Here is a 72,089-nt window from a genome sequence, read left to right as displayed (position 1 = left end):
TCAGTATCCTGTGAAGATAAACAAAGGAACAGGAGAAGCTTGTGTACAGTAAGCCGGAGGGGCGCCACGGCAACAGCGCGGAGGGGGGTCTCCCGCGGCACATTTCATGGCAGGGGAGGGAGGAATCGGTCCGTGTCTCAGAGACACACAGAGCTCCGGCATGCTGAAGAAATGATGAGCTCACAGGAAATCACTCCGATTCGAATGACCTTTCAATTCCGTTCAAATTCACTGGCGTGGCATACTTGGAGAGCACATGCTTCTGTTGTTCTTAATGGCCGCTCCAATGATTTCTTTCCACCGCTTCCACAAGGTCCTCATCGTAAAGAATTCTCATGAAGGATCAGTCAGAGGTTGATTTGTTTCCGTACTTGTGTGTATATTCACGGTCTGGCTTCCCACGGAGGGGCGATCAGTAACCTGTGCTCACCTCTACCTCTTACCACATCATGAATCGCAGACTTACGTCCTTGATCTGCTCAGTAAGCTAGACATGCCCCCGCAGAGAGGCAGAGCACATTGAACATGGAACTAGGAGAACTGTGAAGTTGAGTGGGATTGGGAGACATGGGGGGAAATGATGAAATGGGGACAGTGATCACCTTCCCACGTACTGTATTCCTTTCAACAGTTACTTAAAGATAACACAATTATTCTTAAAAAAAAGAAAGAAAGAAGTACAGGGCAGAAACCTTCTAGAATGACACATTTTCTTTGTCTCTATTTTTTCCTAAAGACTGAAGGGGAAAGGCAGGGTTTGCCCGTGAAGCTCAGGGCCTCAGGACCGCCTGGGCTTGCCGGTGCTCCGCCCCTCAGCCTTCGGAGTGAGGTGCGGCGTGGACCGACCGGAGAACGGCCTGTCTTCCCGCCACGGGCCGCCGGCAGAGCGCACCTGCTCACGGGGAGACAGCCCTGGCGTGATTCCCACCCGGGGGTGCCAAGGGGGCCCAGCGTGCGAACCTGAGCTCCACTTCCACTGTAAATGTCAAATGTCAACAGGCAACTCCTTCTTTTCTATATTAAAAACAAATGTGGTTTTTTTTTAATTGTTACCTAGATCTTCGAAAAGATAAAAGGGTCCAGGCACGGGCCCGCGTGCTCATGGTTCTGAGGTCCCCTAGTCCGTCTCTCAGCTGGGCGCTCGTGCTGTGGGACCTGGGCCCACGGCTGTGCTTTTTATGCTTCCTCTGCCTTTCTCCCCAGCTGTGTAAGCGAGAGGCCAATAACCCTACCTCACCAGGTTACTGTGAAGAGCAAGGTACCCTACGCAAAGCAGTATGGAGCCGTGCGTGTATGTGGTGATTTTGTCCGTGGAAGCATCAGGCATTGTTAACCTGCCACTCCATACTGGAGAACTCAAGCCCACGGTAGCCTACTGTCAGCCGGATCCGTTCCGTTCTCCTGACTCACTTTCCTTCACAAACAAACCTAGTCTTCCCAGCTGATCTACTCTTTCTTAAGGCTCTCATCTCCTCCATCATCTCTACTCCAGATGATACTGATACTGCATTTCTCCATCTCCAAATAGTTCAACCCACGTTGTGGTGTAACTATCCTAACTGTAACTTACTGCAGGGCGCTGGTGGCTGCCATCCACAATCCTAGCTATTCAGGAGGGAGAGATCTGGCAACCAAGGCTCAAAACCAACCTACTCAGGAAAAGGTCCTAGGGAGTCTTTTCTACACTTAATTACCAAAAAGCCAGACGTGGAGTTTTGGCTCAAGTGGTAGAGAGTCAGCCTTGAGCAAGAAAAGGGGCACTGCCTAGGCCCTGAGTTTTCAGCCCCATTTCCAGCACACACATACACATAAAAAAAACTGTCATTTATTAACACTGATAAGTCAGCTGAAGTCACAGTGTCCAAGGCACACGAAACACAGAATCCTCTGCTCCGTAATCCACTGCCCTGGGCTCTTCAATAGGTTCGATGGCGAGCCATATCGTGGATCAATACGTTGGAGAAGCTGCGTGGCCACGCCTTCCTAACAAATAGACGAGGAAAAGAAGTATTCACTAAATTCACGTTGACAGCTTAGATGGTCAGGGAAGCTGGCACAGTGACTGGAATATGTAGTTTCAAGTTAAATCTGAACTCAATTTCTACGGAGCCCACTTGCTCTTCCCTAAGTGAGCTACCTTTGCCGACAACATGCCTTTCTTCCCACTTCATCACGTGCCCTCAGAATCGGCACCAATCGTGGCTTAAGGTGCTGAGACTTTGGGGGACTTGCGGAGGTGGGGAGGACTAGTTTCCACCGTGACAATACATACTGCATATTGGCTGTGCACAACAGGCAGTAAAAACCTGTGGGAATCAATAAACACAGTAGATAGAACTCGGAAAACACCTACCCAACAAATAGGTTCTGTAATAATGTGACATTTTTATAGTCACATTTTTTAACCATAACAGCACTTGAATGGTCCACATTATAGTATTTCAATTTAGTCATTTATCTAAAAATGAGTTTTATCTTGGCTCATAAATAAGCAGTGACAGTTCAGCAATTTGAAAAGCTCAGCCTCACCTTGCGCGGGGAGCTCGTTTTCCAGTCACGGACACACATGCCCCTTCTGTGCTGCGTGACTTCATCTTTGATTTATGACTCTGCTCTTCGTGGTAACCTCTCTCTCTAAACTACACCAAGTTTGCACAAGCTCAGCTATTTCGTTCGTATTTCTAATCTTAATGGCTTGTTTTCTCCGCAGCGGCCATGTCCCTCCAGCAAACGGATCAGTCGGCGGGCGTTCCCTCTTCCAGTCCCCGGAACGCTCTGTGCGTCGCGCCGTGCTGAGTCTGGGGGCCGTGGCGCGCGTCCCCAGCGGCCTGGCCGGCTCCTCCACGGCCCCCCGGGCTCTCCTGTCCCTGCTCCTTCCCGTGCAGGGCGAGCATGCCCAGCCAGGCATCGGCTCTGCCTGACGACAGCTTCCCCTCACTCGGCAGGCTCCCCGGCCAGACCGCACGGGGAGAGGATGACAAGGGCGCTCCCCAAGTCTCCCCAGTTCCATCTTGCCGGGCGACACGTGGCGGTTCGGCCGCTCCAGCAACTTCCCCAAGCAAGCCACGGCTCCAGGTGTGGACACACACATCAGAGGACGCTGGAGGCAGCTTCCAGAGCAGTAAACTTCATTTGAAGGAAATCTGTGTTTTGCTCAAGGTCCAAGGAGATGAGCTAAGCATAGGTTTTTCCATCCTCCCTCGCCCGTCTCTAAACAGTTCGACCTTGCCAGGTGTGCGACAAGGCTTGTGCTCTGGGGTGATTGCCAATGATTTGCTCATTGCAAACGTGTGGCTTTGTTCCCCTTGTGCTTTGGCTTTCTGCTATTCTGGAGGGTGCAGAGAAATTCACATTTAACCCATTGTTTTAAACTAGAAATCATTATGTTTTTGTAAAAATAGAAACCCATGCCGATGACTGAATATTGTTGCATCAAGCCCACAGAATACAAAATAATATATCCAATTATGCAGAATCATGATATGAAATACATGAAGCAAGAAAATGTTAAATCAGAGTTAGAGAAGGATCCTTAAATTTTCGTTTGAGGTATCTTCGTATTTCCTACATTTTATTTTCAGTGAAAAATATTAAATTACACTGACGATCGAACAACGTTTACAAAACAGCTGTTCACATGACAGCACATCTGTCTGGGATAATCTACTACGCACTCACATCTGTCCACTTGTTCACACAACAAATAGTTCCTGGACTTCTGCTCTGAGCCAAGGACTGCGCAAGCTTCCACCAACGTAGCAATGAACCAAGGAAAGCTGTACACGGCCGGCTGTTATTTGGGTGGAGAACATGTACAATAAGCAAGGCAAACATTCTGGGATGTGTTCAGTTGCAGTAAGGACCACGACAAGAAAATCTTGGTGCAGAGAACATGGGGCTTGCGTCTAGATCAACCACAGAAACCAAGGAGGAAAAGGAGTTAAACACAGAAAGAGAGGGGATGGCTAGGTTAACACTACCGGTGCTAAACATTCCTGAGTTCCTGTAATTTGTGAGGCCACAAGTTACAGGACCATCTGTGTGGAAGCCTAACCACCAGTGCAGTGGTACTAAGAAAGGGTGCTCGGGATTAGTGTTCTTAGGGGCGCGAGGGCTGCCGGCCGGCTTTCGTCATGTCTGGGCACAGAGACAGTGAGCGTGCCATCCAAACCAGAAGTAGGTCCTCACCGGACACCAAATCTGCGGCCGTTGGACCGTGGCCTTTCCGGCCTCTGGAAGCTTAAGAAGGAACCTTCTGTTACTTAGAAGCACCCAGTAGCGTTTGGTGAATGTGGACTGAACAAGCTGAGACCGGCTCTCCGTCTCCAGGACGCACACTTCCAACTGCCCCCCTCTGCTAACAAGTGGCTGACAGATCATTCATTTAGGAGCCTTCCACCGGCAGCTTTGTTTTTTAATTAAAAACAATTCTCAAGGCGAAGCCAGGCATTGCTGGACTATGCTTGTAACCCCAGGTACGCAGGAGGCTGAGATCTGAGGATCTCGGTTCAAAACCAGCCCAAGTAGGAAAGTCCATGAGACTCTGATCTCCAATTTTTTTAAAAAAGTAGGAAGCGGAGCTGCGGTTCAAACAGTAGAAGGCAAACTTTTGAGTAGAAAACGCTAAGCAAGAATACGGGCCCTGAGTTCAAAGTCTAATACCAGCGTACGCACACACCCAAGCGCACGGACACACACACACACACACACACACACACACAGATTAAAAAAGAATTCTCATATTGCTATTTTTATTTTTACCAGCACACTTGGTTTTGGACCTAATTTAATAACTAACAATTTTACATGTACCTTTATAATTTTCAGCATTTATGTTTAACAGCTTCGTCATTTTACTGTCTCACAATACGTCCTCTTCATTTTTCATGCTATCACCATCCACGTTGCTGTGTACCTTCATCGGCTGGTTGCATCGGTAACCCTGAGAAGCTTATTGCAGGAAAGTTACTAAGAGTTGTACATTAAACAAAGTTACTCGGTGAGTTCTAAGCAATGCACGCTGCGTTCTCATCACTGTTGTCTGTCCATCCATCTGTTCCTCCACTGTCTAGCCATCCATCCACTCAATTATCACTAGGAATCACAACGACAAACTTCCTCCCCTTGATTCATGTTACTTCCACCCTAGGTTAGCTGCCTTTTAAATTCTCACTTCTTGTGCTAATCAGTCACTCTAAAACAAATACCATACCCCATCTTCTGTGTTTACATTACCATACAAAAGCGTAACTATAATTTATTATTCCCTTCAAAGGAATTAATGGATGTAAGTAACTGAGCTCCTCATCCGAGCTGTAATAAGTGCTTAGTAAAAACTATTATTTTTGACATTGTTTTGTGTCAGACGTGGCGCTAAGCGTGGGAAACGGGGCAGAGCGGAAGGAAACGTGATGTGTGTGACTGAGGAGCCGGGCCTAAGAGAAACAGAGAAAAGTAAAATAATCGGTCACCATCCGGAGAGCTTTGGGGGAAAGGAGCTGACAGGGAAAGAGCCCTTGAAACAAGAGTGGGAAGACAGGGAGCGTGAGAGGAGCGGAAGACTGAACATTTCAGGTGGCGTCAAGTCCTCATTAAGGCCGGAGGCCTGAGAGGCGGCTACGGACGTGTTGAAGGTGCACACGTGGACAGGGCCACAGGAACGAGCACTCCTATGCCACGGAAGGGTTGTAGATCTTATCCTGAAACCAGTAAGGACTTACTAACATCGTTCCCAGAAAAATCATCATGTTAGAAATGGTACAGAAACATATTCGAAAGAGGTAGAAGAACTCAATTTGTTAAGACATTCCCGCAGTTAACCAAGGGATAAGTGACAACGAACTCGATAAAGACACTAGAAACGGGGATGGAAAGGAGACGGTCACGTTAAGAACAATTTAGAAAACAAAGCTAATACGTTGATTCTTGGAATGCCGAGAGACACACAAGAAAATACCATGGGTAATCTTTTTCCTAGTTAGTACCAGGGCTTGAACTTAAGCCATACCTCCAGTTCAACTTTTTGCTGATGGATAATGGAGTGTTGAAGACTTTTTTTTTTTTTTTACACAGATTGGCTTCAAGTGCAGTGGTTCAGGTCTCAGCCTCTAAAGTAGGAAACTGAGACAGAGCCAAGAGTTTGAAGTAAAGGTGATGAATTTCCTCTGAGGGTACAGACTTCATGAGAATGGATAGAACATTCATATGCTGATAGCCAGAAGGCAAACAGGACCTCTAGCCTAGACTAGAAATAACAATTTGGAAGTCGCCAACAGAAGCAACAGCACACACCTTGAGAATGGATGACACAATCTATCTACGCAGGATTATTTATTAATACCACTCACTGACAAAGACAGATGAACTCCCTTCTCTCTCTCTTTTTTTTTGGCCAGTCCTGGGGCTTGGACTCAGGGCCTGAGCACTGTCCCTGGCTTCTTCTTGCTCAAGGCTAGCACTCTGCCACTTGAGCCACAGCGCCCCTTCTGGCTTTTTCTATATATGTGGTGCTGGGGAATCATGTATACGAGGCAAGCACTCTTGCCACTAGGCCATATTCCCAGCCCCTGAACTCCCTTCTCTACAGTGAGAAACAGATCAGACCATAGTGGTTGAGCACATTTTTCAGTTCAGTTTTTAATACATGAAAACGTATTTTGTATAAAGACAGAAAGACCCGACCAGAGACTGATCTTAAAGAAAATGCTAGTGCAAAAAAGCAAAAGGAGATCCAAACCTTTAAATGAAAATAATGCTTCTGGAAGCACTAAGTTGCCTGGCAATAGGTACTTGTTTCTGCTTGCTCAGCTTCTTGCTCAGAAGGGGCAACCTATAAATCCTTATTTGGACTGACATCAAAAGACTTTTCAAATTGCTATTTCTCCCTTGACTGTCCTTAATTGTAACAAAGACATTTCCGAAATTTCCTTTTCATTCTAGGTTGCTAGAGAATCCACGGACAATTTTCCCAAGACACTAACAGATATATCCCCATGGCCTGAAATTTCAATAATGATGGCAAACTTATGATCACATGGAAAGAAATTGTACTAGGGTTTGTTTTTCAAACTGGCTACTACTACGGGATCTGTTTGTTTGTTTGTTTTCATTCTTGACAAACTAACAAGGATACTGTCCATTATGGATGGGATGATATTAAATCAAGATCACTACCTCGCGTGGCTCAAGAATAAAAGGAAGCTAGAAAAATAGTTTGAGTAAAATAACAGACTTAAGAATGCTGTGCTGATTAAAAATAAACAGACTGACCCCTAGGGGCTTATAAAAAGGTCATCCCTAAGGTTATCTTGAAACTACAAAGAGGATAAAAATGTGATATGCTTTTCCCCAGTCCTTACAGCAATTAAGTTGAAGATGCTACGCAGTGTATGATTCAACCTCTTGATTATTGATTTAGTGGTCACTAATAGGTTTACACAATTATCTCTAGTAGGTTATTTTTTTAAGTCACGAAGCAGTTATAACTTCTTCTTCCAGATATGTTATGGCTGCGTGCCCCGTGCTAAGAAAGAAGGTTGAAAATCCTTACTTTATATTTTAGCTCTGCCATTGGACCTTAGCCCGTGAATTCTATTTTTCTTTTCTCATCTGCAAGATAACAGTTGTTTTCCTTCACTTAAAAAATAATAAGCAACAATAAATACTGCAAACCAAATACTTTGCTTAAAGGGGAAAAAGAAAAGTCCAGACTGGAGTGAAGCTCATTGGAATAACGATTCAGTACCTTCGTTGCCTGGGCTCCATCCCCAGTACTAACACACACACACACACACACACACACACACACACACACACACACGTATACACCCTAACCTTGTTGGATGCGTATTTACAGCCAACCATTCTATTTCGTTTTATCAAGTTATTCTTGGACTCGGGGGCCTGAGCGCTTTGCTTTGGCGTTGCCCTTAAGGCAACTACTCTACCGCTTGAGCCACACACAGATCCACTTCCTGCATTTTTCGGTGGGGAAGTGGAGAGAGGAGAATCTCAGACTTTCCTACCCACGCTGGCTTCCAACCACGACCTTCAAATCTCAGTCTCCTGAGCAACAAGGACTGTAGGCCATTTCCTGCCAAGCACAACAACTCTCCTTGAATACCAGAGATAAACACTTGCTAATAAGGGAGGCTCCATATTAAACCATGGTTCAACAAGCTACGCCCAAACCGCACTCACTGCAAGTTGCCAAGGCTTCACGCCAAGGTTCAAGATGCCCGGCAGCAGGATGGCGTCCCGTCCCCGCCTGCCCTCGCTACCCTGCCCCTGTCTGGGCTGCTGGGCGTGTGGAGATATGGAAATGATCTGAGTAACCACCCCAGAAAGTGGGCTGTTACTTTGTTTTGTTTTGCATCTGTTTTCATGTCGGTCCAGGGGCTTGAACTCAGGTTCGCAGGCTATCCCTGTTTTTCTTGCACCTACACTTCCAGATTGTTGCTGTTTAAACGGACATGAGCCCATTGGATTTGTCCGCTTGGGCTGGCTCCACAACATGGGTCCTTTGATCTCAGCCTCCGGAATAGCCAGGATTACAGGCGTGCACTACCAGGGTCGAGCCTTTCTGTGACTTTCCCCTGCCATTACTGTCGGTTCCAAATGCTGTCTTCACAGCAAAAGCTCTGTAAAAGCTAACCCCAAACCTCTTATAACGAGTGGGTGTGACAACTTCCATCAGACGGCATTCTGCCTACAGAATAATCATACCCTGACTCCGTTTTTTTGGTAACAATGGCAGAAGTGATGTGGTGTGTTCTGTAACCACGAGCCCCTCAGCTCAATTCACTGTACTTCTGTGACCCTTGGGTCTTAGATACGAACGCATTTGCTTCGTAAGACATTTTGAAAGACACACGTACTCAGCCCGCGTGTAAGGATGATACTGCAGCCACCGACGAGGAAAGCCTTCCTCACCCTGAGCCACAACTGGCTTTGTGCAGGCACGCGTCAGTAGTCACCGCAGGAGAGCGCAGTGTGGCCAAGCCAGGCCACTGGCACGCGCTGCCCCCGCCCCTCGTTCTCATCCCAAGTTCCAGCCGCCCACGGCTGAGCGGGGTCACAGCGCACAGCCCCGTCACGCGCTCCAATCGTCCCGACTCCACCCCTCGGGGCAATGAAGCGCCCGGTGCTGCCCCTGCCGTGAAATACCCGTCCCTTTAAGCCAGCCGTGCCTCAACGTAGACCGCACCGGACTCTGTCCCTGGGTTTTGTCTTTGTTCTGCTTTTAAATTTGGGCAGGGCATTTCTTCACGCCTGATCTCGACTGAAATAGCACGCGACGATCGCACCTCGTTCCCAGCGACGAGGAAGGGAGCCGGAGCGGCTCCCTCCTCGTGCACACACCAGCTCTGCATTTGATAATAATATAAAAAAAAAAGTCTACGGCACAGTGTATCATGCAGGGAGGGCTGCCAAGAGTAGAGCGAGAAGAAAGAAAAGAAAAGCAGAGCCGGTTTCCTAGAAACAAGTTTCAATGGTTCTGGAAAACTGGATAAAACTGGATCCAATTTCTACACCAACCTGGCAGTTTCCCAGTAGCAGCAAGAAGGAAAAACCATTGATTATCCTCGTGCTAGTCGGATGTCCCAGAGCTATCTATATTCTAGTTAGTGCTAACAAATAGACATTTACATTTCACTAAAGCCCGGGTCCCGTCCCCCCGTCTGTGCTCTCGGCCTGGGTCAGCTCACTGCGGCTTGGCTTCTCCTCGAGGCTGGTAGATTACCATTGGAGCCACGGCTGCACTTCCCCCAAAGGCTGCGCGAGGCGTAGCTCATGCCCGAGTTCTAGGGTGAACCAGAAGTCCTCCGATACAGTACTGACTCGTGCACACCTGTACACACACTGCGAACAAAGGCTTTGATTCCACGGGACCTGCTGCGGGAGAAGCATTTACAAACATCCTAGAAGAGAAGCGGCAGCCATCAAGTCCCCGACCGGGAAAAGCTGGTCTCCCTTCTCACCAAATCAATCTGTACGTTTTGAAAAGCGCTGTTCTATTTCCTAGCAACATGAGTAAACATTGTACTACATCCAATGCCCAAGATTCATAACTATGTTAATCTGTGAATACTCAACTTAATTAGAGATTAGAGTTTTCAATTGTATTTTTAGTGCACTACAGTTTTGCTAAATTATGATTATCAGTGGCTAAGTGTGCTTACGTCTGCAGAACTCAAGGGCTGAAAATGAATCATTTATTTCCATCTTGACATGGCAGCGTTCTCAGAGGCGCTGTTCTCCGAGTCCACAGGCCTTGGAGTCATTGGAATTCTATGGTTAAAACACAGCTTGGAGACCTCATTTATGAAAATTCCTTTAAACCTTTCACCACCTCGACAAGTCTAGTCCAAGTTCACTGAGCCAATTCAAAAGTAGCTCTCAGCCTTTTTATAGGTTTTCAATTACACCAACACAGCACACCAGAGCCATCGCGTTTGAAGAAGTGTATTTTAGCTGCAGAAAAGCAGGAGCTCTTTTTTAAAGATCCAAGTGGAAGCACAGATGCAAAGCTTTGTGTATGTTGAACCGTCCTCGTGTTACTAAAGACAAGGTCATCAAATTACTTCAGCAGGGTTAACAGTTATTTGCTATGTGCTGTTTGCTATTTTTCTAGCTTTTACGAATGCACTTGGTAAAAACTATTGGCATGCACCGCACACCCTCAAACCGTTTCAGAAAATTGAGGAATTGTTCAAAACGTTTTCTAACTGCATTCATCCCTCTAACACACAGCATGAGACAGCAGGGTTTACTTTTCTTGTACATAATCAGAAGAAAAAAAAAATCCCAAGCAGGTCAATGAGCTCTTCAGGTCAAAACTGGAAATCAATGGCAAACTGAGGTTAGGCCTAATTCCGGGCTCCGTTCCAATACCCTCTCTAAGTGAGCCTGACGAAGTCAGACTCTTGTTTGTCCTGTCTAACAAGACTCTGATTACCTTAAATCTGCTTTTAAAAAAAGGTTTATAGCTCGGTACTGGTGGCGCATGCCTGTGACCATAGCGACAGAGGAGGCTGAGATCTGATGACCACAGTTCAAAGTCTATGAAACTCTTATCTCCAGTTAACCACCAGAAAATGAAGTGGCACTGTGGCTCAAAGTGGCAGAGCACTCACCTTGGGCTGAAGCACTCAGGAAAGGCACCCAGGCCCTGGATTCAAGCCCCAGGACTGACAATTAAAAAAAAAAAGTTTATATAGCCAAGTTCCAGGGGCTACCATCCTAGCTACTCAGGAAGCTGAGATCTGAGGATCATGATTTGAGGCCAACCCAGACAGGTAAGGCTATGGGGCTTTTATCTCCAATTAACCACCCAAAGTAGAGCTGTGGCTCATTTGGTAGAACACTTGCCTTGAGCTCAGGGACAGTAACCAGGAGTTCAAGTCCTAGCATTGGCATACACACACACACAAAAAAAAAAAACCCACAAATCTTTTAAATTCAAGTGGAAGGCAATTTAACCAGAAAATTCCATGAAAACATGCCTGTTGCAAAAAATAAATTAGTGGACTAATAAGAGTGTTAGAGCTGTAAAAGTTTAGATGATCTAGATAGCTGAATCAGTAGGTATTTATCACATGTATCCTTCTGATGGTTGAAAAATAGGACTGATTTCTAATAACTTACTAGCATTGGGGAAGATGAAGAAAAGTTTATATGACTTAGCAAATGAAGTACTAATTTTTTTCCCCCAATATCCAACTTTGATTTTACACGAACGGTGATTACTATGGCTTATGGGAGTGCCAATCTTCGTTGTGTGAGTTATTTTAAATGCGATGTATCGTTGGAGGTGCGCTAGGAAAACAGGCACAACCGTTTAGAAGGACACGCAAAATGTTAAACACGGTCTGTGCAAAAGCGACTTGACTCGGGGTTGGTATAAATCTGTTCTCTCAGGACAGGGAGAGCTGACCGCACCGCCTGGAAACTGAGCACGCTCATCGCGATGACTTTAGCAGCTCCCCGCCGCGGCGGCCGTCCCCGTCCCTGAACACTACAGGTGACCGTTCTGCATGCCCGCTGGCCTGGGGTAATCTCGGCACGAGGCTTGTTGGATGGCTGAGTTCCTGTGTTTGGCCCGTCCCGTTGCTGGCTTCCTTGTTCTGCTACAAAACCGTTACACTAGAACGTGCTGGGCGGCTCCCAGGCTCCCTAGCGCTGGACATGAAGAGACGACCGGGCAGGTGTACCCGTGGTGTACGCTTCGGGTCGGTGTGTGGGAAGAGTCCCGCCTCGTGACCGGAGGCCTCTGTCCGTGCCGTCCGCGCCCGTTAGGCTCCGGGCCGTGGTGGGGCTACGAGATGGCGACGGGAGACTGAGACGGGGGAGGAGAGTGGAGCGCGAAGACGGGGCACGTGTGCCCTGTGTGCCCATCCCGTCGGCTCCTGGTGTTCCCGCTCGCCTTCCGGCGCGCCTCGATTCACCGGCCGTGCCCAGCCAACGCGGCGCTCTACGGGGCCCCGCCTTCACGTGGAGTGTACAATCACCAACCCGGTGACGCGCGCAGCTCCCCGCGCTCTGCACGCCAGCGTCGCTTCTGCAGACTCACGAGTGCGGAGACGGGCGTGGGAGGGCCCCCCGGGCAGGAAGGGACCGAGACGGAACGCGGGAGGCCCACTGGGCTCGGCGGGGACAGAGCAGGGGAGGGGGACGACTTGGCTCCCTAAGCCACATTTCCTCGCTGCATTGATAGGCGGCAAAGAGCGGCCGGAACCCGAGGACCGCAGCGCTAAGCTCCCGCGCGGACCTGCCGCAGCCTGAGGCCTGGAGGGAGCAGCGGTCTGCCACTCACAAGGGACAGAGACAGGCAACTGTCCCCCTGTGGGTGCCGTCTGGCTACTCACGTCTTCTCATGAGCAAAGGCAAGACCGCTCAACGGTTCCGCTTCTGCGTTCCCCTGATTCTGTCAAGGAAGTCTCTGGAAATCTGAGCGCCCTGACCATCCTGGGGGGAGGAAAGGCTAGGCGAAAGCAACACACGCTAGGATTCAAGAACTGGGAAATGGGGCTGGGGATATGGCCTAGTGGCAAGAGTGCCTGCCTCGGATACACGAGGCCCTAGGTTCGATTCCCCAGCACCACATATACAGAAAACGGCCAGAAGCGGCGCTGTGGCTCAAGTGGCAGAGTGCTAGCCTTGAGCGGGAAGAAGCCAGGGACAGTGCTCAGGCCCTGAGTCCAAGGCCCAGGACTGGCCAAAAAAAAAAAAAAGAACTGGGAAATGAATAGAAGTGTGTGTGTGTGTGCACGCGCGCGTGAGAGAGAGGGAGAGACATCATTCACCCAGTCGTGTCGGCATCCTCCTGGCTCAGCCTCCAAGTGCTGGAATTTCAGGTAGGACCGCCCCCTCCCCCCACCTCGCCCAACAGGATGAACTATTTTCACTTTCTTTTTCATGAAACGTACATGATATTTAAATTATTTATGGCTCTTCCCGGCAAGCTATAAATAGCTGCAACTGCCACAAGCTCACGACCTATGTCTGTGTGCTCACTGACTGGCGTGAATACCTGTGCAAAGACCACAGGAGGACCCCGCAGTCATTTCTGTTGATGCGTCTCTACTAGTTACAGTTTTCAAAGGATGTGTGAACATGGCCAGCAACGCGGCAGGAGTGTAACCCGGCGCGAGCACAGCAGAAGTCTGTCTCCAGCGGCACTACCTTCTCTCTGGGCGGCAAAGTGACCAGGGCAAGTGGAGTGAGCAGGGACTTTTCCAGCCCCAGGATGCTGCTGTGGTGACGCAGACACACAACCGACTTTGCACAGGGATGTGAAGGCCGAGCGAGGTCAGAACCTGCACAAGCTCTGAGATCCCCTGGCCCAAGTCATCATCCCCTCTGTGGGACAAACGAACATGGCGGCAGGACGCAGTCCCTGTCATACGGAGCTCTCACCATCTGCCAGCTACACACAGTGCCTTCTCTTAGCCTCATTCTCCATAGTTTAAAAGAGGCTTTGTGGTGCAGGTCTCGGGGACATATTTCAAGTGGTAGACCATATGCCCAGCTCGTAACAGGCTTCCAAAAAGGGCTGACAAGGGGTAAACCCTCACTAACATACTTATTTCCTGGCCAATAGTCAACACTTGCTATTCGCTCTCTTCCAGATCCTGGCTTTAAGAGTGTCGTTTGAGAGTTGTTTCCACAAGAGTCTGGGGAAATGCGAAGATGGGATTCCGTGGACTCTTGAAAGCTCTGTAACTAAACATAAAGTGGTGGATGTTTGCGCACCTGTACACATCTTCACCAAGGGAAGAACAGATAGGTCTCCTCGGAGCCTCAACAAGATCTCAGCCTGAAAACTGGTCAAGTACCGCTGAATGTCGGCGGCTCCCAGTGTAACTGGGATTCTCCCAACGTGGCCACGGGCAACCCTACACGGCTGGGAAACAAGCAGCTGCTGGGTCTGCATTGTGTACACAGGGGTACACAATCTCCCCCTACAGGCAGTCTTTACTCCCTGGAAGCAACAGGATGGATCACAGGATTTTGAGTAGAATCTTAAGGTAGAATTCATCTTTCTATCAGCTATAGTCCTGGAGGGCTCACCGGTCTACATCTTTCCTGTCTTATTTTCCACACAGCCAACTTCATCTTAAAACCACAAAAGTCATGCTTAGGGCTAGGGGCATATTTCAAGTGGCAGACCAGTGCCCAGCTTGTAGGACGCCCTGGGTCCCAGCTCCAAATGATCCAACATGAACACAGAGAGTCAGCTGAAGCTTATGTCTATTCCTCAGCAACTCAGATGCGTGTCTTCCAACTCGGCAATCTCCAAAGAGTGAGCTTCCGGCCAAGCAAGCCGCCTCCAACCTTTCAAAGCTCCACTTCTTCATACATAAGAAAAAGATGGCAGATAACACTTCCTCCCTAGGCCTTCTGTGAGCATGAAATAAGAAAGCAACTGTAAGGCATCTGGCAAAACACCCAACCAGAGTACCTCATAAATAGTAACTATTAAATGTCTTCTTTGATGGGAAAAAATGACTCTTCATCTGGCCTCCAAACCATGGGTTTTAGTTCAGCGGTTTACTCTGAGCCAGGACACTTCTCAGCCTCTTTCTTAAGGTAGTTGTTAGTGACCACGTGAGAAAACCATCAAAACACACTCGGGGAAACCTGAGAAAGCATCTGAGCAGCAACTTCAAAGACAACCTGCGTTCAGGTCCAGATCCCAACACGCAAATGTGAGAACCAAGCGAAAGGCAACCAGCGGCCTACAAGAAAAGTCACAAACGACCCAGTCCTTCAGCTCCGGCTCTGCACTCGCGCACTGAAGCCTTCCTGGACGTCTGCGGTGTAAGAAGCTCGGTCCCGAACACGGCGAGAAGCTCGGTCCCGAACACGGCGGACCCACGAACGCTGCGAACGGCCTCCCTGCCTGGGAGCCCCTTGCCTTGCCCGGAGGTGCAGCAAGACCGTCCGGCCGGAGAACCCGCCAAGCGGGAGGCTACCCAGGCTTCGCAGAGGGGGACGGGACACTGCAATCGGGGAAGGGGACAGCTGCTCCGCGCCTGAGAACGCAGCGATGCCACCGCCCCCCTCATCAGACAACAACGCGCTCCAGTAGGAGAATCGAGTCCTGACGGGTTGCGATTCCACACAGGAAAAAAAAAATATGTCTAATTTTTATGAGTGGCGGATTGAAAAACGTACGTTATGGTGACAAGAGGGTCTTAAAACAGTGAAATCTACAAAAGGCACTTCGGGATTTTATAGCAAACTCTATCCTGAATAATGAAAAGCCAGACCGGACTCTTCTAGAAAATGTGACTGCACCAGATAATGGCACATTCGCTCATCCAATTAGCATTTATTGAGAATCTTCGGCGTCCTTAGGATGATGCCATAAAACTATCCACTCGCTGAGGCTGGAGCCGGTCCACCCGAGGCCCTTCCACGGAGAGCAGCTGGGTGCCCCCGGCCGCCTAATCGTGTTTTTGAGAGTGAGGTTTTCCTACGGAGCCAGGCTGGCCTCAAACCCGCCATCCTCCCCTCTCCGCCTCCCACGTGCACGGTTTTGCGCGGATTTAACTTTTATTAACGCACCTGTAGCTTAACCTAAATACGCCCAAGTTGTCGCCTCCTGCCCTGACTACTTCCTGTATGTAAGTCAATCTCCACGTGTCCATCCGCTGGGAGACCCACTGGGTTTGCCACCCTGCATGGACCCCCGCTTCTGAACACAGGGCTGCAGTGCTCTTTGATGAAGGGCCTACCGACCTCCTATCCCGTGGCTCTGCCAGTCAGAGCTTCTGGCTCAGGAGTGTCCACACCGTTCAGACCGGGCCACGGGGTCCTTCTGCCTGCCAGCTACGCTGAGTGTCCGGGGAGAATACGGGGAGACACCGGGGGCACCCTGGGAAAAAGAACGCCTCTTCTCTCCACAGCAGTTATTCCTAGGCTGAGGGGGGTTCCAGCTTTTCCTTTCCTTTGTTAGGGTCACCTCAATTTTGCCGCCGGTTGCTTCGCCACTAAAGCAACTTCACTTCACACGACCGTCCACCTCAGTGTGAAAAGGAAACAACGGCCCACGCCCTACCACGGTCTGCGGCTTACAAGACGGTTTCACCTTCCATTTATCTCTTTTAGGCAGCCTTTCCGGAACTGAAGTTTTCTCCTCCCCCCAGATAAATCACTTATTGATTTCTCTATTTCTCAGAACAGCACCGTCATTCTTAGAGTCACTTAAGCTTTTTTAAATCTCAGAATGATTCTGACGAGGGCTGGCATCACGCCTTACCTGCTCTTAATTTGGGTGCTGCGGGAGAAGGGTGCCCGGCTCCTCACTTTCCCTGGCACTGCCTGTGCCTCTCTTCCCTCTCTCCCTTCCATCCACGCTCTGGGACCCTGGCACCAGCCCGCCGTGTTCATCCCAACACCTCTGTCACGAGGTTACGGCTGCATAGCATCTTCTGCCGTGGTCTACGGAACCAAACTACAAGACAGAGAAGTACCGGGGACTATCAGCCTACGTTCTGAGCTCTCCATCAACAACTCTGCCCTCTGACTTCCGTTCCTTAGCAGAACGCATCTGCCACACAGAAGCTGACACAAAGGTGCGGCAAACGGCAGAAAATAAAGCTGTGATTTCCTTCCTTTTGCAACTCCTTCTTATCTCCAGTGGAGGCTTTCCTCTCTCTCTCCCCTGGAATCTGGGTGACCTTATGATTTAATATGCCCCGTGGGAGAACAGCTAATGTGATACAAACATGGGTTTTAAGTCCTTTCTGGCTATTCTTTTGCTGCTTCTAGAACACGGGCTGGGGCTGTGCGAATCGGCTCTGGCTAGTCCGCTGGAGGGCGGGCAGTCCAGTCCCTCTCACCTGTGTGTATGACCATTAGCCTGGTAGCTTCCAGACAGGAGAAGGAGGCCCTCGGGGACCTTCCCACCAGCTGACTTAATGGTGCCTGAGGGACCCCTGAGAGGATCTGCAAAAGAATCGTCCAGTTGGACCCAAACCAAACTGGTCATCCACAGAATCATGAGCCACCACAGTTGCTTTAAGCAGCTACGTTTCGGGGTGACTCAGTAATTGGACTGTGGATCACTGACAGGACGGACATCCCAGCATCTCTGGTTACCTTTGCCTCCAGATTCCCTTTTCGATCCTGTGTTTCTGGGGCACTCACTCCTTAGATCTTTTCCTCTCCGTGTGGTTTTGGCAGGGGGCGTGCCAGGCCTGGGCCCTGAACCGACGGCTTCACGCTCAAGGTTGGCTCTCTACCATGGGGATCTCGCTTATCCTTCCAACGACTTAAGTTTTTTCACGCGTCCTGCTTTCTTCCTCTCGGAAAGGCCCGAGGGATGAGGCTCCCGCACGTTTAACTTTCTATTCCGCCGAGGCGCAAAGCGGGCACACAACGCGCGCAAGTCAACGCCAACTTCTCCCAGGGCCCAGAGACCGGTCCCGAGAGCCGAGCCGCCGTTCCGGTTCACCCGGGTGGAGACCTCGGGGACACCGACCGAGAGCCGGGGTGCCGGCCGCGGACGACCAGCCTGCTCCGCTGACGGAAGGAGACGCGCCCCGTGCGCCCCGGCGGCCTCCCGGCCCCGCGCCCGGACCCCCGCGCCCCTCGGGGAGGGCGGAGGGGAGCGCCCCGAGTCTGGGCCGGGCAGAAGCAGCTCCTGGGGCTCCACCGCGGGGCCCGGCCCGCGGCCAGCCCGGGCGCTGCGGCCCACTCCCCGCCGCATGCCCAGGGAGGCCCCGGTGCCCCCCTCGCCGCGCACCTGCTCCCGAGGAGGGGGGCCGGGAGGGGGGCGTGGGGGGGCTTCCCTGAGGGGGTCAAAGGTGACCACGCGGGGCCGCTGCCCCCCTCCCCGCCCGCCCCCCGCGCCCCCCGCCCCCCGCGCCCCCCGCCCCCCGCGCCCCCCCGCCCGCCCCCCGCGCCCCCCTCGGCCCCCGCGGCCGCCCAGGCGCGCGCTGCCCGGGGCCCGGACGGGGCGGGTGCCGGCCGGCGTCGGTGCGGCCGGGCCCCCGCGCTTCCTCCCGCGGAGAGGAGACGGGGACGGCGGCGCGGGCGAGGCCGCGGGGCGCCCCGGGGAGGCGGCGGGCGCGGGGCCGGACGGGGCGCGCGGGGCCGACTTCACCCCCGGTCCGCGGGGGCCCCGCGGGGGCGCGGGACGCGGGGCGCCCCGGGGCGGGCGGGGGGGGGCGGGAGGCCGGAACCGCCCCCGGGCCGCCGAGGCGGGAGCCGCCCCCCCGCCCGCCCGCCCCGCCCTGGGATCGCGCCCGGCGGCCGCCGCCGCGGTTACCATAGAGACCGCCCCAAACCGCTCCGCCGCCGCGCCGGGCCGCACAAAGGGAGCGGGGGGGGGGGGGGACGCGGGGCGCGGGGGGGTGCGGGGTGCGGGCGCGGGGGGGGGTGCGGGGTGCGGGCGCGGGGGGGGGGCGCGGGGCGCGCGGGGCGCGGAGAGGGGTGGGTAACGCGGGGTGCGGGGTGCGGGGCGCGGGGCTCGGGCACCCGCCCGCCCGGCGCGAACTTGGCGAGACCCCGCGCCCCCCCGCGCTCGTGGAGAGGGTCTCTCACCGGGTGACGGGGCGCGCGGACGGACGGACGGACGGACGGACGGCGGGAGCCGGGAGCCGGGAGCCGGGAGCCGGGAGCGACCACGTCGGGAGCGGGCGGCGGGCGGGCGGCGGGCGGGCGGCGGAGGCGCGGCCGCGGCCCCTCTACGTCACAATGCGGCCGGGCCCCCAGCGGGCGGGCGGGGAGCGGGCGGGCGGGCGGGGCGGCCCGGGGCGGCGCGGGGCCGGCGGGGCGCGCGGGCGGGCGGGGAGCGGGCGGCGGGGGGAGGGGGTCCGGGGGGCGGGGCGCGGCCGCCCGGGGGCCGCCTGCGGGACTCCCCGCGCCCCGCGCCCGCCGCGCCCCCCCCCCCGCCCGCCCGCCCCGGGAATCCGAGTCCCCCTCCCCGAGGCCCGGGCGCCGACCGCGGCCCCCTCCGAGCTCCCCAGCGCGCGGCCGGACCCGGGCGGGGGGGCGCGGGGCGCGGGGCGGGCTCCGGGCCCGCCGGGGGGCAGCTGCCCAGTGCCACCCGGGCCGGCGGGCGGCGGGGCGGAGGGGCGGAGGGGCGGAGGGCCGCGGGGCCGCCCACCCCCCTCTGGTTTCCGAGGTGAATTCGGGGCGGGGGAGGGGGCGGCAGTCATGGCCACCTCGCCCAGCTCCGCGTGGCTCCCAGAAACCTCCTTCCCGGGCGAGACGACGCCTGGAGCTGCTCCGGGGGCTCCCGGGGGGGGCGGGGCAGGCCTGGCCCGGGGGGGCGGCGGGAGGGCGCCGGGTCCCCTCCCCAGGGTCCCATCCCTGTGCCGCCCCTGGCAGGGGTGGGATGAGAAAGGCCACGCGCCCCTCGCCCTGGGCCTGTGCCCCCCTCGCCCCGGGCCTGTGCCCCCCTCGCCCTGGGCCTGTGCCCCCCCACCTGGGCCTGTGCCCCCTCGCCCTGGGCCTGTGCGCCCCTCACCTGGGCCTGTGCGCCCCTCACCTGGGCCTGTGCCCCCTCACCTGGGCCTGTGCCCCTCGCCCTGGGCCTGTGCCCCCTCACCTGGGCCTGTGCCCCCTCACCTGGGCCTGTGCCCCTCGCCCTGGGCCTGTGCCCCCTCACCTGGGCCTGTGCCCCCCTCGCCCTGGGCCTGTGCCCCCCTCACCTGGGCCTGTGCCCCCCTCACCTGGGCCCGTGCCCCCCTCGCCCTGGGCCCGTGCCCCCCTCGCCCTGGGCCTGTGCCCCCTCACCTGGGCCTGTGCCCCCCTCGTCCTGGGCCTGTGCCCCCCTCGCCCCAGCCTGTGCCCCCCTCACCCCGGGCCTGTGCCCCCCTCGCCCCGGGCCTGTGCCCCCCTCGCCCCGGGCCCGTGCCCCCCTTGCCCTGGGCCTGTGCCCCTCACCCGGGCCCGTGTGCCCCCCTCGTCCTGGGCCTGTGCCCCTCGCCCTGGGCCCGTGCCCCCCTCGCCCTGGGCCCGTGCCCCCCTCGCCCTGGGCCCGTGCCCCCCTCGCCCCGGGCCTGTGCCCCTCGCCCGGGCCCGTGTGCCCCCCTCGCCCTGGGCCCGTGCCCCCCTCGCCCCGGGCCTGTGCCCCTCGCCCGGGCCCGTGTGCCCCCCTCGCCCTGGGCCCGTGCCCCCCTCGCCCTGGGCCCGTGCCCCCCTCGCCCCGGGCCTGTGCCCCTCGCCCCGGCCTGTGCCCCCCTCGCCCCGGGCCTGTGCCCCTCGCCCGGGCCCGTGTGCCCCCCTCGCCCTGGGCCTGTGTCCCCTCACCTGGGCCTGTGCGCCCCTCGCCCCGGGCCTGTGCCCCCCTCGCCCTGGGCCCGTGCCCCCCTCGTCCTGGGCCTGTGCCCCTCACCCCGGGCCTGCGCCCCCCTCACCCAGGCCTGCGCCCCCCTCGCCCCGGGCCTGCCCCCCTCGCCCGGGCCTGCGCGCACCCCGAGTGAGGACGCCCCACACGCGCCCCGTTGCGCCCCCCTGACCCGCTGCGGTCCTTCCCAGCCCGGACGGAGCCGCGGGAGCGGGGCGCCGCCTGCCCAGCCCTGGCCCGGTCATCGCGACTGAGCTGAGCGCGCACAGGGCTCCACGTGCCCGCGGGGAAAGTGGCTTCATCGTGATGAAAACACACACCACCCCTCAAGCAGAAAATATAAAGCTAGATGACATCATAGGGCACTAAAATACTTCAGAATATTGGGTTTAATTTGTTCACATCTGGTTAAAATAAAACTTTTTTTCTCCTATTGTAAGCTCTGAGAAAGCACATTTTGCTCCCCTCCAGGAGATACAAATGGAATTGCTGTTACCTTTGACATGGTACATAGAGCACATACTTCCATTCCTGTGGTCTTCCATGGTTCCATACTGGGACTTGAACTCAGTTCTTCTCCTGCTTAGCTTTCTCTCTCAAGGCCGATGCTCTGCCACTTAGGCCGCAATACCGCTTCTGACTTTCTGCTGGTTGGTTGGAGAAAAGAGTCTCTAGGATTTGATTGCTTAAGCTGACTTCAAACCTCAATCCTCAGCTCTTAGCCTCCTGAGTAGCTAGGATTGCATACATAAGCCATTGACACCCAGCATCATCATCTCCTCCTCCTCCTCCTCCTCCTCCTCCTTCTCCTCCTCCTCCTCCTCCTCCTCCTCCTCCTCCTCCTCCTCCTCCTCCTCCTCCTCCTCTCCTTCCCCTTCCTTCCTTCCTTCCTTCCTTCCTTCCTTCCTTCCTTCCTTCCTTCCTTCCTTCCTTCCTTCCTTCCTTTCCTCCTCCTCCTCCTCCTCCTCCTCATCGTATGAGTGTAAATGAGTCTCCCCATCCAACATCCTCTAAGTCTAGCAGTGAGTCAGGTGTCAATTCAGTAATCCTGGCTCAACAAGAAGCGGCCTGATCAGTTTATGTGTACAGAATGTGGATGGTCCCCGGAAAGAAACTTTTCTGTCTGCAGGGCCAGAGAGAGGAGTGGTACTCCATAGTGTGAAACAGTCCTCTGTGAGATGTTTTGGATTATTTCCCCTATTTTTTTTAAATTCTTTGGTTACTTTTTTTCTGTTCCTAACATGTTTTTGATTACATACTTACATTGTTTCCATGTGATTATTTTTACTCTGTGATTGAAATCTATGCTTGTATACACTTTCCCACTAGGCTGCGAGGCTGCTTTTGTTTGGACTGTTTGTTGGTTTGCTTCTCCTGTGTAAACTCTTGCCAAATCCAAACCACAAATTGATATACCAAAGTGTGGAAGTAGTAAAGTCGTTCAGTTAAGACAGAGTCGCTAGATTTTAGATTAGATGGCAAGAAGGCTAGTTTCCTCCACATAATATTGACTTAAAAAAAGAAACCTAAACTAACAACTGCTTCTGTCCCGTCCCTCAGTGGCTCCTTACAGCCGGCCAGTCTCAGTTCCCCAGGACTCTAAGAGGACAGGCGCCTCTCCTGGCTGGGCAGGACCAAACGAGAGGAGCAGGCCTGCCAGCGCTGGACCCCTCTGCTCCCCCCCACCCATGGCACCGAGCACGGGGCGCTCTGGCCCCTGCTATCGGGTTGCCTCTTCCTGTCAGGATGACAGGGAGTTCCTATTACTCATGCTTGGATCCTCAGCACCGAGCACATTTTCATACTCAGCGCTAGCTACTGAAAATAATTAGTGCAGAAGTGCATTTCACAATATATCATCTGCCAAAGAGCTGCCATGTAATTGTTCATTCAGTTATTACAATTAAACATCTGCCTTCTCTATCCTTTAGCCCAATTTCCATAACATATCTTTATTGTGCTATAAAAATGGAAGAAAACTACTATTACACTGCTAGTGATCAACCCAGAAACTATGCTCCATTTTGATTTTTTTAATTTTTGCCTTATTGTAAAGGGAATGTGCAGAGGGGTTATGGTTACATAAAGTAATGAGTACCTTTCTTGCCAAACAGTGTTACCCCCTCCCTTGTTTTCTCCCACTTCCCCCCCTCCCTCGAGGTGTAAAGTTCTTTTCCAACATAGTCTCTTGTGCACATCACTGTTGTATTGGTTCATCCTTTGTCCTTTGTCTCACCATTTTCTTATTCCCCTCTCCTTCCCCAAATCAGATACAAGGCACAGGGTACCAGAATAAAAAGCAGCGGCAACAGGGGGTAAACCAAAGGGGGAAAACAAAGGAAAAAAGAAATAACTTCACATAGTACATTCAAAAGCAAAAACAACCTCTCTTTTCCCCATACCTTGGAGTTCATTTCAATTAGCATGACTTTATATGGTCATAGGTGCATAGCTATTGAGCTATCGTGATCCTCTGCTAGGACTATCCTAGACATACGCTAATTATCCTATTGGATAAAACATCCTACTTTGTAGTAACGTCTCAGCTATTTTATTGAATGAAAAGAACCCTATTTGCGAGGCTGTCTGATTTCTGTTCGGGAAACTACTATTTGATTACATCAGAGTCCTCTTTCTAAATCTAGAACCAAGTTTGGCTGTCACTCTGTGTAAATGGTAAGAAGTATTTTCGTCAAGAACCAGTCAGCAGGGCTGGGGATATGGCCTAGTGGCAAGAGTGCCTGCCTCGGATACACGAGGCCCTAGGTTCGATTCCCCAGCACCACATATACAGAAAGCAGCCAGAAGCGGCGCTGTGGCTCAAGCGGCAGAGTGCTAGCCTTGAGCGGGAAGAAGCCAGGGACAGTGCTCAGGCCCTGAGTCCAAGGCCCAGGACTGGCAAAAAAAAAAAAAAAGAACCAGTCAGCAATCTTTTGCAAATGCGATTGTATCCATCGGAACAAGGTAGGCTGTGTTCTGCTGCTAATCACACAGATTATCTCAAAACTTCACGCTCATTTCGTGACTTCAGATCGGCTATATGTTCCTTTTCTTGTTTTATTAATTTTGTGCCTATTACCAGGCTTTTTTTTATGGCTGGTGCTTTACCACTTGAACCAGTCCCCCAGTCAGACATTTTGCTGGTTAATTGGGGGTGGAATCTCATAGACTTTTCCACATGGACTGGCCTAGAACTATAATCCTCCAGCTCACAGCCACCTAAGTCGATTACAGGTGTGTCACCAGCACCCAGCTTGTCCTTCTCGCTTCAGAACCCAGACTAGTGGAACCGTGTTGTCAGTCACTCTAGCGAGGGAAAGCAATCGCTAGAGTTTATTTTCTTTTCCTAGGGTTTACCGCAGGGCCTGGGTGCTGTCCATGAGCTTTTTCACTTAAAGATAGTGCCCTACCACTTGAAGCACACCACTACTTGTGGCTCTTTTGCTGGTTAGAAGGAAATAAGAGTCTCGCAGACTTTCCTGCCTGCGCTGGCTTCAAACTGTGATCCTCAGATCTCAACTAACCCAGGAGCTAGGGTGACAGGTGTGGCCTTAGAGTTTCTTATACTAGGAATGAAGTACTTCAATTCCATTACTTCTGCTCACAATCATTGATAAGGATTGTTGTGGCGCTCCTATCCAGTCACAAGAGAATGAAGTACAATCCTATGAAAGAAAGATAATTATGTGTGTGTGTGTGTTATGTAAAAATAAAGATGTATGGACACCCTATACTTACATATAACACATTCTCTGGGTGTTTTATTGAAAAGCTGTAGAAAAGTTGGAAAATTAATGCTCAGCAAAAGCAAATTCTTTGGTCATGTAGTTTCTGAAAGAGTCACAGAAACAAGAGAAATGTGACTTTGACAAAGAATGGTGAGAAATGCAGTTTTGAAGTATTTCTGAGTGTCCTACAAAAAAAAGGAAGAATGACAGGGTGTTGGCCACTTTCCCCCGGGGTGGGGGCGTTCTCCCCTCTCCTCTTCCATGCGCCTGCCCCACTTAGCCTTGGCTTACTCCGTGCAGTCTTTCTTTGCATGCCTGTGAGGAGCAGTTTGGTGTTTCCCACTTCACCTGTTTTCTTCAGTCACTCCACACTAATGTGTGTGTCTTCCCCCCTCCAGTCTTAATTCCTCTCAAGCTTTATCCTTTGGTTTCATCTTCCAACTTCTAGTGAAGTTTTAACTACGGAAGGTGATGAAATCAAAATCTAGAAGCTTAGCTGCTTGTAATACAGAAGCTAGACTTTGTGTAGAAGAAATTTCATGGACTGTTAATCTGATTCCAGAGGATTATCCTGGGATTCCAATTAATCCTATTGCTCTACTTTATCCAATCTTACAGACCAGTGGAAGTTTTAGAGTTAGAATTTTTCAAGGCAAACAATTAGGTAGTGTGCAAAAATAAAATCAAATGAAGGAGTGCCTTGTCATGTTTGCTGAGGAGACCTGGGGCAAAAATAACAGAGAATATCTATAAAAGACAATTTGATTTGGAGGTTCTGACCCTTTCCTTGCTCTCATCTCCCTAATAAATTGCCAGTAGGGATTGCAGCACATCTGCTGAAACACAAGGAGAAGCAAGGGATTTTAAGCTTATTCAGGCAGCATTATGTAGTTAGATTTAATCGCTCAGAGTTTCCCATAGCCCTAAATTCACGTGAGTTGACTCTTAAGCTTGGCCTTCAGAGAGACTCTGCCAAATGTCAGAAGCTTCATCTGTAGGCCTCCAGTTTGGATTTAAAGGTAATATTTTTGAAGCTACCTGAAGTTCAATTAACATCTCTTTTGAGGGGTTTCACCAACGTGTGTGTGTGTGTGTGTGCGTGCGTGCGTGTGTGTGTGAGATGCTGGAGTTTGAACTCAGGACCTTGTGCTTACTTGTTAGGCAGGTGCTCTACCACTTCCGCCATGCTCCCTACCGTTTTTTATTTTAGTTATTTTTTGGCCAGAGTCTCCTAATTTTTGCCCCAAAGTCAGACCCTGCCCCTCCTAGCTATGCCTTCTGAGTAGTTGTGATTACAGGTTTATGTCGTGGCACCCAGCCAAACGTCGTTTCTAACAGGTTGTTTTCTTCCTCAGTAGTTTTTCTGGAAAGGCTTTTGCCTCTCAAGGTGACTTGTGGTGAGGTTTCGTTGACTAGCTTCCCTTTGCACACACCGCCGAGCCTTGCCTCCTTATTGATATTTCTGGTCTGAGTCAGATTGTCATTGACAGTGTTGGAATCCACATGAGCCTTGATCTTCTAGAGAAATCTCCCCTCCCATGCCTTTGTGAGTTCCAGGAAGTGGCTCACCACAGGGACACCCTTGCCCAAGGATCCTCAGGGCGCCGCTAGCTTTACCTAGGCCAGGCTGATCAGAGACCTTTCTCTCTGTGCCAAATGTGCTGACAGGGGAACACAGACTGTCAAACCTCCTCCTCGTGAAAGATTAGCTGAGGTCACAATTGTCTGTCCCTCGAAAACTTGGAAGGCGGAGAGATACACTTTTCCTGTTTCCCTGACAGATTCATCTCACTTTTTGTGCCAGTTTCAAAGCCCGTCTGTAACTTGTCTGCTTCTCTCTTAAAAGGTATAAGGCAAAAGTCAACCCACGGAAGCATTCTAGTATTCCGACTCAAGAGTGTTTCTCCGATTACAGGAATCTGAGTAAGATCAGTTACTTGTCTGTTCTGTGTCTTTGTAGTCATCCTTTTTCTTACTGACTCCTTGTCTACTTTAATTGCCATGTGTAGTCCTGTCATGAATTTACCTTTTAAGCTTAAAATAGTTATTTCTTATTTATTTTTTTACTGATTTAAAGAAGCTTTATCTGTCTTTATTTTTTTTAATTTTCATTGTCAAACTGATGTACAGAGAGGTTACAGTTTCATACATTAGGCATTGGATACATTTCTTGTACTGTTTGTTACCTCCTCCCTCATTCCCCTCCCCTCCCCCTTTCCCTTCCCCCGACCATGAGTTGTTCAGTTCATTTACCCCAAACAGTTTTGCAAGTATTGCATTTGTAGTCGTTTGTCTTTTTTAGCCTGTATCTCTCAATTTTGGTATTCCCTTTCAATTTCCTAGTTCTAATACCAGTATACACGGTTTCCGATGTCCTCAGATAAGATACAGAGATAGTGTGGTTGAACCTAAAATAGTAATTTCTAAGAAAACTTTTTTAAAATTTAACTTTATTGTCAAGATAATGTACAGAGGGGTTACAGTTACATACATAAGGTAGTGAGTACATTTCTTGTCATACTTGTTACCCCCTCCCTCATTTTTCTCCCACTTCCCTACCCCCAGCTACCCCCCCTCAGTTAATTTCCAACATATTGTCTTATGAGTATCACTATTGCATTGAGTTGCCCTTTATGCTTTGTCCTACCATTTTGATGTGCCCCTTCCCTTCCCTAATTCAAATAAATGTGTATACAATACCCAGGGTACCAAAATCAAATACAGTAACAACAGGGGATAAACCATAGGAAAGAAAAACTTCACATAGTACATTAAAAATAACAACAACAATTTTTTAAAAAACAACTCTTGCTTCCCTATCTTGGAGTTGATTTCGCTAAGCATCATCTTATATGATCATCTGTACATAGCTATTGAACTATTGTGATCCTCTGCTAGGACTATCCTAAACATTTACTAATTATTATCAATGAGGAAAACCATGGAATCTATGTCTCTTTGAGTCTGGCTCACTTCACTTTATAATATGATTTTTTTTCCAAGTCTTCCCATTTCCTTAGGAGTAGGGCAATTGCATTCTTTCTGATGGAAGCATGGAATTCCACTATATATATATATATGTGTGTATATATATATAATATATCCACTATATATATATATATATATCACATTTTCTTGATCCATTCACCTACTTAAGGGCATCTGGGTGGGTTTCATATTCTATGGTAAATAATGCTGCAATGAACATGGTTGTGCTGGTAGCTTTAGTATGGTCTTGTTTGCGGTCCTTTGGATAAATGTCCAGAAGTGGGGTTGCTGGGCCATAAGGGAGCTCTATGTTTAGCCTTTTGAGGAACCTCCACACTGCTTTCCAGGGTGGTTGAACAAGGTTGCTCCCTCCAACAGTGTAGTAGGGTTCCCTTTGTGCCACATCCCTCCAGGCACCTGTTGTTATTAGTTTTCTTGACAACAACTCTGTCTCTAAAAGAAGTGCAGATCAAAACAACGTTGGGATTCTACCTCATCCCAGCTAGAGTGGCCATTATCAAGAGCACTATTTCTAAGAAAACTTTTACAGCTAACATTTTCTCTAAGTGGAATAAGTAGTGCTCAATAACCATAACTGAGAACTGTTTAAGACCTTTCAAAGTGTCTCCCTGTGTTCATATTCAGCTTTTTCCTAATTTCCGTCTGTTGGTAAAATCAGTAGCTCTCCTACATGAGGATATACAAATTAGGAATGAATGGAAATACAAAATGCTTTAAAACGGTTGCTATATTTCTTCTCATAATGTGTAGTTAAAAGCACATGAACTGCTAAGTACTCAGACAGATCCTCTGGCTGCATTGTGGGATTGGTAACATATTCTGTACTTCCCTGTGAGTAATTTGCCTGCTGATTTCAGTGATTTCCAACTTGGGCCAATAGGACTGATAAAGATTTTGTAGGATGCAGGCCTAGGATGGCTTCATAAGCTGCGAGATAGACATTGAAGGTATTGCACTGAAGAGAGCCAAAGAAAGAGGAGGAAAGGAAGAGGAGAGGGAGAGACACACAGAAAGACTCAACGGAAGGGATGCCTGTAAATTCCCTCCCAGAATGAGCCCCTGACTTCAGCCCAGTGTGCATGAAGTCCAACCATCTGACTGGACTGGGGATTTCCATTTTCAGCAGGGGGTAGGGAGAGGGGGGGAGAGGGAAGGAGAAAATGCATCTAAGACTGGAAACTTTAGGGTTGGAAAGTCTCACAAAATTCATATTCTGTAAGTACAGATCACCGTGCGGTTTTAGACACTAGAGTTTGCATGTGTGCGTAAACGCAGGTTAAATCTCAAACCAGAGGTTTTGATATTTGAAATGAATCAGTTAGTAGTCTCCCTCCCTCTTTCTCCCCTCCCTTCCTCCTTTGCTCCTCTCCCCCACCCTTTCTTTCTCAGAATGCCCATTATCCAAGCGTGGTTAAGTGCATGAGAAGGAACGCAGGTCAGCCTTACCACACTCACGTGAAGCTTTCATGGCTGCAGACTGCAAAACCCACGAGAACGCACTGCACTGATTACAATTTGAACTAAGCAGGGAGCTTAATTGTATCTGCTTTCATAAGCAACCACGAAATCTCCTTTCTTAATTTTGATTATATTTTTCCTTGGCATAATACTGGGATAGATACCCGTTTTCGTTGGATTCTGACTCTCCGTTGTCTTTATATAGTTCACTCCTTTTCTCACCTATTAAACCATGAGACTAATTGCATGCCCACGGAAATAATGGGTAGGTTTATACATGATGCTCTTGGATCAAAGGGCGGGGGGAGGGAGGGGGGCTAGATCCCGAGGGGATTAATGCTTTGAGTGGCTTTGGTCTCTGGCTTTCTCTTTAAGTAGCTTTTAGTGGGTTAACGGAATAGAAACTTTCTTGAACTAGTCATGCAAAGGCACTAGAGATGGCTCTTGGCAGCAGCAGAGAAATGCCAGAAAATGGAGTGCTTAAGTAATCATCATTTCTACTGTTGCAAACCGAAGGAAAGTCCAACTTCCAAATAGTATTGAGGAAGAAAGACTAGCTCTGAAATGAAAAAAACGGTTTTGAGCCTTCTTGAATATCACTAGCCTCTGAGTTTTACTTTCTTCTCCAGATTTATAAATTTTAGTATCCAATCCCTGCCTGAAAACACGGAGTCTCTTTAGAAGAAAACATGGTGAGCTAGATGAAAAAAAGCCATAGCCATTTTTTTTAATTTCAAGTAAATCATGGGAATTTAAAAAAGTTGATTAATAGAAATAGAGGTTTCTGCAATTGTTGATGGACATTTGTGTGTGTGTGTATGGGGGTCTTGATGCTTGAACTCGGGCCTGGGTGCTATCCATGAGGGGTTTCTCTCTACTTCAGCCACACTTCCACTTCTGGCTTTATGGGGTGAGTTGGAGATCAGAGTCTTTCCTCAGATCTCAGCTTCCCAGGGTAGGTAGGATTACAGGTGTGAGCCAGTGGAGCCCCTGATCTTGTGTGTGTGTGTGGGGGGGGGGGTGTGGGTGTGGGTGTGTATGCCTGTGCCTGCACTGGTATTAGGCGTTGAACTGAGAGCCTGGGCACTGTTCCTTAGCTTTTCCACTCAAGGCCAGTGCTCTAACACCCCCGCCTCACCTCCACTTCCCGCCTTTTTATTGGTAGTGAATTAGACATAAGATTCTCATGGACTTTTCTGCCTGCCCTGGCTTTGAACAATGATCCTCAGATCTCAGCCATCCGAGTAGCGAGGATTACAGGTGTGAGTCCCTGGCGCCCAGCTCCAATAAAGGCTTTTAAATTCAGAGTTCAAGATGGCTTTGCTGTTTAGAGGCTAAGTACATTGAGCTGAGTCAAAGTTCCTAGGTTCCAACCTCAGCTTTGCTTTCCACGTCTTCAAGGTTATTAAATGTGATGAAATGTTAGTTTCTGAATCTCCCAGTAATGTGGACAAGTACTGGGGCCACGAGCTGTTTGCAAGGGTCCTTTACCCTGCTTGTGTCATGGCGTTGAATGGAAACAAATGTCTGTGTTCTTTATACCAGTACTATATAATAACAATATAACAATGATACTACATCTTGGCCCTTTCTGTAGTATGTACATAGTTGCCTACAATTCTACTTTCATTATAATCACTTAGATCATGGGAAATATTATTTGGAGAACCTTTTGGTTCATGTTTACAAGTTGCTATGAGTTCTCTGGCAACTTAAGATACATAAAATTGAGATTCTCTTATTTGATACTTAACTTCAGTTTGTCAGCAGAATGTAATATTTTCCCCTTGCCTCTGGTGATGATTTGACCAGCAATTCAAGAGCAGAGGAAGAGGAAGTAGTTTTTAAAAAGTGGACCATCTTTAAGGAGATGAATATCATTTGCATTTTTAACTCTAGGGTTGAATTAATGTAATATGATTCTGATATCTTTGCAATTAATGTGGTATAAGTGGAAAAATACAGTTCTTGGGGAAATACCAAGTACTTCCTTATTTATTTATTCAGTCAGTATTTCTGAGATCCTTCTATGGCCTTGGTGCTACATTCACGATCTAGGATATAGCCATGTAAACAGCACAGACATACCAGTCGGCCACGGCAGAGGTAACAGATATATCCCAGTACTGCTAAGAGTTAGAAGGCTAGAAGCAGGTGCTTGGTAGAACAAGGATGCTCTAATGCAAAGCTGGGCGGTAAAAGAAGGCCTTTGGTGTTCAGAGTGAGAAGCCAACAATGCGAATAGTGAAAAACGGAACACTGGAGGAGGGGGAAGAGCTTGGATGTCTGCACATCCATCCATCCATCCATCCATCAACACGCAGAAGACAAGCGTTCCGGGCAGCTCTCAGAGAGTTAAGACACTTAAGAGAGCAGCACATGTAATCGACCCCTTGGACTGGCAGCACACGTCTAAAACCCAAAGCAGCAGACAACTCTGCCACCATTCACTATAGATACAGAAAATGTGAGTGGAAACCTTGCACAATCAACTATTTGCAAAGCTTCTGCACCACCCATGAAGCTGCTTATTTCTCACTCCTAGAAAGCACGGCTTTACAAAAAGGAGACGCTCTCATAGATGATCTCATAGCTGCACCTCCTTGGTACAGAGTGAAGCCAAGAAGTAAAATCATAAATGTGCGGCCACGGGTACAGAGGAGACTAGTAGTCTCAAAACTTAGGAGAGTTGACACTGCAACACAAAATAAACTTGGGAGCAAGTCAAGTGAAAATCATAAATACCTGGTTAGGTGCTTTGCAAATAAATGTTTTCTAATATGGAATTTAATGGAAGAATTATGGCCTAGAAATTTAAAGTGATTCTCCTCATTAACTTTCCACATTTTCTACAGTCTATGGTGTTTGGGGAATCGTTTTCAATTGCTATATCAACTAGGGGCAAAGGATGCAAAAATTTGGTATAGATTTGAGGAAACAGGATGGAAAAACCATCGTATATGTCCTGACATATTAATTCACTGAAATATTCGAATTTAATTATAGCCTTATTTTCAGTTTTTGTAAAGTCCAGTCGCCCTTAAAAAAATCACCCATTCCACTTGACAGCTCTGTTGTAAAAGAAGTGAAAAACCGTCCCTATCATATCTACTCTCTAACCATCCATCCAAGACCACTTCCCAAGATGGATGGCGCTGCCGATGCCAAAGGGAAAAAGCAGGTGTGTAATCGGCTGCAGGTGTGTGGACAGGGTAATCGATGGATGTGGCGGGTAAGTGATATTAGAAAACTCATTGATACATGTCAGAAGGAAATTACCGGTGCGTTCTATAAGTGAATGTTCCCAAAGAAGGGTCTGGAAGTATTCAAACTCACCACAAGACACTGTTTTACCCTTGTACTTAGTGGCTGGTGGAGTCTGTTCTCGGCCTCCTTCTCTCTCATCTCTTCTTTCTCTCTTCCCATCCCCCCAACTTTCAAAACAATCAGAAAAAAAAAAAAAGGCATTTTTGTTTTTTTTTAATTTTTGCTTTTGTGCCAGTCCTAGGGTTTGAACACAGGGACTGAGTGCTGTCCCTCAGCTGTTTGACTCAAGACTGGCACTCAACCAACGTAAGCCACAGTTCCACTTCTGAGTTGGTGGTGGTGGAGTGGAGATTAAAGTCTCTCACACTTTCCTGCCTGGCTAACTTCAAATGGCAGTCTCCGGATCTCGGCCTTCTGAGTAGCTACACTACAGGCCTGAGCCACAGCACTGGCCAGACGATTAAGAAGTTACAGTCAGTGGATTAAGCATCCACTGTCCAGTTGCTCAAACTTCCTAAAAATTGCCTCACTTCAAACAGACTATGAAGCAGATGTTAAGTATGCTGTTCATTTTTTTTTTTTTGGCAGTACTGGGTTTGAATTCAGGGCCCAGTTAAGCAGGTGCTCACTTGACTATGCTTCCAGCTCCCAGATGTTGATGGTTTTTATTGTGAGCTGAAGTCAAAAAAAACTATCATATCTTCAATACTTGGCTGAAGGAAAATCCCTGGGAAAGCTCTGTGTGCATGCATGCCTTTAGCAAACGCACTAATACTGTCAGGCTTCAGAGTGACCAGACTGCACACTAACTGTTTTCCTAATCCTCTGGCTTCTCCTGCTGTGAAATGGTCACAGGAAAGTTCGTTCTGGAATAGTTTCCCTCTGGCTTTAGCACTTGGCACATGAGTCCTGAGTCCTCGGCTCTTCCTCCAGTTAGCTGTAAAGCTTTGCTCATCTCAGTATCCGGAACACCTGCTCTCTAAAGGCCTGCCGGCTCGGGGAAAATGAACATAAATTACTTTTACGCAATCACTTGCCAACTCAAGACTCAAAAATCCCATGGAAACAGTGTGTTTTCTTCCTCTGTAATCAAAGGAGCAATTCTCAAAATCAGAAATTTTCATTTTATTAAATTTCCTCTTGAGACAAATCAGCGAAAGGGAGAGTTTGTAAATAAGAGAGAGAGCTTCTGATCCCGACAGGAGACTCCAGGAGACCCAAGGTACTGTGCCTTACAAGCCAGGGAGAAGATGGGACCATGCTGTATAGAACCGGGCCTACGTGGATCCACGCTCACTTGCAGCCATTCCTGGCGTAGCTTTGTCCTTCCTTTCCGTCAGATCTCATTGGTGGCCCCCTGACCTGTCTGCTTCATGCAGGGAGCCCATTCCGTTGATGGGAGCCTGGGGGCCACCATGGAAATGCACGTACCTTTTCTTATTCTTAGACTGGTTAGCTCCTAAGATGATGAAGGTCTAGGGCAGGTGGAGTTTGCATCTTTGTTGTGCTGAGAAGACAGAATGGTACAGAACTAAAAGAGAAAAGTAGCACTAAGAAAAGGGGGGAAAAAGACAGAAAATCTTGAAAACATTTAAGCACCTGGATTTCTTACATACATGATCACAACATTTCCACCCCTATCTTTTTTTCGAGATGGGTTTCTGCCTATTGTGCTCACAGTGATTCACGACTAATACATGATCTCTGGGCACAAAGAAAACTGTAGAACAAAAGAGGAAGGAAGGAAGGAATAAAGGCTTTCCAGGATGGAAGTTACACATAATATTATTTCTTTTTCTTTCTATCAATGTGTTAGCAGTTAGTCACCCAGGTCACACACACACACACACACACACACACACACACACACACACACACACGCCCCTCCTGAAGAGAAAACGTTGACTTACATTTGTCTTTTAGAATTGAACACAAACTAAGTAACAGCGAGAAAATTAACTATTGATGATACAAAGAATCTCTAAATGAAACTGAGAAGTTTTGAACATAGCTCTCTTTGCTTTTGTATCTTGTTTCTTTACTTTTTCCTATTTCATCATTTTCTTCTCTCTGTGTGTGTGTGTGCGTGTGTGTGTGTGTATGTGTGTGTGCATGCAAGTGCTGGTCCTGGAGCTTGAACTCAGAGCCTGGGCACGGTCTCTGAGCTTTTGTGTTCAAGGGTAGCACTCTCCCACTTGAGCCACAGCCCCACTTTCTGATTTTCCTTCAGTGGTTCATGGGAGGTTGGAGTCTCATGATGAGACTGATGAGTCTCACACCTGTGATCCTACCTATGCAGAAGGCTGAGATCTGAGAATCCTGGAAAGTCCATCAGACTCTTATCTCCAATAAACTATTTTTTTTAAGCCAGAAGTGGAGCCGTAGCTAGCCTTGGGGACTGTTCCCGGGACTTGAGTTCAGCCCCCGGACCGTGTGGGACCTCCGCAAGAGCCACCTCGCTTCACGTGGGAGCTGACCAGTATTCAGTGTATTAGTAGGCACGTAACTTTTCTCTATGTTTTTACTTTTCTTTTGTTTTTGTTATCAGACCCAATGATATTTTGATACCTTTTCCCACCTGCCACCCCCTCCCACGCCGTGCTGGGGATTGAAGTCGGAGTATTTCATATGCTATGCAAGTATTCCCGTTAGCTATGTCTCCAGCCCTCTTGACCTGTTCATATAGCCCCCCCGCCCCCACCCCCCACTTGTAAATGATTACTTGTCTTCCTGTCGCAGCAGTTTCCTAATCACAAACTAGGAACTACTCGTCAGGACCGGGGCCCACGGAGATCTGCATCTTGTCCAAGGCCCGTGGTGAACTGAGTTTGGGGACACCTGGCTTGAGGGGACCTGAGAACCATCATCTCTGTCTGGCTGGACCCAGGATTGGCGTCTCGCCGTCACACACACACTGTCCCTCGTGTTTAGGACGGCCTGGCCTTGTGGGGCGTCGGCCGCCAAGTCTCCTCTCCCCCTGCATCTCTGCCCTTTGCGTTGTCAGCTGCTGTCAATGAACCGGGGAGACAGTTAGCAAGCCCGTTCTTCACCGTCAGGCAGAGGTCGGTGGTTCATTTGTCTACATCAGGAGGCTTACAAGCATCTCTGGTTCTGAATTCTGTCCAGGCGTGTGAGGCCTGGCAGAGCTGACAATACAATGGCTGCTCCTTAATCAGCCCTGTGGACAGGAATCGTTTATTTCACCTTCTTGGAATCTCTTGCCGAGTGAGCTTTCAGAATTCTAGACCGGTTCAGTTCTTCCTTATCTACTTGCTTTGGTATTATTATTCAACCTAGTGATTATACGAACCCTTCTTTGGGAGATAGTGATGAAATATGACACTTAAAGTTATTGAAGTCTGAAACAATTACCCTTAATGTTCTCCTCTACCTTCCTCAGGCAAAACAAAACAAAACACCCTGGGAAACAGTCTCCTCCTGGGGTAATCTGTCACGGGTCTTACTTGTTTGTGCCCTGGCTTTGTTATGGCTGACAGCATGGCTAAGCTGCTTTGACCTGCAGCACCCTGTTGGTCCACAGGTACAGATGTGCCGGTAACTTTCCTTTTTGTCTTCTTGTTTTCTTTAATCCTATTGAAAGTAAGAAAATAACGAGACCATCTTATATCAGCATCTCCAATTGTGGTAGATTACCTGGCCAAGACACATTAACCAATGAAAACAGCAAGTCTCATCTGTGTTGACAAGGACAGCAAACTCATGACAGAGTCCTTCCTGCTCACGTAGAATTCAGGACAGAGTCGGAAGCCCGCGCCAGCCCGACTTCTGTGTTTCTGCGTTTCTGAGTTACAAACGTCTTCTACCAAAGCAGGAGTCTTCCATAAATCAAGGCAAGGGGTGATATGCAACTTTGTGGGGAGACAAACTTTATGTCCCTAATTTCCTTTGCCTCCAAAACCCCCACATCCTCGTGGGCTACCTAGGAACTTCTTTATTAGCTTTGTTCCTAGCTCTCAGGCTTTTCTGATTCCACCCAACACTTGGCAACAAACTAGACCTGATGCTTGTCCTACTCCCCCCGGATCCTGGTAGGATGTGGTATGAAGCAGATGAAGGCGGCATGATCCAGCAGCACCTTCCTCGCGAGACCGCACAGCTCAGAGCCGCCTCTTGACTCTAGGCAGGATTTTCTTTACGCAAAGGAAATGAATGCTATGCTGACGTTTCTGAGCACTAGGGGCAGAGGTGTGCTGAGAAAGCCCTCAAAGCACTGTAGAGGTAGCTCCGCACCTCACCCATGTAGGCCCCGCTCCCTGCCATTTTGACACCTGCATTCCCACAGCAGGGAAGAGAGCGGCTGGGAAAGATCTTGTCCGCGGTTGCTTTTATTCACCTTTCTGTCTCACTGTGTCACTGTGGAGTCTGCAGTCGAGCACGCGAGTGATGAGGTGTGCTCTGGACTTGTTTCTCTGGGACTTCATTTGCAGGTCCACCATACGGTGTTCTACGAAGCTCAGAAGACACACATTCCGGGTCACCTCAGGACCCAAAAGCTGGGCCCTAGGGCTCGTGCCTGTAAATCCTACCTACTCAGGAGGTGGATATCTGCCGCTGGAAGTTCAAAGCCAGTCTGGATAGGAAATTTTGTGAAACTCTAACCAGCAAAAATTCATAAGTGGAAGTAGGGCTCCAGCAGTAGAATGTCAGCTGCCAGCAAAAAATGCTAAGGGACAGCACTCAGACCCTGAGTTCAAGTCCTGGTATAGACACAGACAGACACAGACACAGACACACACACACACACACACACACACACACACACACACACACCTCCAAGCATTGCTTCAACGGAATTAATAACCACTTTTCTCGCTTGTCTCTTCAGCTCAGTTTCATGGCTTCGGATGCCTTCAGATGCCCTATCTAACAATTACAGTTTCTTTCAGCAATATGTATTTCTAGCAGCTAATGAAACTCTATCATGTGAACTAATTTCTAACTAAGATAATAGGGAAAAAATGTAATAAGGAAGAAAAGGTTAACCTAAGGCCCTAGTTGGCAGGTCATCTGCTACAACTGTACATATTGTAAATATAAATAAAAGTTCATTTCACAGATTGCAATAAATTAAAAATATCCTTAAATAAATACCTAGGAAGGTATGTTTTTTTCTACATTCTGTTGAAAATTCTGTGGCCAAGCCCTCTCATTTCATTTATGTCCTTTCATTTATTTATTTATTTATGTTTTTTAGTTTGGAATAGGTGACTCGCACCCCAGACTAAGACTCGGTTTTCCTGGCTCTCTATTCATTGTGATGTGCATCTGTCTAATCACAGTGCATTCTAATTTTTCCAGAGGTTGAGATCTTTGTTCAATTTATTCAGCTTCAGTTAACACATAAATAGAATTTATAGGTACATTAGTGTATTTTATATTCAGTGAAGTGGGTATTTGAAAGATTGAAGAATAAGTGATGACTGATTTTGAGTGCAATCCTTCCATAAATCAGGTACCAAAAGAAAATTTATTTACTTTCCACCACTTAATTAAATATGTAGTCACCAACTGCACTGAAGAGAGACAAATTATACACGATGGGAAATTTTCTCATCTCAAGGAAAATAGCAAAAATGAGGCTGCAGTTGTAACCCCTCATCAGGGGTTCTTACTCTTGGCCACAGGGCATTAGGGACAAGCTAATTGGCAACGTAAGAAGGGCTTCCGTCAGTAAGGAGATTCTCGGGTCAATAGCGTACACAACTGGCTGACAATGGATAGATAAGGGAAACCGGTTTCTCTACAGCTGTCTTCCCCCGGCTCTCGGCCCAGGAAAGGCTGAACCCGGAATGGGAATGGGAAGTCCTCGCTACTCAGGAGGCTGAGACGTGAGCACTGTCGCGAGAAGCCGGCTGGGACAGAAAACTCCCTGAGATGGAGAGTTAGCTCTAACTAGCAAAAAGCTGCAAGTAGAAGTGTGGCTCTAGTGATAGCGTGTCAGTCTTGAGTGAGCAAGCCAGTGAAGCGCATGAAGCACCAGTTTCAAGGCCGACTACTGGCGTGCGCACTCAAAAACCCATATGCATGCATGGATACACGTACAAACACACACTCAGAATTTATAAATTATTCGCCATTGAAATAATACAGCCAGGTGCTGCTGGCCCAGGCCTGTCACCCTAGCCCCTCAGGAGGCTGAGATCTGAGGATCACGGTTCAAAGCCAGACCGAGCAGTCATGTCCAGGAGACTCCTACCTCCAGGAAATCACCAAGAAAGCCAGAAGTGGCGCTGTGGCTCAAGTAGTAGAGTGCTATCCTTGAGCAAAAGAAGCCTACAAGTTCAAATCCCAGGACGGCCAAAATAATTAATCATTAAAAAATACTATTTTTTTTTTAGCAATGGTTTAGGAAAAAAGGAACATTCCCTTGAAGTTACTTTTTTCTTTCTCTTTTTTTTTAAGAGAACACCCTAAGAATCTGGAACTGTTTGGCTGTGTGAGTTGAACACCATCCTTTCCCCCAATCAGGTCTAAAACATGCTCCCCGGTCCGTGATGTAATTACCCCTTTTTAGCCTCAGTGCCTCTGGTACATTTCTATTATGCATATCAGCCTTTCTCCTTTTTTTTTTTTGTTAAATATGCAAGATAAAATCCTATTTGTGTGTCTGTTTTGTTTGTGTTTGGGTGCTGAGGCTTGGATTCGGGTCCTCGAATCAGCCCCATCCTGCTTAAGCCAAATTCCCAGCCGTTGGCTTTGAGTTAAGAGTCTTGCTAACTGTTGCCTGAGCTGACCTGTACTCCAAGCCTCCTGCCTTCCAAGCCCTGCTGGTAGCTGGGTTGCAGGTGTGAACGACCCCACTGGGTGAGTGAGAGGCACACCCGGAGGGGCGCAATGGCAGCGCCTTGGGCGGGTGCAGGAGGAGAGGAGAGTGTGCTTGGAGTTAGCCCCAGGGATTCCGGGAAGGAGACGAGTGGGGGAGGGGATGCACCCAGGAAGCTGGAAGATGGTGGGGGGACACTGGGACCAGGATATGGATCAAGTTTGTGTGACCAAGTGGCTCCGGAAGGCTGGCAATTTGAAGCTAGCTCCAGGCCCCGCATTTCAACTAAGTTTCTGCAGATACGTATTCTTCTGCCTTTCCTATCCAGATGGGCAGATGTGATTTTCTGGCCTGGCCACTGGAAGAGCTTGCCTAGAATAAAGGGGATTGAACGGTCCTGGACGGAGAGTGGCCAGCGGAAAGTCTAGTCTCCCATTAGTCCTTGCTCCCATTCATTCATTTCAACATGAGAAGCTCGAGCTAGTCCTGCGCCCAAAAAATTGAACAGGGCTGATTTAGGTATGTTTAAAAGGAGTTTTAGTTAAATGTCTGCGTTCTTTTAAAACATTGTTAAGGCATGGGTTCCGTGGCGCATGCCTGTAATCCTAGCTACTCAGGAATCTGTGTCCTAAGGATGGCGGTTTGAAGCCAGCCTAGGCAGGAAAGTCCAGCGAAGACAAACCAACCAGCACAGAGCCGAAGGCGGAGGGAGGGAGCCAGCTTCAAGGAGAAGCTCAGGGAGAGCCAGAGTCCCTGAGTTCAAGCCCTGTTACACACACGGGAAATCGACTCACACACACACACACACACATATTGACAAATTGGGTGGAAAAATAGGCTTTAGACATTGGGGTTTTATATAGGAAATTAGTTTTTCTTCCTAGCAAAATGTTTAGGAGCGCTTTTCGTCTTTGTTTCTCACACGTGAAACCGCCTAGGCACTGGGAAGCCAGAGCAACCAGGAAGAAACGTCCCGAAGCAAGACTGGTATCAAAATGGAGATGAAAACTTTGGACCCCCTTCGCCCCCTCCGGAGCCCCTCCCGACTTTATATTTTAACTAAAAAGATGAGAATTAAAGTACTGAGCTAGTATGTATCTGATTTGAGATATTTTACATGTCAAAGAGCCAAGTTCCAGAACGGCCTGTTTGGTGTTCGGAATCACGTGACACCTACAAAGCAGGCACTCAGGGGCAAATGAGAAGCAGCTGGGCCCTGCCTCCTCCCAGCCCGACTGGGAGCCCAGCGGAGCTCGGTGACTGCTGCAAAAGCCGGTCTTTTCCTTTAAGTCTCCTCTCTCTCTCTCTCTCTCTCTCTCTCTCTCTCTCTCTCTCTCTCTCTCTCTCTCTCTCTCGGCTGGTTTGGGGGGCTTGAACCCAGGGCCTGGGCACTGTGCATTCGCGTTTCACCGTGCAGTCCTAGGACCGTCCTGCCCTCGGCCCTCCATACACAAAGGGTCCTGAGACCAGAGGCCAAGAGGGATGACGGCAGTGAGCATCCTTGGCCTTCTGTGCCTTGGCGACTGAGTGCCGGGCTCTGTAGAAATCACCATGAAACACGGTTCCCAGAGACACGACCCACAAACCTGCCCCAGTCGTGGATAAGAAACTTGGCAGTTGAGAAGCAAATGCCTTTGAAGCGGGCAATGCACCTGGTGAAGGGATTTTCTTTACCATGAGCCAAGAAATCTGGAAAATTCTATCAGGAGTGTGTCTCCCTAAATGCCGGCCTATAATCGAGAGGCCAAGAGTGTTTTCGGCATAAGAAAAACTCGCCGTTCCAAGGAGATGGCAAGACGTTTTCGTGACTGTCACCCGGGTCCTGTTGCGGCGGTCTCGGCTGCTCGGCAGCCTTCTCGGGTGTCCATGGCAGTTGTGGGGTCCGGTGCTCAAGTTCACACGTGGAGGGTGTTCCTCGCGGCACATCCATCGCACCCCTGCGGTGTCGCGTGACAGCAGTGTCCCCCTCGGGGCCGGGTACCCCTGAGCCAGGCGGAATCGTGCACGTGGTGTAGACAGAGTCTGAATCTCCGTGAGTGACGGTGAGCAGACGCTCAAGAACCACCGGGGGACTCGCTGTCTGCGTGGACCAAGGACGAGCCCAGGAGGATGGATGGTCAGGAGTAGGGGTGTGGGCACCCTCTCTCTATCCCCCCCCCCCCCGCACTGCCTACGGCTGCGGGACGATGAGCCGGTTTCACGCGCATCTCCAGGAGGAAGGGCCACGAGGCAGCTGGAGGCTGAGGGGTCAGCACGGTCAGCTCGGGCGCTCGGTGGCGTCTCCGGGGGGCTGCGGCCTCGTCTCCCGGCACCGGGAAGTCCAGACGCAGCCAGGCACGGGTGGGACAGGAGGGCACCCCCAATCGACGCTGCTCCCTGCGTTTGGCCGCGTGGACCCATCCAGAAGCCTGGCCATGGAGAGACTGGGAACTCATGTCTCCTGGACGCCACCCGGTCCGGACGCCACCCCAGTTCACGTCTCCTGGACGCCACCTGGTCCTGACGCCACCCCAGTTCACGCCTCCTGGACGCCACCCGGTCCGGACGCCACCCCAGTTCACGTCTCCTGGACGCCACCCGGTCCGACGCCACCCCAGTTTATGTCTCCTGGACGCCACCCGGTCCTGACGCCACCCCAGTTCACGTCTCCTGGGTGCCACCCGGTCCGGACGCCACCCCAGTTCACGTCTCCTGGATGCCACTTGGTCCTGACCCCACCCCAGCGACGTCGGCCCGGCCGCGAGGCTACCTGACCAAAACCCGTTTGCCAAGCCAAATATTTCTGCAAGTACAGGATAAACACGCTTGCCAAAAGCGACACCCCCACAATTACAATCTGTCAGCACTTAGGAAAGTGCAATGGAGATACTGTCAGAACCATCAGTTTCCTCCAATTCTTTAGTCTCCTATGTTGCCTTGCAATTGCTTTGGACTACATTTTAATTCTTAGTTGGACAGCAACACAAGCATAAACTTCGGGGGGCGGGGAATAAACCCTTAAAGACCAGCATAACAAGTTATCAAGCTGATCTCATAGCAATTACCAGGCCCCGGGGTGTAGAGCGGCTTGTCCAGTGTGAGCAGTTCACAATTTGCAATCGATGCTTTAAAATATCATACTTGACAGTCATCAAATAGCTATGTGCACTTTAAAAGACTTGGAACGACAGCGATTCCAAGAAATACAATCTTCCCATGTTTCCACATTAAGCCTTATCCAAGGAGGGAAATTCTGATCTTGTGGTGTAATGTTTCTAAGAGGCCAGTTTATTCAGGTGAGCGCACTGGACCTCACCATGACGGGGGTTCTGAGTGCTATCTGGCATGGGACGCCTCACATCAGCGTATAAACTATTGCTTTCTTTGGGGACTGTACCTCTTGGAATTGATTTCTTGAGAAAACGTGCACCCCTCCTTTTCAGAAGATTCTTGAGTGGCGTTTAGATAATTTGTTTATGAGGTTAATGGAAAGCCACGCACCGCGGCGGGGGCGGGGGGGGGGGGAAGCTCCGTGGAGCCGGCGGTGATTGAATTTCCGTGTGAAGTGATGGGTTCTCGGGCTCTCGGGTGACGCGGCCCCTGAGAAGTTCAGTTCAGTCCCGCAGGCTTGTGATTAGAAGACTTTGTTATCATCTAATGAATAGGGGTGCGTGCGTGTGCGCGTGCGCACGTGCGTGTGCGTGTGTGTGTGAGCAAATGGCCTGCCTCTTTTCTGCACAGATGGCTGGAATGCGGCCCGCACGGCTAGATGAAGGGCACTTTATTAAGCTGACATCTTTTACACGTGCCGAGGCCACGGGTCTGTCCCGAGGATACGCTCGGGCGTTAGAGAGCGGATGCGCAGCTCCTCGCGTCCTGACGCTCACGCCGCTCACATCAGGTCGCTGTCGATCAAATCGGGGATGGTCAGGATCAAGGACAACCGTTTTAATGCCTAGAGATGTTCAAAATCAAATAGGAGGTGTGCAGATGTAATTCACATTTCTGTTCTATTTGGGGCGTAACAATGCTTACCACCACATCGCACTTTACAAGTATAACTCAGAAATACGGCGCAGTTACTTTGTGTGTGTGTGTGCGCGCGCACGCGCGCGTGAACATGTCCACGTGTGCTTGTGCACGCCAGCTCTTTTGCTCAAAGCTCTCTACCACCTGTCCTGCAGCTCGACTTCTGCCTTTTTTTCCCCCCGGTAGTTAGTTGGAGATGAGAGTCTCACAGAGTTTCCGGTGCAGGCTTCCAATCAAGATCCTCAGATCTCAGCCTCCTGAGTAGCTAGGATGGCAGATGAAGAAGCAGCAGCACCTAGTGGTGTCATTATATTTTACCAAAATAAAATCATTCTCTAGTTAACTGATTGTAAATGAAAGTAGTAAGATGTGTAGATTAAGTATATTTTTTGCTCTTAAAGTTCTTAATGTTTATTTTTCTTAAAAGGAATATGTACCAATAAGACAAAGGGCTGATGTTTTCTCTTATATTTGGATTTTAGACCCAAAATATGACCTGCTATGTGAACGAACACACAGCAAGTGCTTATGTATGTGATTTAGTTGACTAAATTATAATATATAAAGAAGTGAAACTCCATGGAATAAACCTTTGATCCACCGAGCCATTTGACAAACTGAATATCCGGAAGCGGAAACCAGTTTGAATGGGGGAGAGAATCTAGAAGCAGGGGTGAAGAGAAACGAAGGGAATAGGGACAATAGAGTCAGAATGCTCAGGGTGTGTATGTGATACAGGAAAGGGGAAGGAAGTCTGGAGGGAGGGGACAGGCAAGATGGGAGCGAATGGTGGAAGGGTGGACTGATCAAAAGGCAAAACCATCTCAACAGCCTTCCCCAAATGACCTCAACGGCTGGTATTGTTCCAGTTCACACCTGTACACAAAGGACTTTGATCCTACTCACCGTCCTTCACCCTCTCCGTTTTCCACTTCCTACAGACACCTACACCCATGCCAGACAGTTCTTAGCAGTTTATGTGCTCATTGCTCGAAGGGATTTTATCACTGTATTTCACACATGAATAGACAGTATTTTAAACAAGTTGACTCCCTCATTCTAATATTGAACTAAGAAATAGAAGAAAGGTTGAAACGGATTATTTTAAATTAAACTTTAATTTCAGAAAGTTAGACATTCTTACGGAGATTTAAGAAATACTACCGCGATTCCATAGACGCTTGTATTAGTCTGCTCTTTGCTGTGGTAGAGCAACTTAAGGTGGAAATAGCTTCCTTTCGGTTCATAGGTTCGAGGTTTCCGGTCGTAATGGCAGAGTGGATGGTAGAGCGGTGTGCAGTAGCATCAGAACCTGGTACCTGGTGGTCAGGAAGGAGAAGCCCGTAGGCTGGAACTGTGCGAGCGTTCAGAAATATTCAAGATCCGACCTACAGGAGCATGTAATTACGTTTATGCATTCCTGGGTTCAACTTGCTGTGCTTTGTGATTTTTCATAGCAGTGAAAAAATGTCATAGTTCCTAAAAAATTCAAAGTGCTTAGCAATGTTAGTTTTTTCAATTTAAGTTCATAGAGATGTCAGACAATTTTTTTTGGTGTGTGTGTTGGTCTTGGGGCTTGAACTCAGGGCCTGGGCACGGTGCCTGAGCTTTTGTGCTCAAGGCTAGCACAAACCACAGTTCCACTTTCAGTTTTTTTGGTGGTTCATTGGCGAGAAGAGTCTCACTTACTTTCTTGCCTGGGCTGGCTTTGAACTGCTTTCCTCGTATCTCAGCCTCCTGAGTAGCCAGGATAACAGGCATGAGCTGCCAGTCAGTGTTCAACATAATCATTTTTTCCTGTATTGTCTGATTTTAATATTAAGTTAGTATTACCTTCATAAAGTGAGATAAGTATTCTTTCCTCTTATTTTCTGGAAGAGACGGTATAAAATTGGTTGAAATTCTTTAAATGTTTTGTAGAATTCACTAGTGAAACAATGTGTATTTTGGGATTTCTTTTTCAGGAGCTTAAAGTTCTGTCTGTGAACTGTTTTGCTCCTTCTTGGAAGTTTGGGCGGTATGGATTTTTAAGTCCATTTCTTCTGAATTGCCAAATTTATGAGCATAAAGTTGCTATCTCCTTGTTATTTTTTTTATGTCTACGGGCTTTGTAGTGATATCTTCTGCTTTATTTTTGATATTGGAAAATTGTGCTTTCCCCCTTTTTCTTGTCAGTCAGGTAAGAAATTTACTAATTTTATTAATATTTTCCCAAAGAACTAGCTTTCCATTCCATTGATTTTTCTTCTCTTGTTTGCAATTTCATTGATTGATGTTCATATCTTTATATTTCTTACCTTGGCTCAATGGTGTTAGAAGTTTATATGTATGTATGTATATATTCATTTTTTAAGTATATGGTTTGTGAATGGACATTTCTGATGCCCAATTCAAAATCTAATTTCACTTGTTTTAAATAATAAACAATACTTGAATGGATAAGGATATTTAGTTCTAGTATCTAACTGTACATAATAACAAGAAAAGTGTAGGTAGAAAGTGAGAATTAGCTAATTAATACATAGTAAATTAAATTCCCACTTGAGTTTCCACATGAAGCAATTCTGAGCATATAAACTATTTTCAAACAAAAAGAGTCATATTTGAGAAAATTTTGCAACACACCTCTAAATCACTGTGCTCAGATATGTTGAGAGGTAAGAACATTTAATAAGGACTCTTTCTTCCAAAAAGGAATACGGAAACTGCAGAGCAGAAAATAGACTGCAAAGAAACAAATTACCCACAGGAAAGAAGGGATCTTTTAGCTGCAATATAGTTGGAAAATTTAGGTGGAGGTTGTACGCAGGAGAGGGAAAAAGGCAGAAATGTCTGAGCCAGAGAAAATGGGTCCCTAAAGAGAAAGAAGCTGCCAAAAAAGCGCAGAGACGTCAACTGAGCTACAATGGAAATAAATGCAAAGAGAAAAGAACAGAACGTAGATAAGTTTTTACAGAAGCAAAGAGCAAGATTAGAAGTAAAAGTACCAATTAATTAATTTTAGGATTTATTAACTCAGCATATGGTCCCTGTCCCCTAACACTTGCATTCTGGACAATCGATTGTTTCTCTGGTCTATCACACTTAAAGCTAATGTGCATGCATTAATTCATGTTTTCTTTGTTGAAGAGAAGTGACTTTTAAAAAAATTACAACTTGTGAATTTATATTAATCTCTGATCTTTAGCCAAAGTATCTGTTGTAACAGACTCATTAAAGAGTTGATTTTTTTTTTTAAAGGATGAGCAATGGATACTGAGCTAGGTGTTCACTGCTAACATCTATTGGGTTATAACAGCAACCAGTAGGTAATTTCGTTCCATGTTTAAAGTTAGCTCTGGGGATTAGTTTCTGAAGGTGCCCTGTCTGTTTCTTTTTTTTTTTTTTTCCTTTTTACCAGTCCTGGGGCTTGAACTCTGGGCCTGGGCACTATCCCTGAGCTTCTTTTTGCTCAAGGCTAGCAACACCTGAAGCACAGCACCACTTCCGGCCTTTTCTGTGTATGTGGTGCTGAGGAATACAACCCAGGGCTTCCTGCATGCTAGGCAAGCACTCTGCCACTAAGCCACATTCCCAGCCCCTATTTTAATTTCGATTTCTTCCTTTGACTCCCTAAATGTAAGCCTTTCTGATGTTTTGTCTTCGGGCTACTTTTCTTCTAGTCTTGAAATCCATGGCATCTTAGCCTACGTCTGACCATCTACCAAGCCCCCCAGAATCTGTCAGGACCCCATGTGCCCTTTCAAAGCGTGCTTAGATCAACCTTCTCTGAGGAGACACCTCTCCTCAAGATGTTATCCACACTGCGAACACCTGTCACGTGACACTGTAACTTCATATTCCAAGTCTCTGATACAGAGTATGCACTAGGTAACAAATAAATGTGTGCATGGGGGGGGGTGGCTCTTTACAACTTTTCATTAAGACAGCTGCCGCATGTCATAAAATTACTCAATGTTCTCATATGCTCTTCCTTTTCTAAGTAACTAAAAGACAGTTGAAAAGATTTTTTTTATAACTCGTATATTTCCATGATGTAGAACCAGTACTAACTAGTACACCTTGGATTTATGAAACCCTAAGCAAGAAATAATGCTTTTTAAAAATCATTATTAAGAGAATGAGAAAAGCTGGTTACAGGCCAGGAGAAAATATTTACAGAAGACATATCTCTAAAGTATGAGGGTGTTTGCAGAAGAAAATTCCAGTGGTGTCACCCCTCTGAACAACTAACTTCCAGTTTAACAAAATGAATGCCAAGAAGCGTAACTATGTGCTGCTGAGGGTAGAGGGGAAGGGTGGGTGAATATGGGCATAACGGTCAATGTGCGTATGTGAAGAGTCAACCCGTGTCACTGGAGACTACGGGCAGCGGGAGAGATGGGGACATTAATCAAGACTCGTGGTACTCATAAACTGACATGTTGAGCTGAAACCCCTGTGTACTCTACTTAACATAAGTTTAAATTAAATAGACTCCTTGAATTAAAGCCCTACTAACAACATGTTGACTAAGAAAGGAAAAAAGAAAAAGGCATATCTGATAAAGCACTACTAAGTAAAATGCACAAAAATCTCCTAAAACTCAAGAAGAAAGAAGTCAATATTATGACTTAGAAATGGGCAAAAGATCAGTATAGAACTTCACAAAGAAAATGTATAGAAACCAGAGAAATAACCGAACAAAGATGGCACATCCTGGGTCATTAGCAAAATGCCGTGGAAACGGCTCTGAATTCCCGATGCACGGATCACAGCAAGTGCTGGCGAGAACACAGAGTAACGAGAACAGCCAAACATTACGAGTGGCCGTGAAACGGCCCCAAATAGTGGAGGGCAGTTTTGTGCCTTTTATCCTTAGCAAAAATAAATATATTCTCAGCATTTACCCACATGAGTTAAAACTGAGGTCCATACAAGCTTATAGCTGTGTGTTACAGCTCTAGTCAAGAAGACCAAAACTCAAGAACCAACCAAGGTACCTGTTAGTACCCAAGTGGGTAAGCTGTGGAATATTATTTAACATAAAAGAAATTACCTACCAAGTGATGGAAAAGAAAGAGAGAAAACTTAGAAACAAATTACAGCATGAAAGAAGTGCTTTGGAGAACACGCATCGTCTGATCGTGACTGTGAATTCTGGAAACGGTGAGCGTGTGGCCACGATACGAAAGAGGAGCCATTTCCAAGTCGAGCGAAAGCAGCTAGGGTTGAAGACGAGAACCCAAGGACTTCATGGCGACGAGAGTGAAGCCGTTTAGTTTGATGTGGCCGTGGCCCAGGGTCAAAGCCCGGGGTGTAGGAAGGAGTACTTCTGGTAAGCTGAGCTGGGGTGATGAGGAAGTTCCACAACGGGGTCATCGATATCCCTGGCAAATGCAGCCCTTTGGGGGAGGGCGTGGGTGGAGGGGGAATGGGATTGGGGGTGAAGATCAGAGAGTGTGCAGGAGACCTTTCTGTCTTCTGCCACATTTTCTGTGAACCGGGAAACTACTCTTTAGGTAAAGTAAAACTACTCGTTTTTAAAAACAGTCCTTTCTAAAACAGGATATCTAGAGGGCCGTGGGCGGCTCCCACCAGTAACCTTGGCCGCTCAGGAGGTTGAAATCCGAGGATCACAGTTCAAAGCCAACTTGGGCAAGAGATTCCTCACTGAGAGGAGCCGTGACTCAGTGGTATAGAGCCAGCCCAGAATCAACGAGCCAAGTGAGAGCGTGAGACTCCTGAGTTCAAGGCCTAGTATTGGCGTGCACACACACACACACACACACACGTGCGCACACACACAGGACTGTCATACATTTTTGAGGGTAAATAAAACAAAATGATAACAGCTTTGTTCCTGGAAATTGTTGGACACAAAGAAGCTAAAGTAAATTTCTTCACCTAAACAATCACCACCTTATGTTTTTATGTGTGTAGGTGGTTAGTTAGTTATGATTGCATGTATGTATTTATTTATGTCCACTCTAGTTTGGACTCAGTGGTGCTTCCACACCTGAGCCACGCCTCCAGTCCAGCATTCTCCTGATGCATTAGAAATGGGGTCTCACGGAGGCTTGACTTCAAACCACACTGCTTCATATCTAACCTCCTGAATGGCCGGGATTACAGGCGTACGCCGTTCTTCTGGTCAGCGTGCACACGTGAGCCGGTCGCAGCTTAGGGAAAACCACAAATGGCCGTGTGATTAGTCGATCACAAGGGAAAACCTGTGGGGTACCAGGCTCTTTTCCTAGCTCCTCCACATACAATAGACTTTTTAAAAAGTCTCTTTGAACACCACCACTGTGACATTTTACCTTACCGTAAGCCCAAAGGGATGAGCCCGGCTGACACTGGATTGAAACTGCTGAGACAAAATAAACCTTTACTCCTTTCGGTGGTTTTGTCCATGTATCGAGTCACAGTGACAAAACAATGACTACCACACGCGCTGTTCAGTGTCGGGTAATGTAGGGAAACTGCGGGTTTCTCATCTACGTCACCCGAGAGCTGGACCAGGCCAGAGCTCACAATGTATTCTCGAACACTAATAGCTAAAAACATGAGCCTCACATGGGAAAAGTTGGAAATTCAACGTCTCCTGACCTGGAAGCTTTGGGCTAAGCTCACAGATATGGTTTTAGCAAGTCTGAATGATTTCCAGTTTTAGATCTGTTTGGGGATCCCCCGATGGTGTCCCAAGTCCTGTTTGATGTGTGCATTCTGATTATCCTTATGTCCAGTCACGCACCAGTGGCTAATGCCTATAATCCTAGTGACTCAGGAGGCTAAGATTGGGGAATTAAAGTTAAAAAACAACAACAGGCAGGCAAACCCACGAGACTCTTATCTCCGATTAAGGAGCAAAAATCTTGAACTGGAGACACGGTTCCTGTGGTAAAGTGTCAGCACTGAATAAAAATTCAAGAGGACGAGGTCCTGAGTGCAAGCTGTCGTACCAGTATACACCCAAATGAAGTAGAAGTCAGTACAAATAATGTAAAACAATAAAAAATAAACCCCCATGTTTTCAAAAATATAAATTTATGTTTATACACAAACAAGCAAATATGCATATTATTATATCAACATGCTAATTTTTTCAAGTAGTAAAAGAAGATTTCTTGGACGCAAAGGGAATAATTGACTTGAAAATACCCTTTAGACAGGAAGTAGATGTGTGGCGTAAGGGGCAGAGCACCAGCCTTCGCCAAAAAAAACAACTCAGAGTGTAAGAGCTTGATTTCAAGCTCCAGGACTGGTACAAACAAGAAAGAAGAAAAGAAAGGAAGAAAGAAACAGAGAAAGAAAGGGAGAGAGAAAAAGAGAGAGAGGAAGGAAGGAAAAGAAAGGAGCAAGAAGGAAGGAAGGAAGGAAGGAAGGAAGGAAGGAAGGAAGGAAGGAAGGAAGGAGAAAGAAAGAAAGAAAATATTTCTTAGACAAGCACCTCTGACCTTACTATCCATATTAAGGGACGGGTAACAATCGTATTTACTAGCTCCTTCTCCCCACTTCTATAATTAGCAAAGCACACATAGGTAAGTGCTGGGATGGGATGCTGGGGTCATTTTCATTATCCTAGGGCTCACGCGAAGATGCGGCTTGTTCTTTCATTCAAAGGGGAAATGTGGGGAAAGCAGAGGTGTACACTTTAATTTGCTCCATCGCAGGTAGCAGTGCCTGAGAGCGCACCACGCTGTGAATCCTCTGAGCAGGTGTGTCGGGAGCTGAGCGAGCAGCTAAGCTCATCCTGACCTCTGGCCGTGCTGATGTCGCCAGAATGTCGGGAGCCAAACTTGCAGCTAGATTCATCCTTACCACGGGCTGTGCTGTTATCGCTAGGATGTACCAGATGCAAGGACCTTTGCTCACCGCCACTATCTGGAATTGCTTTGCCATTGTCTGCACCTTGCTATGTCTGCCGGAGTAGATTCCTATGTTAATCTACCTTTTCCTGTGTTTACCATAATCAAATGTTTGCCAACTTCAAAGCCCTGTGTGTTCTTAAATTTTAACAACCCTATGCTATTCTCTGGTTCCAAAACTGCATATAAGCTGGAAGTTAAGAATAAACTGTTGCTGCAGTCTTGAGGTTCAACCTTATGGCTGCAGACCTCCCGTACCCCATCTTTGTCTCTTGTCTTTTTTCTCTTGCCTTATTTTTCCTTTTCCTTATCCCCGCCGCCCCTCAGTCAGGATTCCTGCTCCCCTGCCGGCTGGTCCGCAGGCAGGTGGAAGGGATAACTTCTTGTCTGCCTCACGGAGAATGAGAGAATTTGCTTCATCTGAAAGTCCATCGAGAACAACACAGATAAGCACTATTTTTAGCTCCTAATTTGATCATTAGAAAAATTGCAATGTGAGAATTGAAACAGTGGGGACAGCTGGTATGGAATCGAATAGCCCAGTCCTCATTATCGGGAAGTTATTATGTGGCAAATCACCCCCCCCCACACACACCCCAAATGAGCTCCTGGCCAGGCCTGCATTCATTCCAGGAGGAACACACGCTCCCTGCCCCTCGCTCCAGGTTTTGACTGCTAACCTGCTCTGAGTATAAAAAGAAAAAAAAAAAACCAGTCATGGAGATGAGAGATTTGCAAGTCTTTCATGTAGATCCCATTAACCAGGGCCGGTGGCTCAGACTGTAATCCCGGCCACTGAGAAGGCTGAGATCTGAGGATCGTGGTTTGAAGCCAGTGAGGCAGGTAAGTCTCTAAGACTGGTATCTCCAATCGCTTACCAACATAAAGTGGAGCGTGGAGCTGAGGCTCACCTGGAAGAGTGCCAGCCTTGAGCACAAAAGCTTAGGGACAGAGCCCAGACACCAGTTCAAGCCCCTGGACTGACAGCCGCCCCCACCAAACCAAAGCACACAGAAATCGCATTCACGATTTCACTTCTAGTACATGAGCCCTGGTAGCCCGAGGTGCTCCCGGTGGCTCACTGACGCCTTCTACTGAAGCTGTCAGAGAGTTCTAGCACTGCCATGGTTTTGGATTGTTTGGTTTCCCCCCTAAAGATATTCATTTCCTTGGCCTATTTTTTTTTTTTTCCAGTCCTGGGCCTTGGACTCAGGGCCTGAGCACTGTCCCTGGCTTCTTTTTGCTCAAGGCTAGCACTCTGCCACTTGAGCCACAGCACCGCTTCTGGCCGTTTTCTATATATGTGGTGCTGAGGAATCGAACCCAGGGCTTCATGTATACAAGGCGAGCATTCTACCACTTGGCCACAGTCCCAGCCCTTTACATTTTATTTTTGATTGAATAAATCCTACTTAGATAATTGGAATTGTTCCACCCGAGTATGAATCATTAATACACCATTCTTCATAATATGTAAGAAGTAAGCTTTATAGAAGAAAAATACCTTTAAATAATTTTTGTAGCATCTGGCTCACCCTTGGAAAAGTACAATTGGTAGTTGAGCACTGGGATTATTTTGAAAATTGAATTTGACCTGTTCTTGGATTTTTTTTTATTTCAGACTATTCAGATAAGTTCCATGACAAACCCAGTTTAACTACTATATATACAATTTATATTCTTTTTGTGTATCCAACTAAATACCCAAAGTACAAAATCCAAGAGAGTTCATTAAATTATACTGTGGTACTCTCTCAGATGCTGGAGAGAGTTAATGTACACAGTGTGCAAATGCTTGCACTATTGTGATAACCTCTGCCCTCTTTCTTACAAGAGTGTGGCGGCACCCAAGGCAGGAACACGGGTGAAGACCACACAGGCTTGTGTGGACACGCTTGGGGTGTCTTCCTTCCTTCCCTCCATCCCTCCCTCCACCCCTCCCTCCCTTCTTTCCTTCCATCCATGCTTTCCTGAAATGAGACCTGAGTGTAATCCTAATTCTTTATTCCCGTAAATGAAAGCATGTAGATGATTCTAATTCCTTCCTCCCTAATATCAAAGAAGGTGCATGGAAAGGCATTTGGTAGTCTCTATGATTGTTTTTCTTCAAATTCCATTTTGGCTCATCATCTCTTACTTTTGAGAAATGGCTTCACTATGTAGCCCATATCAACCTGAGCCCTCTTACCCTCCACCCGCTTACCGCTCCACCGAGCCACCATGTAGCTTACGCCTATAATATACCTTTTCCAAAAAAAGAGCTCTGTGAAACTGCTGCTTTCCAAACGGGGTACAAACATGTATAGCCAATCTTCACATTAGTATAACAAGGGCCCCTTAAAAATTGGGTCATTTAAAGAAGCACCTAGTCGTTGTCCTGACGGATGCCATGTTGTCCTTCTAACCTGTTCTCTCCAAGCTGTTCTTTTCCTTCCCAACTTCAGCTCACACTGGGAGCAATAATTGCTTCCTAAATCCTGGTGCCAGTTTGCCAAGAGAACGAGACCTGCAGCGCGCACAAGCCCCTCTTCGGTGCGGTACCCAGAGCCTGACCCAGACTGCCGTACGTACACACACATCTTGGCTCACTGATATTTTCCTTCCCGTAGATAATCCTTGAGCCATTGACCTGGTGAGGAGGGCAATATTCTGGACTGACTGCCTTCCAGGTCAGTCTTGCTGTTCCCAATCAGCCAGTGGGGCCCTTTGGCTCTGCTCGGAGGAAACCCTGAATAGGCTAGGAGATGCCCAGGGCAGTCCCGGGCACTGGGCTGGGTGGACACACTCAAAGGCTTCCCGCTCTGGGCTCTGACTGCCAGGCCCTCGGCAGCTAACGTAACCCTCAGCTCTTAACAGCATCAGCAGCGGACACTCGCTGGCACTGCAGCTCTCACGCCCTGTGTGTTGCTTGCGACTCTTGGCCTCCAGCAGTGGCTATTGCTACGGGAGGCCTTGGGTGTCGAGACCCTGGGCCCTTAAAGATTCACAGCCCTTGGGAACGCTTCCACCACTGGATTGGAAGCCTTACGTCTTTGGTTCTTTTTAGGCTTCCACCTTTTATGTAGTCTTAGCTCTCTTCCTTCTCCATACTCTGCCATCCTTCATATCAACTCTGTCTACTCGCTTCGGCTTTTCTCTCTGTTTGCTTTCTGGAGCTCATTAGCTGACCACTGCTACTTCTAATACGGCCGGGCCACCACCATTGCTGTCACTACAGTGGCTGCCACCTCCGTCCCGAGTTACCAGTTCCGCCCACTCCAGCTACGAGTAAAGAAAAGCAAGACCACAAGCAGGCAAGTCCACTTCAGAGAAATCTTTTATTGTGCTTATTGTTGCAACATCAGAAGGTGAAACACAGGACGGGGGACACCCCAGCTCCTACAGAAAGTGTCGGAGAGCCACTGGTAGATTGTAGATGCGGAGACGGTGTGGCGTGGGTATGGCATGCGAATGGGGGATTGTAGTGTGTACCCAGGACAGCACCGCTTCCAGTTCCACCAATCACAAGCCTCCTGTGGCACTACTCACTAGCTTCTAGTCGAGTCAGTGGAGGAAATACTCTCCTCCAGCCTGAGTGAGAAGAGCTTCCGGGTGAGCAGGGTCGCCAGAGCCGGCTGAAGCTTGTGTTGCCGGGAGTGAAGCCATCTAAACCCAATCTAGCTTGTCTGGAGCCCTTGGAACTGGAGCTAGGTCTCTGAAAGCAGGAACTGTAGCCTCAGCAGCCTCCGCCGCAATTCTTGCAGCTAGAGCGGAATTTCCTGAAGCCCTCAGTGAAATGTTCCAAGTCACCAGGCTACCATGAGAGTCTGGCTGGATGGTTGACAGCTCCCATCTCAAAGCAACTGCACACAGGGAAGGAGCTAGCAACTACCAATCAAAGAACAAAATCGTCCTGGGTTCTGAGCTCAGCAAACTGGAAAGCAAAGTAACCACAAAAGGATCCACCAGTGAAGACTTCACTCTACCATTAACATTTCAGACACTATCCTTAGGTACTGTTAGTGTGTAACTTCTAGCCGAATATTTCTTTCTTTTTTTATTAATTAAATTTTGTTGACAAGGTGTTATGCAAAAGGGGTACAGTTACATAATAGGGCAGTGAGTACATTTCTTGTGATATCTTACACTTTCGTTTTTCTTTCCTTTCCCTAGATCAGGTAGGCATATATACAATACCCAGTGTACCAAAATCATGTACAGTAACCACATAGCATACGCAAAAGGAAATTCGCCTAGAACTTTAAATGTAACGTCAACAATAGAGTTTGCTTATCCTTGTCTCATATGATCATATATACATAGCTGTTGAGCTATTGTGATCCACTGAGAGGTCTATTTTAGACCTTTTTATGTTTACTAGTTGTTTGGTTTTAGATACATAATGTAAGGTCGCTGACCCAAACCTGTGGAAATACCATTTGAAAAGAAGTTTTTAGGGAGGAGTTGGATCACTCTCGCTGTCTAATGGCTACACTAAAAATTTATTCAAGACCCAGTCCTGGGTCTTGAACTCATGGCCTTGGTATTTCCCCTGAGCTTTTTTTTGGCTCAAGGCTAGCACTCTACTGCTTCAGAGACAGCTCCAATTGCAGGTTTTTGATGGTTGATTGGAGATAAGAATCACACAGACTTTCTGGCTCGGGCTGGCTTCAAATCATGATCTTCAAATCTCAGCCTCCTGAGTAGCTAAGATTACAGGCGTGGCCCCATGCCTGGCTTCCGTTGCGTTTTCTCTTCCGTCTCTGACTGGCCTGTTGGGGTGGTACGTGACCACGTGTGGTCTGTTGAAGGCTGCCAGAGGAATGTCTCTCACAACATCATCTTTACCAAGCCTGCCTCTCTCTACACCCTCAGCCCTTGTTGCCCTGTCCACTCATTGCTTTCCTGTGTTTGATTATGTGACATTATCAACAGAGTTACACGGCTTTACATGGAGACGTTGTTGCTTGTGCACACACATCTACACGTTTTTCAACTAGTTTCAGGTTCTTTTGTGTTGTTTTTTTCCCTAGATTAAAAAAAAACAAACATGTTTGACCCTTATTCTATCACTTGAAGAGTGTGTTCGAGCTAGTGAGACGGCAGGGTTTGGATTGACTATTTCCCTTTCTTGCATTGTCTCCCTCCCCTCCTTTACTCATTACCTCTCTGACCTTCTTCCTTCCCCGCGATGTCTGCCTTCACACGGACAGCTTATAGACACAATCTCCTATTTCTCCTTTAGTCCGTTATAAATCATTTTGAGATTATATCTTAACGTTAGTGAAAATTTATGTCTTTCCATGGTAGCTCAATGTTCTCAAGTGATGTAATCACAACGTATTTTAAATTAAGATTTTTTTATTACCACTTAATTATGAATATTCTGGAACGTCATTCTTGACTTAAAGGTTTGCTTGTATATGAAAATTTATATAAGTAGTACTGGTATTAATTTGCTGTATTTTACCACTTGGATGATTTGCAAAACATTGATGCTGGTCTAATTATCACTCCAATTTCTTACCTCTGAGCCCAAAATATAATTAATCCCATTTGAATAGTTTCAAGCTTTTTAACTAATCTATTTCTTAACCTTTAGAATTTTTGACTATATGAAAAGAAATGAATCCATTAGTGGAACCAACCAAAGAGTCAAGAAATAAATCAAACTGTATAGAGTCAGCGAGTTTTTGAAAGGGGCACTAAGAAGACACAGCTGGGAAAGGACTTGGTCTTCAGGAAGTGCTCCTGGAGTGGGGACGGTGACAAAGCTCTGTAACCCCAGAATTCAGGATGCTGAGGAAGGAGGCCTCTAATGCTGAGCACAGCCTGAGACACAGAGCAAGACTCGGACTCAAGAATATAAAGAAGGAAAAGGAGGGGAAAAAAGAGAAAAATCGTTGGGAAACCTGGATATCCACATAAAAAAACAAAATGGACCCTTCTTATACCATGCATGAAAATCAACTCAAACTGGAGTAAACACCAAGACATAGGACCTAAAATTACAATACATATAAAAAGAAGCATGAAAGAAAAGCTCTTCGACATTGGTCTTGGCAGTAACTCTTTGGTTAGCATGTCAAAAACACAGGCAACAAAAAGCATAAAAAATAGATAAGTAAGTAAAAGCAGATGCATATCATGCTAAAAATCTTTTGCACAGCAAAGGAAGTATTCAACAAAATAAAAGATCATCTACAAACGGGGAGAAAACATTTATGTGATAGGGATTCATTTCCAAAACGTATGAAGAACTTATAGTTCAATTGCTATTGAATTTACATGACATTTAAGCTGCAATCTATTATAAATGACATTTAAATACAATTAAAATGGCAAAGGATCTGAAAAACACATGTCCCAAAGAAGCCACGAAAAGGAACTCAACATCATCAATCAGCAGATAAAGACAAATCTAAGCCTAATTAGGTAACACCTCGTCAAGAAGGTGAGTCCCTGGCTCAAGTGGTAGAGTGCCAGCCATGGTAAAAGGTAGGTGGTAAGTGTTAGCAAGTTTACAGCGAAAAAGGAATCCATACACTGGTGAAAATATAAATTATGATGTCCATTTATGTTCCCCTTCGCCAAATTAAAAGTAGAACTACTGTGTGCCTTGAACATTTCTGTTCTGGTCACAATATCCAAAGGAAGTGAAATCAATACCTGGTAGAGATTTCTACGCTAGGTGCTTATTAAAGTACTACTCCCAATAACCAAGGCATGGAAATGATGTAAGTGCCCATTAAGAGTGGTGAGGATAAGGAAATTGTGATATGTGTGTCTCTATGTATATGCACATATATGCACCTATACACATACATGTATACACCTGTATATATATATATATATATGTACACACATAGATGAATGCATAGAGTGTATGAGTGAGTGGTATTCAGCCTTGAAAAGACCATGCCGTTTGCAACAACATGGTTGAAATTGGAAGACATCATGCTAATGAAACAAGCTGCATACAGACAGAAAAATACTGCCTGAGCTCATTTATATGTGGAATTTAAAGCAGTCATATACATGGAAACAAAGAATAGAACAGTGGTAACCAGGGGCAAGAGGAAAAGAGCATCTTCTGCTTTAAAATGCTTTCTTAGTCCTGCAGTCTGTTGAATTGCGTCAATGTTGGACTGAATGCCAGTGGCTCACGCCTTCTAGTCCTCGCTACTTGCAAGGATAAATTCAGAGAACTGGAGTTCTAAGCCAGCCTGACAGAAAAGCCCACAGGATTCTAGATCATCCGTGGAAAAATGCTAGGTGTAATTGCAAAAGCCTGTCATCCCAGCAACAGCAGAAAGCCCAAAATAGGTGGATAACCATCCGGCATGCACCTGTGAAGGAAGCCAGATTATTTATCTAAAAAATAACGAATGAGAAGCAGGACTCGGGGCGTGTCTCGGGGGTGGAGCAAGGGCCTGGCAGGCATGGGGCTCTGCTTTCAAACCTCAGTACCACTCAACAAACAAAGAACAAAAACAAAACCCAAACGAGAGGAAAAGTGTGCTGGCTGCAGAGCTACTCATCGATAGGTGATAGGGCAGTAACAAAACGACCACGAGCCGTGGATGTCGGTCACGGGGGAAAAGCAAAGTGATGCACCCACCTCTGCAAAGAGCCTGGGCCTCTCCAAGCTGGTGTCCGTCGTGCTAAGTGCTCGCGCAAGTTTGTCCTCCCTCCTCTGCCTTCTGTTCCAACACCCTGGATCCCAACTTTGAATGACAGTATTTAATGCTTACCCAGGGCAGAACTGTATGGCAGAATTGTACTTCCCGATAGACTCCACGCAGGGGACTCTACCCCAGCGTACATCCCAACGGGTCAGGGCTCCTGAGTACCACAGTCAGCCACGTCCTAGCACCAGTCTGCTGGCGACGGAGCTTTATAAAGTAGACCCCGTCTTTTGTGTTTGCAATATCATGTTGTATTTATTATTGTATTGTTCCAAGTGGGTCCTTCATTTTCGTTGCTAAGCAACGGCAATACATTTTTTTTTTTTGGTAGAAATGTATTTGTTTGTAAGCCAGGTGCTGGTGGCTCACAGCTTTTATCCTCGCTACTCAGAGGCTAAGATCCAAGGATCGCAACTTGACACCAGCCAGGGCAGGAAAGTCCATGGGATTCTTATCGCCGAGTACACACACGCACACACACACGCACAATTGATAAGTAGGTAGATAGGTAACATTATTGATAGGTGTATTCATTGTACTACTATCAATTAAATTATTCCCAGTTTGGGACTATTACAAACAAGACTGCTATACTCATTTTTGTCCTTGTGCTGTAGTGTACTTATGGCTTCACTTCTGTAGGTTATATATCTAGAGATGAAAGGTTAGCTCGTAGAATAAGAATTGTTTCAAGCTTAATTTATGGCACATACGTGTCCCGAAGTGGTTGCAACTCCCATTTGTTCCACCCTCACCGCAACCCTGAATATTGGTAATCCGTTTTAAATTAAAGCCGCTTGCTGCATGTGTCATTTTCCATGTATGGCTTTGGCTTGCCTTTCCCGAATGGCTGATAATGTTCAGCAGATTGGCATGTTTACTACCCTGAGTTCAAACAAACCCTCCTGTAAAAACAATGTGGCCTGTGATACTCACGCACCTGAGCAAGCTACTTGCCGTTTGCATGTCTGTCTGCGTCTGACCCCTTCCCTTCCCAGCGCTTTGGAGGGAGATGTGAAAGCGTGGATCGGAAGCACTGGGAAGAGTGCACACGGGGGCCTCCTCTGGGCTGCTAGAGCCCTGCGTGCCTCCATCCAGCCCGCTAGTCTAGGCCATTCGCCCTCTCTGCCCCTTGCAGAGTTCCAAGGACCATCAAGGTCAACAGAGCCCTTGATCCTCGTAGGACGCACGCCTTAGTGGTGACCACCCACATGACAAGTACCGAGGCGTGACATGGATGGAAAAACAGAGAGTCTACCCGGAGTATGGGCACGCGGATGTGGCCCAGACCAACAGGGACCAAAACACTTTGCCTGGTTCTCCCATCAAAGATGGCGCCTGCCACTACTGGGGTCCGAACCTGTGCTGTGCTCAGGTCAAAGCCAGCTGCTCCTCTCAGGTGAAAGAACATCGGCAAGAAGCAGAAAAGGCAAACGATTAACTGCCATGGGATATAACATGTACACGGTAGAACTTTGCCCAACAAAGAGTCATTTACCTGCAATGTCGTCTTTTTTTCTTTTCTTTGCGTTACAGTCTGTTTCCGGACCATCCGATACTCACCGCCGTTGCTCGTAGAATTTGAGGCATGTTTAAAAATATTAAATACTGGCTGGGCGCCAATGGCTCATGCCTAAAATCCTAGCTATTCAGGAGGCTGAGATCTGAGGATCGCGGTTCTAAGCCAGCCCGGGCAGGAAAATCCCGTGAGTCGCTTCTCTCCAGTTAACCACTCAGAAAATAAATAAATACATAGAAGTGGAGCTGTGGTTCAAAGTGGCAGAATGCTAGCCTTGAGCACAAAACCTCAGGTACAGGGGATCAGGCCTTGAGTTCGAGGCCGACGTTCGACACCACCGCCCCCCAACGCGACATTAAATACTTCCCATGGCGTGTGGAGGTCAAGCTGTAAGACACAGAGAACACAGGACTGAATGTTTACATTGGCAAAGGAAAAGATGCCTAGCGGTGGAAATGAAAAATAGGGATTTTTTAAATTTTATTAAAATGTATTGCATTTTTATAGTGAAATCTCATGGTTTTGAAACCTCACAGTGCTAGCTTCACTTGGATACGTTGGCCTTCTTAAGTCAATGTGTAGCTGTCTGCTGGCTGGTTTGCGCTTTTGCAGCGAGGCCGGTCCTTGAGCCCAGGGCCCGGCCCCCTCCTCTCCTCTCTCGACCACCTGCGCCGCGGCTCTGCTTCTGAGTGAATAGGAGACCAGAGTCTCCCCGAGGCTCCTGCCCGGGCCGGCTTCAAAGCACGGTCCTCAGACCTCAGCCTCCCGCGACGAGGGTTAGCGCTTAAGCCCCCGTGCCTGGCTCCGCTGCCGGCTGCTGAGTAGCTGAACTCACAGGTTGTGGGCTGGGCGTTCACCGTGCTCCATCCAGAAGTCTCCTTCTCCCTCCTCGTGGCTTCCTCCCCCACAGCCGCCAGCCCCGCCGCTCCAGCCCTCGGGGGCCGCCGGACTCAACCCAGCGGGGAAACCGCTGGAAAGGTTAGCACCATCGCCTCCAGACCTTGGCATGGTTTAAATCCAAGGCTTTGGTTTCTAATTTTAGTCCTAGGGTTAAAATAGTAATAGTTAAAAAAAAGAAAGGATAAATAAATAAAGCAAGACTAGGCCTCCGTTTAAAGAATCTGCTTTGATGATGATGTAAAGTCAAATAAATGCGTTTTAAAATGTCTTGGAGCCAGACACGCGTTCTTCCTTAGCGTTCTGGGCTTTGCTGATGCCCATCCAGACCGGAGCTGCAAGAGCGTCACCACGTGCCAGTGCCCGTTTAGGAAGAAAAGAAACACTCGATGCAATTTTGGATCCGTTACAAAATGTAAAAACACATACGCTGCAGACCCCCCACGGAGCGGCTCCCAATCCATCTCGCCAATCCTGGCTCCACGACTGTGCCCACCCGCGCCTGTAACTTTCCTGCCTCCTGCCCTCCCCCCCCCAAAAATACACCAACCCTAAATGTGCTGCCAAGTGTCCCGGTGCTGTACGCTCCAGCACCCCACAGGGCTGGCTGCCCGGCCCGTGGCGTGGCCCTCGTTCTCAAAGGGCTTAGTTAGTTACACTTTCATGCACGCGGCTCTCCGTAGACTCCGTCCTCTTCTGAAGAGATGGAAAGACACTGTCTGCAAGGCTTCAGTTCTCGTGACAACCGGGGGGTGGGGGGGGAACCGCGGTTCTGTGTCCCAACCCAGCACCTCGTGCTAAGCAAGATGTGTGTTTAGAAACCAACAAAGAAGAAAAATACCAGCGGCCTTGTTTACCAAGCCCAGCCCTCCCAGGCCTGTCTTCACCCCGCATTTCGCCACTTAAGGCAAGAATCAAGGACCTGCTGTGTGCTTGTATTTATCTATCGCTTGCCAAATGGCCGTCTGCTCTGCTCCTTCACAAGCAGCCTCAGAGAAAGGACTAAGCCACGCTGGTCTGATGACTTTATTTGGCCCTTTCTTATTTTCAAGGTTTTAACTTTTCACCCACAAAATTAAAAGTAGAAGCGAAAGCCGCCTTTGGTTTTTGTTAGCATTGCGCCCTCGTTTCGTTCGATTGGATTCCCCTTCCTCTGGCGTTCTTTCTGTCCTGACCTCTGGGAAGTGTTTGGGGCTTGTGCCCTTGATGTTGCTTTTTAAATACGTGTCCCTCGGTGGCCTTTGGGAAGCGGCCATTGTTCACAGGGAAGGGAATTGTTCACCTGGAAGATTAAGTGTACCAGATGCTCTAGAACAAATGATCATTTCAAAACATACGTGGCGCCCTTTTCTTTTCTTCCATAGCCTAAGCTTTTCATGCCTATATCAGCGAACTTAGCACATATTTTTCTTCTTGGACATTTAAACAGGAACCGCACGTGTGTGCAAGACCTTCTGATCTCTCTGTGCCTGGGCACCGGGCCCAGAGCCGACGGGGGGTGGTGGTGAAATGCAGGTCTCCCAGGCCACGGGAGGAAAGTTGAGGCGCGAGTGGTAGAGTCCCAGCTCTGAGAGACACCACCGTCCAGGCCCTGAGGTGAACCCCACTAACTAGCACGACAAAAGAGAGCCAGGCTTGTTGTTGTTACCAAAGGTCCATATCTCTGACGAGGCTGAATTCCGGTTATGATACTTTTCTTCATCAAGCCACTTTATAGATGTCGTTACTAAGAGGTCATGGTTTTCTTTGCAAGTGCCCCTAACTTTCAAGAGGCTAAACCTGGAAGGATGTGGGGGGGAGGGTGTCCTCCCTGGTGGACCGAATGGTTTCTGAGTTCCATGCATCTCAGCAAGCCAAGCGTGAGCGCAGAAGGCCTGGAGCTGGAGGAGGCACGGGAAGTTTAGAAATACAGACTGCGACGCAGCTGGAACGCACATCTACGCAAACACGCTTCCCGCGGGCGAACCGGCTTGCACCTTCAGACATCACTGACGTGGAGAACTGGGTCGGAGCGCGTCTGCTTCCTGAAGCCGTCCACGCCCGGGAGAAAGGAGAGTGGCCCTGTTCCCACGTGCCGTGTTAAGCGCTCGGGCCGTGTTTTCCCCACGAGGAGTCCGCAACCCCTGGCCCTTCTTGGCTTGCAGATCGTTGTTAAAGGCGACTCGGTGAGAACTCCAAGCTCGGGAGCTGGGCCTCGACGGAGCACCTCCTCAGAGCCGCGAAGAACCCGCCACGGAATCCAGCGCGACTCCAAACTCAGCCGAGCCGTCTGTGGTTGCCTAAGGAAGCACGGAGCTCAGGTCAGGCACGGAAGATGCTTTTCCTCAGGAATAACGTAAGAACAGACGTGGGATTTTATATTCGATTGTGGGGGAGAAGATTGAGCTATTTACATGTCGTTTTTTGAAGCTGAGGTAATACAGAATCAGTTTTTGTTGGTTTTCCTCTCTTTAACTCTATACAGATACACTCAATAGCATTTGTAGAAAAAAAGCTAACGCAGTTGAAAAATGTATTTCAGTGTATTTGTAATTTTAACTTGAAAACGTATAGAAGGCGGCTGGTTTAATTCTTTGCTCCGTAGTGGAGTGTGGCGTCTGAATTCTTACTCTGCCAGCGCGGCTTGTGTCACTGACAAGGCCCGGCCTTGAGTCTCCGCTGGAAACCATGGCTGAGACTCGCAATCGAACAAATCCTACGTAACGAGGAGACAATGAAGGCTTTCTGGACTCTGATCTAAACTAACTACTCACCAAAGGCAACACCAAGCGGACTTTGAACACCACCCTCCCTCCATCAAAATAATTTCTAAGGGCACGTGACATGTGATAAACCAACTGAACCCCAAGACCAGTCTTCTAAGACTCTCCGTAAGTACTGTCGCTGAAACTTCCCTCCTGCTTTTACCTATTCCGTTTTCCTTTCTTCTTCCAGTTCTCCTTTTACTCTCTCTCTCCCCCCTGCAGACGCAAAGTTCCGAATGATACATTAGTAAAAATAATTGAACCATTTCGCTGGATGCAGGTGAGGTTTTGTGAGTTTCCCTCCAAAAGCAGGCACCCTTTGCTTAGGGTCCTTGATTTCGATAGCAGAATGAGAATTTCTGGACAAGTCATAACGGTAAGGAAACCTGGAAGATCTTTATTGCGTGAGCAAGCGAGAGAGCGAGAGAGCGAGCAGAAAGCAGACAGATGAGCAAAAAGGAGACTCTCTCTAACGGAGCGGGCGCTCTGGAGGGAGAGACACACAGCTCTTGGCTGCCAGGCAGGAGATTTCTGTGGTACAGGCAGAGGGTCTGACAGCCATAGGAGAAGGTAGGAGTTGATCTTTGCTCTCAATCACCCTTGCTGGTATTATTACACTTTCTAAGTTTCTGGCTCTTGTTTACCATCCAGGCTGTGTGCATTGTATAGGGAGGGCCTTTCTCTCAGGAAGGGCTACATGTTGCCAGGCAAATCTTAATTCGTGGGGTGAGAAACGCAGCTCTCCGGAAGGAGTGCACCCCGTGGTCTCTCTTTGAAGCAGACAGTGCTTCTAGGTTTCTAACTCCTGTTTTGGAGCTGCCTTTACCAGGCCTCATTTTCCCCCAAAATGACTTTGGTCCTTTAATCTCAAGGGAAATAAATGAATAGCTCCTGTATTTGCTTTAAGCTTAAGTGTTTTGAATTCCTGGCCTCGGCTGCGAATGTGGCTTAGTGGTAGAGTGCTTGCCTGGCATGCACAAAGCCCCTGGGTTCGATTCCTTAGCACCATAAAAACAGAAAAAGGTGGAAGTGGCGCTGTGGCTCAAGAGGTAGAGCAAAAAGAAGTCAGGGTCAGTGCTCAGGCCCTGAGGCCAAGCCTCAGTGCATGACGTGCGATTTCCTTGATGAAGATACACATAGTTACGTGGGAACTCCACCATGAGATACAGAGCAGCCGCAGTGGAAGAGGCTGAGTGCCGGGTCTGTTAGGAAGCCAGGGGCTGCGAGTGGAGACACGCAGCCCCTGCTTCATGCAGCCGGGAAACTGAGCCACGAGACAAACCAGGTCAACTCTAAGGGAGGGTTGAAGGGGGACAGGTCTTGCAGGCCCAGGAGCCCGCGGTTCAAGTCCCCTCTGCCTGTAGGAATTCAGGAGCGCCCATCACCTGGGGGAGGGGGTGAGCTTCACCTCTGGAGCTTCCAGAAGGTCCCATCATCCACCACCACAACGCCAAGGCGGCTCCAGCTGGAATGAGTATTCATATCTCAATAGCACGTTCTTGATTACAAAGTCTCAACATTGTAAGACCGTTCGCCTCCTCACTTCCCTCGGAATAATCAGTGTTACCTGTGGATTTTACTCCAGTTAGAATGAAAATTAAGAACTTGAAATAGTTTGAGCCGAATTGTAAGCATTAAGCCATGTAAAAGAGAGCCAAGAAAATGTGTAAGAGTTCCTTAATAAAGGGGAACTTTAAGCGTTGATGTTCTGCTCGATATTAAAACATATAAATTATAGTATCTAAAATAGAGCCCACACAGAAGGCACAGAAATAGTCTGAAATGAATCGAATCAAGTAGCCAGAAATAGACCCCAAAATATGCGGTTGTTCAGAATCTGACAAAGATGGCATTTCAAATTGTTCAGAAGATAAGTTGACTTTCCAATAAATAACACTCGATTACTGACTAAATGTTTGCGGGAAAGAAACCTGAAACTTTTATGAGCAAATAACTTCCAGATGAATCAAAGATTTAAATGTGAAGGAAGGGAAAATAAAGGACGGGAAATAAAGAAGAAACTGTAAAATACTAAAAGACATTTCAGGAGAATAACTTTACCATCTTAAAGTAGGAGCATCTTTCCAAGAAGGATAAGAATTCAGGATTCACAACAAAATGTTGAGCAGTTTCATTTGTTACATCATAACGTGCGGTTAAATTAGCTTCCGGTACAACACAACTGAATTAAGATGTACGTGAGACAAGTCTCCCACTCCAACCACCACAACGAAAACAATGGATGAAGAAGAAGACAGGCTGATCCATAAAAAGGACCAATTAAAATGAAGATAGTTACTCTGCATGATAGAGTAAAGGAGAGGTATTTTGTGCTGTTGTTAGCTCAGGAAATTAGCTACTGCTTATGTGACTGCAAGGATCACAGCATGGAAGTGTTTTGCAATCCAAGGAGACAGGAATTTATATAAAATCTCACATTCAATACTTTCTAGGCTACACATTCCACTCTGATACATGTTACCAGAGGAGATGATAATAGAGGTTAAATGAATGCATGAGCGAGAACGTCACATTCAATCACATCACCATTGCATATTCAACACGGTGGCACGCTGGAGCACACCAGTAATCACAGACACGTGGAAGCGCCACAACAGTGAGACGCCACTGGACACCCACTGGAATGGGCAGAATTCAGTACACGGACGCTGCCAAAGGCGAGGGAGCACGTGGAGAAGCCTGAATTCTGCTTCACAGCAGCCAGAAATGGGGGAGCCGCTTGGGAAGATAGTCTGATAATTGTCTTGCTGGCTCGCTTGCTTTCCTTGCTTGATTTCCCTTCCCTTTACTTCCTTTCCCCTTCCTTTCCTCTTTCCTTTCTTTCCCCTACCCCTCCCTCCCTCCCTCCCTCCCTCCCTCCCTCCCTCCCTCCCTCCCTCCCTCCCTCCCTCCCTTCCTTCCTTCTTTCGGATCTGGGGCTTGAACTTAGGTCCTTAGCTCCACTTCTGTCTTTTTACTGGTCAATTTGAGATCAGAGTCTCATCGATCTGTGTGTTCGGGCTGGATTCACACCACTGTTCTCAGGTATCAGAATCCTAATGGTGGTTTCTTTCCACCGAAGTAAACATTCCCTAACTGTTCCAGCTAGCAGTCATGTGCTTTGGCATTTAAGCAAATGTGCATAAAACTGATGTCCACACAAATATGAACTGCACACAGATGTTTTTACTTGCTTTATTTATAATTGTCAAAACTTGAAAGCAACCAAGACACCCGTCAGTATATCCTGCCATGATGTTTCTGTTGTTGTTTCTCCTTAGTCTTATATCTTATTAATCAGGCCTTGAATACATGTACCATTTCTACCATTTTTCTCTTTTCAGACTTCTCCCCTGTTGTTTTTAAAAACTCTTTTATTAACTAAAGTCGTATTTATATTCATTATTATAGCTCCACAAAAGGCATCTTACTCTCTCATTTCTATTCTTTACTTTCTGTGATACAAATGTATGAAGTTTAAAATTTTCCCCTCGTTGTTACTTTTTCAGATACCCTGTAACTGTTATTTTAATGATTTGTTTATCCTAAGACTTGTTGGATAAACAGCTGGAAGCCGTGGTTCTGCCTGCAGCCCCAGCTACTGAGGAGGTGGACATTAGGGGACCAGTCAAAGCCAGCCTGGGGAAAATGTCAGTGACGACTCGCGTCAGCTGCTAGGCGTGCTGTTAGCTGTGGCTCGTCCCCGCTGGGAAGGGCCTGCAGGGAGGCTCCGGGGCGCGGCCCTGCAGGAGGCTGAGGCCCAGCGGCCGGCCACAGGTCCACAGCAGCCCAGGCAAAAGCTCTCCACGCCCAACCCCAAGGCAACAGACACAAAGCCAGGCTGGCCAGGACGGACCGTGTTCTCACAAGCTGGGCGAGCAAGGCCCCGAGTTCCATCCCTAACACACACACACACACACACACACACACACACACACACACACACACAAGACAAAAAGAACTGTTCAATAAAGGTTTGTTGCTTGATCTTAAGGGGGATTGTTAAGTTTTGTTTTGTTTCTGTCTTGTGCCAATATTAAGGCTTGAACTCTCAAAGGCCCAACAATCTCTCTCAACTTTTTCGGTTACAATTTATTAATATAAAATGGTTAAAATTACTTACACATTTTCCAAAAAATCACTATGACTGAACAGATGATAGGACACACACACACACACACACACACACACACACACACACACACACACACACACACGAGAGCCGAGGGTGGTAGCTCTTCTGTAGTCCTAGTTCCTCGGAGGCTGAGATTAGGAGATTGGGCTGAGATTAGGCTGGTGCTCTGCCACTGAGCCGTACCTCCCGTTCTGGCTTTTTCCAGGTTAATTAGAAAGAAGGAGGCTTTGGAATTGTCTGCCTGCCTAGCTGGCTTTGAACCATGTTCCTCAGGTCTCAACTGCAGGTCTCCTCAGCAGCTAGGATTACAGGTGTGGATCTTGGCACCTGGGCAAAAACTTAATTTTTTTATTTAAAAATACAGGAAATATTTGTGATTCCCTCATGTCTTAGAAACAAAAAGTTCTTTGTTTCCTGAGTTACATATCTGACCAGGACATATTTACTAATGGCTATTCAAACATTCTCCACTATTGGCTAAATTTTATCTTTTTTGATCCGTAAAGAATGGCGGGGAGATGTTTTCCTTTGCTGTAGTTATGCTTTCTCCATCCACTCTTTGGGAGAGTGGTGCTGGGATTTACCTCGAAGCCTCAGGCTCACGAGGCAGGACTGTACTACGTGTTCCGGATGCTTTCAAGACAGAACCTTCCTTTTGCCCTTGCAGACTAACGGGAGTCCTCCCAGTCTTAGCCTCCTGCACAGGTGGATTAACAAGTGCACACCTCCACATCCAACTATTGGTTGTAAAGGAATCTCATGGACTTTCTTCCTGAGCTGACCTTGAACTACGGCCCTCCTAATCTCAGCCTCCAAGGAACTAGGACTACAGAAGAGCTACCAATCTCAGCTCTTGTGTATACATATATATGTATCTATTCATGCCCTATAATTCATATTTAATAAGGAATTTTGACATTTCATATTACTAAGCTGTAACCGTTGTATTCTTTGGCTAGCTCTCCTGGCGATGCGTCTTGCATAGTTGGCACTGCAGAGGAACACCGCGGCTGCGTGTGTGGACCATTTGTTGAGAGACGGCGTCACTAACTTTTGTCTTGGCTAGCCTTGGTCGGTGATGCTCTTTGGCCTCTGCCTCCAGAGTTGCTGAGATTACGGGCTCACAAACCCAGCCTCGTATTTTGCTCATTTATCAATTGGGTCATTTATCGTTAGATTATCAAGTTATATGTGTTCTTTATAAGTTTGGGGTATTAGTTCCTTATCAGAAATATGTATACATATATAAATATTTATAGTGCCAGTCTTCCAGCTACTATTGCCTTTTGTTGATTATTTACTTGATTTCCAGAAGCTTTTTTGTCTCATTAATATATATTTAATAATATTTAGTTGGTGTGGTCTCATTAGTATATTTCCCACCCCCTCTCTCTTTGAAAAGTTTAAGATGTGCTGCTAATACATCCTTTTTTGAATGTAAGGATTTGGCTATGAAATCCTGTGATCCTGAGCTTTTCTTTGTTGAGAGGTATTTGATTACCCTTTCAGTCTCTCTATTTGTTATTAGCCTGTTCAGAATTTTTTTCTTTCTTCCTCACTTAATATATATTTTTCTGAAAATACTCCATTTCCTTTAAGCTATCCAATTAGTATAGACATTATTCACAATTATACTTTATGGGTCTTTTCATTTCTGAGCTTTCTTTCATAATTTCTTCATTTCTATGTTTTATATTATTTGTTTCAATCCCCTTTATTACTTTTATAGTTAAACTAAGGGTCAGTCAAATTTATTCTTATTTTTAAACCTGTCTTACTGATTTTTGGAAACTACTTCTTTTGTTTGGTTTTTTATTTCTTTTTTTATTTTTGTTATTTCTGGCCTCTAGTAGTCTTGGGATTCTTAACTTTTTCTAGTTCTTAGAGGCATACCTGTTATACTAATTCTGCAAGATTCCATCTTAGCCTTGCTTGTAGTAGGAGTCCCATTTCCATGGTCATTTGTCTCCTAATATATTTGTGTATTTATTTATTTGCTGTTGCATGGGTCAGGTAATGAGTACATTTCTTTTTGAGCAGTGTCGTCCGCTCCCTCGTTTTCTCCCATTTTTCCCTCCTGACCCCCTCCCCCACACACTGTATTTTCAACGTAGTGTCTAGTGAGCCCCACTGCTGAATTCCCCTTGCCCCACCATTTCTGTGCCTAGCACATGGGAATATGTTTATTTCATCGTTGCTTTTGACTTTTGCAGAACTGTGTTTAGTCCCTACATCACATTCGTTACATTTCTCATCACCCTGACCTCATTCCTGACACAGCAGTCTCAGAGAGGAGAGCCATCTTTGACTCTTGATTTCACAAGTGTCTGTGCATCGTGTGTGGAGGAAGAGAGAATGAACACCTCCTTGTAGCCAGGAAGTGGAGTACACATACCTGCACTAGCGTTCTCCTTTCCTGCTCTGTTCCATCGGAACCCCTAGCCTATCAGGGGTACAGCCCATATTCAGAGTAGGGAGTACTCCTCAGTTAGTCCTCTCTGGAAATAGTCTCACGGACACATCGACACCTGTCCAGAGCCTTCTCAATCCAATGCACTTGAAAATCAAGACATCGTCACACATATAGTCATGAATTTCCCAAGATTCCTAATGTTGTTGACTTGAATAAGCTAACCATTGTGATCCGAAATAATACTAGATATAATTTCAATCTTCTTAAATTTGTTATGACTCACTTTGTGGCTTTACAAATGACCTATCTAGAGAATAGTCCACGTGTGCTAGAGAAAGCTGTGTTTTGCTTCTATTGGATGAAGAGTTCTTAACTAGCATCATCATCTTCATCATCATTATTTTCAAGTAATTATTTATACTTTGGTATGGAGAGCTCTGAACCATTATTACATCTATTTAGTTAAAAACTGAAATTCAATCTGATGTTTTCTCATTGATTTTTTTATCTGATTGATCTACCAATTATTTAAATTGTGGAATATTTAATTCCTCTACTACTCCTGTATTGCTGTCTATCTCTCCCTTCGTGTCTGTTCATGCCTCCTCTAAGCATACCTGTGCTGAATGTTGGGTGCACACATATATAATGATGAATTGACCCCTTTATCGTTAAGTAGGAACCTCCTTTGACTCTTGTAATAGCTTTGGACTTGACATTTGTTGCATCAGCTCTGAGTGTAGCCAGCTCTGTTCTCTTTTACTTTCATCAGCATAGAATCTCTCTTCTATCCTTTCGCTTTTAGCCTATCTTAATATACAAGGAGGAAATATGTAGCAGGATCTTGGTGTTTTTTTTAATCTATTCAGCCACAATGCAAATGGTCTTTGAAGTGGATAAGTTAGTGGTTATATTCAAGTTTGTTTATGATAGGAAAAAAAACAAACCTTACCGCTACCGTTTCGTTGGTTTTCTGGTTGGTTTGTAGCTGTCATCTGCCTTGTTGTGTACCTTCAGGACTTGATCATTTCCTACTGTGCTACTCTTTGATTCCTTCCTCTTATCATTTGTTTATCTGCTGTAATGTTTTAGATTACTTCAAAGCTTACAACCTCTTATAATCTGACAAGTTAACTTTTTCTGCGTATAAAGATGAAATGTTTACCACCCAATAAAGATTGTTTTGATGATACAACATAGATGTTTTATGTTGGATATTCCTTAACAAATTACTGTGACTCTCATTTTAATTTTTTTTTTTTTTTTTTTGGCCAGTCCTGGGCCTTGGACTCAGGGCCTGAGCACTGTCCCTGGCTTCTTTTTGCTCAAGGCTAGCACTCTGCCACTTGAGCCACAGCGCCACTTCTGGCCGTTTTCTGTATATGTGGTGCTGGGGAATCGAACCCAGGGCCTCATGTATACGAGGCAAGCACTCTTGCCACTAGGCCATATCCCCAGCCCCTCATTTTAATTTTTAATCTTCACATTGGAGAAATGTATAATTTCCACACTCCTATTATAACTTTGTTAGTTTTTCATTGCTCTGGCAAATACCTGAGAGAAACCATTTTAAATGAAAAGAAAAAAAGTTTATTGGCTCCTGGTTGCTGCGGTATCAGCCCAGGGTTAGCTGCATCCAGAGCTTTATGCCGGAGGCTAAGGGGATCATAGGGGCAGGGAGAGACATGGAGCAGCCAGAAGGACACCAGGGACCAGATCTACCTCTCAAGAATAATCCCTGAGCAACTCATCTTCCCATCTAAGACCCACCTTCCACCATTCCAGCACCCCTCAATAGTCTACTCAA

At 47.6% G+C, this 72,089-nt stretch overlaps 1 long non-coding RNA gene across 1 annotated transcript; it reads right to left on the bottom strand.

Annotated features, from left to right (window-relative positions):
- Positions 1–29,336: 29,336 nt before the first annotated feature.
- On the bottom strand, positions 29,337–48,830 carry LOC125351634. The gene is made up of 3 exons (XR_007210984.1): positions 48,757–48,830; positions 31,703–31,710; positions 29,337–29,347 (listed from the first exon to the last, which is right to left on the bottom strand). It is a non-coding gene; the product is annotated as an uncharacterized LOC125351634 (long non-coding RNA).
- Between the last annotated feature and the right edge of the window lie 23,259 nt (positions 48,831–72,089).

This window comes from Perognathus longimembris, chromosome 5 (genome assembly GCF_023159225.1).
Source record: "Perognathus longimembris pacificus isolate PPM17 chromosome 5, ASM2315922v1, whole genome shotgun sequence".
In the NCBI taxonomy this organism is placed as follows: Eukaryota; Metazoa; Chordata; class Mammalia; order Rodentia; family Heteromyidae; genus Perognathus; species Perognathus longimembris.
Note: the sequence above shows the minus strand (reverse complement) of the source record. Positions and strands in the feature narration are given on the sequence as shown.